Genomic DNA, 72089 nt, shown 5'->3' with positions numbered 1-72089 from the left:
TTAAGCAGGAGGGGACAATGGACTGTGAGAGGGAGGAGTTAAAGATGTCTGTAAACACTGTGGTCAGCTGGGCTGCACATGTCTTCAGGACGCGAGGTGGTATCCCATCAGGCCCTGCAGCCTTATGGATTTTCACCCTACTCAGAGTCTTCTGCACGTCCTGCTCTGAGAGATTCAGAACTTCCCCTGTACACTTGGGGTCTTCTCAGCAGTGCCCGTGTTCAGAGCATCAAAGCGGGCATAGAAATGGTTCAGCTCATCCAGCAGGGATTTGCTGTTCATTTCGATCTCCTGGCTACAGCCCTTGTAGCCTGTGATTGACTGTAATCCCTGCCACAGCCTCCGGGTGTCAGTGCATTGCGTTTCAAGCCGCACTCTGTAGCTCCATTTAGTGTGTTTTATGGCTTCCTCTAATGCATACTCTGATTCCCTGTACAGCTCTTTGTCCCCCGATTTGAACGCGGTGGAACTATCTTTTATTTTATTGCGAATGTTGTTGTTGAACCATGGTTTCTGATTGGGAAATGTCCTAATTTTCTTTTCTGGTACACAAATGTCGGTGCAGTATTTAATATAGCTGGTGACCACGTCCGTATACTCATTTAAATCTGTGTCTGGAGCTCTGAATGCGTCCCAGTCTGTACTATCATAGCAGTCTATTAACCTGCTTTCCGTCTCCTCAGACCAATAACGCACTGACCTGTTTGCAATGGGGGAGGTCTTCAGCTTCTGTTTGTACCCAGGAAGCAACAAGAGAGCGATGTGGTCCGACTTACCGAAACTCGGTTTGGGAAGCACTTTGTATGCTCCTTTTATTGTTGTGTAGCAGTGGTCCAAAATATTGCCTCCTCTTGTCGGTACAGTGACATGCTGAATGTATTTTTGCAGTACTTTCCTCAGATTGCAGTGGTTGAAGTCCCTGACTACAATTGAGACGGCTTCCGGGTGGGAGTTTTTGTGCTTGTTGATAATGTCGTGGAGTTCACTGTGTGCTGCTTCCACGCAGGCTTGAGGTGGAATGTAAACAGCTGTGATAATAGTGGCGGAAAACTCCCTCTGCAAATAAAAGGGTCAACATTTTATGGTCAGGTGTTCTAGATTCGGTGATTTCCCTCGAGAGGGGGATCAGAATACCTCCTGGGTATCCCTGCCTGTCGTAAGAGGCGACTAAAAGGGTTGTGTCAGGAAGGGCATCGGACGTAAAACCATCTTGTCAAAACCATGGTTGCAAAGAACACAAAGCACATACCGGATCGGTTGGGGCCCGGGTTAACAACGGCAGCCATTAGTGCTGTGTCCCAGCAGGGTACTAACGGAAATTATGCTACTGTGGGGAAAACTGTAGAGTGGGGGCTACAGAAAAGAAACAAGGTAAAGGGGCCTGGAAGGAATGTTAAGTCAATGAGAGTGGGGAGTTGGAATGTTGGTACCATGACAGGGAGAGGGAGAGAATTGGTTGAAACTATGGCAAGGAGAAAAGTGGAGATCTTGTGTGTGCAAGAAACCAAGTGGAAAGGAAACAGCTCAAGACACCTAGGAGAGGGATACAAGATTCTATACGCTGGAAAGAGTACAAAAATGAATGGAGTGGGTGTGATAGTGTGCAAAGACCTAGCAGACAAGATAGTGAGGGTGGTAAGACACTCAGACAGGATTATCAATGTACAGGTGGCTTTTGAGAGCGGGTTGTGGAATATCATCTCTGTATATGCACCACAGGTAGGAAGACCACAGGAGGAAAAGGATAGCTTCTTGGAAGATCTCTAAGAAGTGGTTAGCAGAATCCCAGGAAATGAAATGGTGGTAATTGGAGGAGACTTCAATGCACATTTAGGAGAGAAATGCCCAGATTATCCAGATGAACATGGTCAGAGAGGGCTAGGAGAGAGAAATGAAGAAGGAGGAAGGCTACTAGAAACACTCCAAGCTCTTGAATTGTTTGCAGTGAACACAGGGTTCACGAAGAATTATGAGCAAAAGGTGACATACAGGAGTGGAGGCCATGATACCCAAATAGACTACATATTAGTGAGAAGAATTGATAGAGCGAAAGTCCAAGATGCTAAAGTCCTGCCCTATGAGGCTGTTACCAGACAACACAGGCTACTGGTGATGGACATCACAATATTGAAGGAGCGAAGAATAAAGCAGAGAAAACACCCAGCACGAACAAAAGTGTGGAAACTGAGAGAATACAAAATAAATTTCAACAGGCTGGTGAGAGAAATGAAAAACAACACAGAGGAAACAGAGGAGCCTTCAGTTGAAAAAGAGTGGACTGAGATGAGTCACATCCTAGAAGAGGCTGCTACCAGGGTTTGTGGAAAGACAAGAGGAGGCAGACCGGGGGAAAATGAAGAGTGGTGGTGGGATATGGAAGTTCAGGAAACACTGAAGGAAAAGAAAAAAGCATACAAGACACTGAAAGATGGCACTGGAGAATTACAAGAATATAAGAGACTAAAAAAGGTAGCAAAAAGAAGTGTAGCAAGAGCAAAGGAAAGAGCCTGGAAAGAATGGTATGAGAAACTTGAAACAAAGGAAGGAGAGGACCAAATCTACAAGATTGCTAAACATAGAGCGAGACAGAAAAAAGATATTATCCGGGTGGCAGTACTCAAGGATGGAGAAGGCAGAGTCTTGATTAAAGAAGAACAGATCAAGCAAAGATGGCTGGAGTACTTCAAAAATCTGTTAAATGTAGAAAATGAGAGGGAGAACCTAGTGGAGGCAGACGTAGTGTGTGGGTCAATCCAAGAAATTTCAGTAAAGGAAGTGACAGAAGCTATCAAAGAGATGAAAGTGGACAAAGCAACTGGACCATCAGGAATAGCAGCAGAACACTTTAAGAACCTCGATGAAGAGGGGATTCAGTGGCTGATGAGATTGCTAAACAATATTGCAAAGGAAGAGAGAATTCCAGAAGAATGGACAAAAAGCAGTATGGTTACCATCTACAAGGAGAAAGGAGACCCAATGGAGTGTAAAAACTATAAAGGAATAAAACTTCTGGAACATGGATTGGAAATCCTGGAAAAAATTCTGGACAAGAGACTCAGGAAGATAGTCAGGATCCACAACTCACAATTTGGATTCTCAGCGGGGAAAAGCACAACAGATGCCACTTTTGTGATGAGACAGTTACAGGAGAAGACACTAGAGAAAGGGAAAAAGCTGTATGTGGCCTTTCTGGACTTGGAGAAGGCATATGACCGTGTGCCCAGAGAGGTGATGTATTGGTGCTTGAGGAAGAAAGGAGTACCAGAAAGCATGGTGAAGTTAGTTCAAGCAACCTATAGAGATGCAACTACAAAGGTGGTCACACAACGGGGAGAGACAAAAGAGTTTGAAATCACAGTTGGAGTACACCAAGGATCAGCACTAAGTCCTTTCCTTTTTATAAACATTATTGACACACTGACAGAGGAGGTAAGAACAGAAGTGCCTTGGGAACTCATCTTTGCTGATGATGTGGCACTGATGGCAGATTCAGAAGTAGAACTACAGGAGAAAGTGTTCAAATGGCAGAGGAGTCTGGAAAAGGGTGGACTGAAAATGAATGCAGAAAAATCTGAAATAATGGTAATGGAGAGAAGAGGAGATACTACGACCAATGTTGAGGAGACAAATGGAGGAAAACTGAAACAGGTTGATGGCTTTAAATACCTTGGATCAAAACTGGTAAAGGGAGGAGAAACACTGGAGGCAGTAAAACAAAGAGTAAAAGCTGGATGGAACAAGTGGAGAGAAATAACTGGAATAATCTGTGACAGGAAAATTCCTAGAAAGTTAAAGTGCAAAATGTACAAGACTGTGATTAGACCTGTACTACTATATGGAGCTGAATGCTTGGCAGTTGGAAAGAGGGAAGAGAACTTGATGAGAAGAACTGAAATGAGGATGTTGAGATGGATTCTGCAGATTTCAATGAAGGATAAGATCAGAAATGAAGAAATCCGTAGACGATGTAGGGTGGTGGATGTGGTTGAGAAGATGCGAGAGGCGAGGTTACGGTGGTATGGACATATCATGAGGAGGGACGTTGAGGAAGTAACAAAGAGGGTAATGGAATTTGAGGTGGAAGGTAACAGGGGAAGAGGCAGGTCTAGAAAGAGATGGATAGATTGTGTCAGAAAAGAAATGGAGGTATGTGAAGTGAGTGAGGAAGATGTGCTCGACAGAGACAAGTGGAGAAGAGCAACCAAAGCAGCTGACCCCAGGACAGTCTGGGACTAAGGCTGTGAAAAAGAAGAAGAAGAAGTGTTCTAGATTCGGTGAGCAGGATTTAGAGATTACCTCCACGTTGGTGCACCATTTGCTGTTGACCTTTGTGTTTGCCGGTTGTTTGGTGGTTTCTGTCCATGCGGTAAACGGTGAACCCCTTTGGCTGAATGGCGGTATCCAGGACGCATGCATTCAGCCAGGTTTCAGTGAGGGCGTATACACAGCATTCCCTCAGGTCCCTTTCCGCATGGATCCAACAATGTAGCTCGTCTATCTTTTTGTCCAGTGGCTGAACATTAGCTAAGAAAATAGACTGCAGCGGTGGTCTGTGCGGACGCCTTCATAGTCGCGCGAGTACGCCGCCTCGTCTCCCCCGGAGTCTGCCCACCTGTTGTTGTTGTTCACCGCATCTTTGTCCAATCCGGCAGGTGGGGTCCGGTACGTGAAAAAAGTTGTTTGATGACCCTAAGGAGTCTTTCCTCACGTTTAAAAGTACCTGTCTGTCATAGGTAATGATAGACATTGAGGGTCTAACACAGAAAGCTTTTTTACAGAAAGCTAACTCACTAGCTACTTTTGCTTCATGATCCTAGTCTATGGCACAATTAATTTGTTGCTGTGCTTAACAACCTTTGGCACGGTTTCAATCCACTCTGCTCATTTTTTGTCCAACATTCCTTTCAGACTGAATGGTGAATAAGCTAATTTGTGAATACTAAATTCATAGATGTTGAGACCCTACTGTAAATCATTTCATTACTTTTTGGATGATTTGTTAATTTTATTCACTGTCATTAGACTCAGTGCAACAAAATGTTGATCTTAATCACAATGACAGAGTCCAGGAATAAAAGGAGGAAATTTGAGTCAAATACAATTAAGCTATTGCACATAGAAAATGCCATATAAACACACAGCCCCTTTATTAATTTTGTGTGTATTGCCTGCAAGAATGTGCTTTGTTGGGTAGTGGTTACTTCTCTTCTAATGGTTATGTTGATTCAATTATCAATCTTATGTCATGCTACAAATGTAGCCATTCAGAAAGTGCATTAAAAGTCTATAACACACTACAGCGTCTGTGTTTTACCATGGCATGTGATTCACAGGCCAAAGATGATCAATAGGTGGCACTTGTGGTGCATTAGATGTTAGTGCTTCATTTAATCTTTCTACTGTGCATGTTTAAAACCACTTTATATGGAATTTTAATATGGAATTTTACAACTAATTCCAGGCAGGGAAATGTTGGTAGCTGAGCATAAAAATAGGAGCATAATGTCTCTGAACATCATATCATCATAAGTGATATTAATTTAGGAATATAAATATATTATACATCCTGTATATGGTGGGTAGTGGTAGCTTAAATAAAGCATACACAACAGTATTCCACTTTCTTCCCAAATATTTCATGCATCAAAGTCTTTAAATCATTCACTTACTGTGGTTATTTTGGAAAAGGTTTGGCGTGCTTGTTCTGACTATATTAAGTTTATATACTGTTGTAACGGAAAAAAATAAGGTTCTGGATCCCGAGATGAAGTTAAACAGATGAGTTTATTGCATGTAAGGAACAATAAAGCCGAAGTCTTGTTTCCCGCAAGAAACAACAAAACCGAAACATTGTTCAAAGTGCCAGTACAAACTTTAGGTTTATATAGTCCTTCCTTGCTGCTCTGACGTCATTCATTATTATGGTAAAGGGGGAAGGTCACGTGTTTGACCAGTTTACAGCTTTTTGGCCAAATGGTCAGGGATTAGTCCCCAGGGGGTTCCCTAGCTCTCCTAGCTCACATCTGGAATCCTTATCAGTTAACCCCCCTTCCTGCCATAAACTCCAGCCTTAGAAGTCTAATCTTCATGCAGAAAGGACTTAAAATTAACCCCGTCTTCACATCTTACTTCAATATTTTGTAAAAAACTAAAATGTTTTAACCTTTTCTATGAATACTTGCTGTCGTTATTTCGTATAAAAAATGTGTACTGTTTAGAATCCGCTTAATAGGCAATATAATATGGAATTGCGTAACTAAATAAGTTATTATATTAAATTTAAGGATCTAAATATAACAATACTGTATTTAAATAGCTGGTAGTATTACCATAGTCCACTTTCTTTGCAAACATGTTTTATTTTTTCTGACTCATTCACTCATGATTACTTTTGAAATATTTTAAGCTGTTTGTTTCAGCTGTGTATCTGAGTGGCCCATTGGTGCAGTGGGTTTGTCAACAGGGCCCCATCTAGGGGGATCATGGTTCAATACTTGCTAAGAGTGCGAGTTTTTCTTCTAGAACAGAAAGACTCCTTTTAAAAAATAAAATAGTAAATATTATGTACACTATATTAACAATTATGTATTGTTTTTTATATATCACAAAGTATTCCGTGTTTAATGAGATTAATAATGAAATAATAACATGAATGAGCAAACATGAATACTGTCAACAGTGGGAGTAAAAAACAGTTCAACCGGTTTAATTAAATTCAAAACACTTTATTCAGTGGGGCAATTTAACACAAGCCTTTACAACAAGCCTTAAAACAAAACCGTATATATTACAATTATATTCAAGAAAAACAAAGTGGTATTAAAAAGACCACTAGAACTGTAATAATGTATCTGATCAATATTAACAGTATTAATTTATTAATAAAGATGATAAATAATAATTCCAAACGTCTTGTATTTTGTTCAGGGTCATTTGTTTTCTCTGGTTTTCATAACCTTTGTTTTCTTATTAAAGCACCTATTTATGAGACACGATGTTTCAGATGTCAATAACTTTGAGAATAAATGACACAGAGCCTTCAGACCACATGCATTTTCACGATTTGTGAAAAATTTCACAACTTTTATTTAAACAACATCATTTTTAGAAACAGTTTGAATAAAGCGGATCACAGGTGTAAGGGAGTTCATAACGCGAGAATTACAGTACAATTCAAAAGCTAGTTATTTAGTTTTATTAAAATAAATATATTTGACTAGTTTACATATCTGTTCAATGTAATTCTCCACACCTTCTCTATCATCCCCACTAAACAATCTTTTTGGAGCCATATCTTTTGAGAACATTAAAAGATAAACCTGCATTTTTCAAATGTAGGGTCCAAGACAACATTACTGAATTAACCTTCCTAGAAACATTTTGTGATGTGAAAGAATATTGTAAGAGACATTGCTAATTAAATAAAAATAGGATCCTTATGCCCAGCCGTGAATTCTGCAGAATGTAGAGTAGCACAGTGACAATATCCAAAATCCAGGGGCTTGGTCAATTGGAGAAGCAATGAGTCCAGTAACCAGGAAAATCCGAGAAAGACAATCCGAAAAACGAAATCCATAGAGTGTGCCACAAGAGAATACTACGGGAGGCTTCTCAATAGTGAGCATGTGTTGGTGCGTGAGGGAACTTTAAATACTGAAAGGAAAGGGACTTGGATAGATACAGTAACTGGTCCGATAGTGAGAATTTGTGGAATCTGGTGCATGTGAGAATGTAATGGGTTCAGTTAGGAATAAGATCGTGAAACAGTGGGTTTTGGAATATAACGGCGTTTGCAAGAGAGAGTGCAGGGCATGGCGACATTGTGATGCCACCACTTCATTCACAAGCCTTATAGCCTCCCGGGGAACTTTTTTGCACTTTTGTTTCTACTTTTGCACATCCTACAAGAATGGCAAAGAACATAGCCCTCTTTTCTGGGTACAAGGACACATGGCGCACATAGTCAGAGACGTCTGGGCCCTGGGCTTGCAGAGTCTCAGGCCCAGAGTCTCCAACTCATTCCACTGTCCTAGGTGATCTTCTCAAAGATCATTTTAGGTTCTGGGCATCACCGAGCCCTTCTCTGTGGATTCCCAGACTTGTTGAGCTTCACCTGTCACGTGCCTTCTTGTTGGTCCATTTTAGGGAGAGGTCAGTGGTTAGACCCTGCTCTTTCCCCCAGTACCACAAAAAGTATGGCCAGGTCCCTCTGCCTCGCTTCCCTCTCTAACAACTTAACACAAACTAACTCATATCAACTCTCACACAGTGGACTTACTGGACAGCCCTGTTCTCACACTAAAACAAGCTGCGTTCTCTTTAAATCTCTCCAACTCTCTTGAACTTTTCAGCTTCTCTCTGAATTACAATTACACATTCTCCTCTGTGACTGACACTCTTCCCAGCTGCTTGCTGGTTTCAATAACGTACATCTTTTTCTGCACAATCCCCTCTGGGACTGTCACTCAAGTACTCTCCCCGTAAAGGCTTAAAGCTACAGCTTCACTTCTCTCTCTCTTTCGGAAGGCAGACACTCGCAGCTTAGACACATCTCACACTCACTTCTTGCATTACTTCAGCCTGGTCCTCTCAATGCCAGGTCTCGGTATGCAGGAGACATGATCATACATTTTCACTTGTCTGCGACTAGCATAGGACTGAGATCCTAGCTTAATCTCTGCTGAGGGAAATAGTCATTCTTTTCTTAAAGCATGAACTCAGCTGAGTCTGATTAACTGATTAACATGCCCATCTCAATAAGGGCTCTGCCTCTTAAAGGTGCCAAACCGGGGACAGCGTTAACAAGTGAATCAAACCTTTAATGTTTATTTAAATATTTAAATCGTATTTTTTTTTAAATATAATTAGGTAATGGGGTGACATGTGCAGTGGTTAGAATAGCTGCTTTGCAGCACTGCGGTATGAGGTCCATTTCTCGGGGTGCTATTTGTGTGACGCTTCAATGTTCTCCCTGTGTTAATGCGGGTTTCCTATGGGTGCTCCTGTTGAACTTGAACATTATTGCCATATGTAACCAGTACATGTACTGGTACAATGGAATTCTTACAGAAAGTTTCTCGATTGTTAAAAAAGTGTAAAACACAAAGTGCAGACAGTGCATCAAGACAATATACAAACAAACAGTAGACAATGTACAAGTAAACAAGTAAACAGTTTGAATATAAACAATGCAGACATGTAAACAATGACTGTAGATGTGCAATAAATAAGAAATCATAATGAGGTAGATGGTGCAGGTGTGGTCCGAGGGGCACGGCCAAGTGTGTTCGCCAATCGTACTGCTTTCCCTCCAAAGTCCAAACATACAGTATACTGGTAGGTTAACTGGCTTCTTGTGTGCTCCCTGTGACTGACTGGCATCATGTCCAGGCTGTATGCATCCTTTTTTTGCTGGTATAGGCTATGGCTACCCTTTGACTCTGTATTTGACAAAGAAAAAGAAACTGGATGGATTACCATATTAAAATATATGATACTAGTTTAGGTTCATTTTGGGTATGCCAAAAAACTTCAATACATTTAGCAAACCCTCAAGTTGCTAATAGCAGTGATGTTTGTGCACACGAGATGCTCCCGTTTGCTCAGTTTTTAAAGAATCAGAAGGTACATTGATCACAACCTATCAGAAATAGCTTTCACTGGACGCAATATACATTCCATAACAGTGTTTGTATTTAATCGGTGCCTGTTAGGAGAGTCAGCTCTAGTAAGAGGACTTTTTTTGTTTCTCACTCCAACAATATTTTTACTATAAGCTGATAATATTGACTCCATTAGATCTAATACTCTGATCAAGAAACACTGTGCTAGGGTATTTAGTTAAATAAGTGTTTAAGTAAGTCTTTGCTTTAATTGTAGTCTCTTTCAGAATCACTGGAGTGCAGTAGTAGTTGTTGCAAAAAATGTTCAGGCATTCCAAGCAAAAAGTGTCCATGTGATCATAACATAAAATTGAAAACAAAAATTGCAGTATATATTGTTTTTTTCTCCAGACCTGGAGTGCATTTTAGAGTCAACATTTACTTACATCATTTACTGTACATCAAAACATGATAGTTAATTATATGTAGTGTACTTTTTAAATTAACATCTGTCAGAAATTAATTGTTCTCTGTATTTAAGCTCAGTAATATTTACATGAAAAGAAAATTGAATACTTGAAATCATGTTAGACCTTTCTGAATCGAGTGCCTTTTTGTTCTTAAATTGCCTCCTTCATAAGCAGATTGTTGTGAGGCACCCTGTCTCAATTACACTTCACTCAATTACATCTCCTTGAAAAACATACACTCCTACTATGCCCAACTACAACATTGAAGTGCTTGGATTGAGTGAGACCAGACCGATGCAAGCAGGCCAGTTGAAGCTCTTGTCAGGTGAGATGATAAAGTTGCACAGCGAACACTTATCAGCTGGGAGACAGCAGGCCCAAGAATCATCCAGGCTTGTTTTAGAGCCAATGCCAGGAAAACAAAGCTAAACAACCACCAGTGATATGCATTAACTTAAGACATGAAGAGACTTGAAAACTAAAGATGAATTCTACTACAGACTACAAAACAAAAGCAATATAAAGGACCTCAAAGATAAAGGACATAACTGTAATTACAGTATAAGCACCTTCCATGCTGAAATGAGATGAGATAACAATGGTCATGGGGAGACACAGGTTTGGCCAGATGAACAAAAATGGAGGGATGTTTGCCAACTTTAACTTTTGAAGCAATTATTTCCCTAACACCTAATGCACCACAAGTGCCACATGTTGGTCAATTTGGCCAGTGAATCATGTACTGTGGTAGGCTGTAGATCATTTCCTGCGGTATGGATTTTTAGCACGCATTTTGAATGGCTACATCTGTATATCAATAATATATACCATCAGTGATTTATTTATGTGATTTATTTATCTTTTATCTATAAACATAGCCTACATTATCAGTGTCTGATGCAGATAGCCTGAATTGATAACATAAAATTCAAAACCTCTTTACTAGATTTAAAACACTGCAGCTAGATTTCTAAATCACACCAGACCTTGGCAGCATATCACTCTCACACTTAAATCTCTACATTGGTTGCCTATAAAGTCCGATATTTAGAACAAGATCTTGTTACTGACTTTTAAGGCTTTAAATAATCTGGCTCCATCATACAGTACATCTCTGAACTCCCATAGGTTCTGTTCAGTTGTAGCTGGTCTCCTAACTGTCCCTCAAGCCCATCTACATTTTATGGGTGACAGGGTCTTCTCCTGTTATGCCCCCAAGCTCTGGAACTCTCTGCCCACCTTCTGTTAACTTCTTCAAATCCAGACTCAAAACCTTCTTTACATAACTGGTTCCATTCTTCACCCCTCTGCTTTCCTTAGTACCACCATCCACGGTCTCCTCTGTATATTATAATTGTGTTTTTATCTTGTGTATTCTTTTTATTTATTGTTGTTGTCATTCTGTAAAGCACTTTGAGAAGCCACCTTTAAAGGCGCTATATAAAATAAAGTTCATTTTTATTATAATTATAATAATAATTCCATAGCTGAATAGAAGCTAGCTGAGAACAAAAACAAATTAGTTCCAAGGGAAGAGATTTAAAAAATGCTTTGCTCACTTTATCTAGGACCAAATCTCAGACTTTTGATTACCTTGTTTTTCTATTGCTGCTTATTATTATTATTTGTTTCTAACTGTCCCTGTATGATAGCCATATCTTTATTAACTCTCAGAAACTCAAAAACTATTTATTTGCACTTTTACTATTGTTTGATGTGCTAGAAAAAATGCTTCACATTATTTTTTGCCTATGTTGCAATATTCACTTTTCCCTTTCTTGCCAATTCTAATATTTTTCTTTAGCTCTACATTTACAAGGATCTGGTGCAGAGAATTGTTCTCTTCCTTCTGATCTCCACTTGAGGCTTTAAGATTATGTTGTGGCCTATAACCACATTTCTTTTAGTAACTCCATTATTCTTTAAGACAGAAATGCATCATTGTATTGTTATGTTGAGGTATGTTTCCAGTGTTGGCATTCTTGGTTCTTGGTTATGGTATATCTAATTTTATGCACTTTCTTGTTACTAGACAAATGGCACAATGGAAAAACTTGCATGACTTAGTTTCATCTGCAAATGGATACTTGAAAAAGTGTATTTATTTCAAGTATACTCCAAACTGTGAATTTATGTCTTATGCTAAAAAAATTACAAGTTAAAACAAAAAGAAGAACTACAAAACAATTTTGATATATATATATTATATCTGTTTATATTCTATTAATGTTATGCCAGAAAAGATGCACAGTTCTGTCTGATGCCAGTAGAGGGTACTCAACACCCTCTTGAGAGTCACTTTCAAAATGAAACTATTGAAAATACCAGTCTCTGTCAAGTTCTCACAGTTTTGTATTGAGCAGAAAAGGGCAGCTTAGAGTGCAAAATGCTATCTACTTATAGAGAATAGAGGTTAGCTGAGTAAAAACAAATGAGTTTCACGGAAAGAGATCGAAAACATGCTTTATTGAAGACCATTAACAGGTCATGCATGCAAAAAGCATGTCAAAGTATGAAAAAACAGGTTAAGGTTAATATTTTATCTTTTTTTAATCTTAATCTTTTAGTAGCACTGACAGATTTAACCGGATTTCTTCAGAATCAACAGTGAATTATGAAAACCAAAAGATACAATTGAAACTAAGAACTAGTATTTTATTTTTTTTATTTTTAAAACATTTTTAAACACAGTCTAAACTTATATTCTTGTAATACAGTATAAGTATTAATTTATGAAACCCTACAAGGTGTTCCCTTAAATAAATTCTATACAATAATACCCTGAAATTCTATATAGGACAATAGATGTGAGATGTGAACAGATACATTTAGAAAAAAACATTTAAAAGTAATTTACTAGACAAACCTAGCAAAAGCAAAACAAAAAATACAAGATATAAATTATATACAATAAAAATAATATTTAAAGGCTAAAAGGCACAGGAGATAATCAGCTGAAGACTAGAAGCCACTTATGAGAATTTTAGTCCCACGCCTCACACCATTGCTAATTAATTTAACATTAATGATATACAGTATATTCATGGCACTGTTTAGATGATATATCTTTTCTCAATCAATGTCCTTATAATTGTCTGAGTTCTGTGTAGAGTTAAAACATGGCTACTCCTTGAAACAAAAATACTATCTCTGAATTAAAACAAAACCTTTTTTTCTTCTCCATGCAGATTTCACTGTATGAAACTTTGACTTTCATTGCTTGTCTTTCACCCTGTTTAATCAAAAGAGAGGAAAAATTAAAGAAAATAAAGACTCAGAAATTAAATTGTGATTAGTATAAGGATTACAATACAAAAATTGGCAAATACATATTTTCTTCAGTAAGCCTGAATACTAAATGTAAAATGTATATTTAAATGTTCTACTTTAGTGGATTCTACTAACATGAACAGTGTTTGCTGTATATACTGTACTGTACAATGTTTATTAAGTTCACAACTGTTGCAGAGTAAATGTATTCTAATTTATTCTAAGAAGCTAAAATATATTCTAAGAAGCTGAGAAATTTAGGTTGTGTGGAAGTGTAAAAGAAAAGAAAAAGTTGTATTACATAGCATAAACCTAGTGGAAAAATTAACTATCCTTATTGTTACGAACATACTGTATTAGGTCATTGTATAGTAATTGTATATGCTATAATATCTCCATAATTCCACAAGACCTAAGAAAGGGAAAATGCTTGTACACGGGCATTTGTAGCAATGTGTTGTGAAGTACTGTATATGAAATGCAAATGGGCGTACTGTACCTAGAATACCACTGTGGAACACATATAACCTGTTTCCTGTCCTAGTAAAGCAGTTAATCAATAATTCTCAGCCTCTCAGTGTATGCAAACCCCTTCTGCTCCTACAAAACAAATTCAGAGACCCACAAGGATAGGCAATCCTGGTTATTGTGTTACCAGTTTTCTTTAAGTTTTAAAAGTACCTTAGCATCATCACTCAATTAACACCGAAATAAGACATGGAAAACACCTGGAGACTGTATGGGTTGTTCAGGATTGTGTCCAGAAAATGTATCGATAACAACATACAGTAATTTACTGTATTTATATATTAGATACAGTGCTACAGTATATTCACAACATACAATATTGGTGATATCATTAGCATCTGTACACTTTATTTTCACTTTTATGCCGATGATACTCAAATTAATGTACCAGCCTCAACCAGCCTTAATATTAATATTAATATATTATATATTATTCATTTGCTTTACACGCAGAAAAAAATCTTTCTTTCAACTTTGGACAGCAACTCAATTCCACTGTCTGAAGGGAGCTATATAAGACTAAATTTGTATTGTATAATTATCTTCTATTGCTCCCTAAAAAAAAAAGTTTATTGAATTGCAGTAAAAGTAGATGTAGTTAAAGTAGGATTCAAAGGGAGTAATCTTTTAGGCAAGGGATTTTTCCAGACAAGAGAAAGGAATAAAAACATGATGATAGTAAAAGAATTTTCAGAGATTTAAGTATAGATCCAATGGCAATAGTAGCAATGCATTCAAAAACCCATACATACTGTATATACTGTGTATCTCGATATTAATATAATTAAGCATATATTATTTAAAATGTCTCACGCTACAACTCACAGAACATTTCACCAGTCTTAAACAATGCATGTGAACTGAAGTACAGCACTGAGTACTATATTAAAAATAATTGAACTGCGAATATGCCACAGTGAGGAGGCTGACATTTTATTCTCTATTAGCTGCTGACCAGAAGCTGACAACAACTACAGTAAAATGTGATTCAGTTAAACCATGTCTCCAAAAATAGTATGGTTAATAAATAAAACAGAAATGAGGCAACAGTCAACATAGTATTATTTCTGATATATGACAACATCACATGCTGATATATTTCTGAGCCCAGCACAATAATTATATAATGTATTGTCTACATTATTTATCTATCCATCTATCTATTTTCTAACAGCTTTATCCAATACTGGGTCACGGGACAGCCAGAGCCTTACATTATCTATCAGTTATTATTTATCATATTTATGAACTTGTAATAATCCATGTTAATGTACAGTACAACTAACTCCTAAATAAAGGTAGGAATATTGAACATTATACTGTAGGATGGATCACCCAAAATTAAACCCATGAATAGGGAGTATTTTTGCCATTTTATACTGTTTGAAGCCAAGTGTACTAGTGTTTCCTCAGTTTTTGATTGCTGTACTCTGCATTGGGAATATGTCATAACACTTTTCTGTAGAAGTGGAAGACATTGATCCTATCATAGGATAGCGCACTAAGATGGCTTATTTTTTAGACCAGCAATATGACGGCGTGGATGTGACATTAACTACCTAATACATGTGAAACTGCAGTTTTAGATATGCCAGTTTTTCACTCACGAGTTATCCTTTTCTAAGCCTTGAAATGTACAGTAGTTAACACTAAGAGAACATACTGCTGAGCTGAAAATAGTACGGAGTTATCCTTTTCCAAGCCTTGAAATCTATTTTGCATTAAGAGAAAATATTACAAAATATTACTGAACTGATATCTAACCTAACGTTGCCATGACAACATTAAGATAATGGAAAATCAACGTCATTAAAAGCAACGACAACAGAATGTCAATGTGTAGTTTTGTTATCAAAAACGTCAGATAACATTGTTAGATAACAATGACAATGTCACACCTGAAGAGGGCTCCACAGCCAAAACGTTGTGTTTCTTTTTTTTTGTACTGAAAATATTTTACAAACTCTAAGTAAAGAAATGTGATTTGAATTTGTTTTGAATAAAAGTTTGAATTATCAATAAGAAATTTATTAAATAATCTATAGCAAACTAGACCAAAAACAGAAATTAGACCTTGTACTGACTATATGTTTTGGGTCACTGTTATGCTGTATAGTGAAGAGCTGTCCAGGAGATATGGAAGCATTTTCTTCTATATACTGCAAGTAGAAAAAAAAACTTACTGTAAACTTCAGTTTTCATTCTTCTACCTCCATCTTTAGTTATTATATCATTATATCATATATAATTATCCTCATATATAAATACAATATGATGGACAGATGAGATCATACCTTTGACAAAGTGATGGAAATGTTAAAATGCGGAGAAATAAACTACAAATACTCCAAAGTGCATACTTGTTTGCTTATGTAGAAAACATGCTTCTATACCTAATGGGCATGCAGCATGACAATAACCCAAAGTGCAAAGCATTAAATCTGCAGAAGCCCAGCATTCACCCTGCTTCACACATACTGTAACAGTGCCTAGGTTCTATAGATTATTACATTCTTTTTTTTCATTTTAGACTTTGGAAAAACTTCTGAAAAGTCATTTTCTAAGACAATATTTATTTATTTTTTATTTAAATTATTTATGATTCATCCATTTGTGGTATTATTGGCAGAGAGAAAATAATATATTTCATATTTCTCCCTGTATCACTTCTCACATCACATATCACTTATTACTAACAGTATGTATCTACAGTATGTAACAGTATGTACAGTATCTACAGTAAATATTATTTAGGTTTCATATATGAATCAACATGTATGCTTATTCTTTCAAATTTGACTCTCTCAACAGTTTTTGCAGGACTGCAGAATTCAAATTGATTTAATTCTTTCATGTATGAAAGATAAGCCAACTGTTGTGGGTTTGGATCTATATACTGAATGTCATATACTGTGGTATTTTCCAAATTTTCTAAAAAAACATTTAAAGTAATTGTTATATTCAACATCAACTCACACGTTCTTTATACATTGTATCCTGCAGTGGACATTAAAAATATGCCTTTTTTTTAAAAAAAATATTGCTATAACATTTTCCTGTTCCGTGTTTAGATTTTTAACCCCACACAGATCCTGTGCATATATAGGTCCCGGTCTTTTCAGTTTTTGTGAAAGCCCTTGCCACACCCTGCCAATACTCAAGACAATATTTTGCATTTTTATGAAGACAAAATTGTTTACTAAATCAATTTAAACTTAACTGCACTAATATGAGTCCATAATTTTCATGAACAGTCAATTATTAGATGATTGAAATGTGCATGTTACATAATCTACAGTATGTACTGTACAACTTACTGAGCTGTGTACATGAATTAGTAAACTGAGCAAACATATTAGTAAATATTAGTAATGGTTTACCTGAATTAGTAGATAGAGATTTGAATTTGTTTACCTGTAAACAAATTGATCCTGAGACTTTATTTTTTCTCAAATATATTGGGGGCTCTCTATTTTGTTCAGTTTTACAAAGAAAGAAAATTTAAATTATTACCTATGAATGAAGAGAGTCCACCCATTTCTTCTTTTACTGGTTGCTCTGCAAGTACAAAAAAATGATATGGTTTGAAAAACTATTTTTAATTGAATTTTTAATTTAATCATAATCATTTTATAAAATCATACAGAAAGACTTGGAATTTTAATTCACAGATTAAAGGTTAAGCATGAAAAATAAACATTAAAAAGGGAGCTCTGCAGAAAAAGAAAAGTTTCACAGTTCATGTGGTAGCAATATACTGTATATATACTATAATGTAACTGTGTTTTTCATAAAACAGATTTCAGAAAATCAATGCAACTCGCTTTAATAAAAAGGTTTGTAGCGATTTGAAAGTCATCACTGAGACGGAGCAGTTACAGTACAGTGGCATCTGGAGCTTAGAGCCACTGCCAAACCAGTCTCATCAGAGAGTACATCTTTCTAAAACTATTGTGCTACAGAACACAAACAAAACATGTCTTGGGAGGTTCACAATTCTGAGTGTATTGATAGACAAGAGAGTTTTAGGTGATTTCTGGTTAGTACAAATAAGGAAGTGATACACTGAAAGCTGCTATACATAGGGCCCAACCAGATGCATGCTTTGATGAGAATTAAACCCACATTTCGTGTAAATATGATGCTGCTCTGAGGAACATGCAGTCTGAAGGAAAGGGCATTTTGTTGTATCTCCATATATTAAATTTTCAATCTGCTATCAGGTTTATGAATGTATACTGACTGTATCTAGTCTATTGCAGTGTAAAAGATGAATTTTTACTTTTTTTACTTAGGTTCAAAGTGTTGCTAATTCTGAAGGACTGCTTTGAGTAAAACCAATGTGGTTTAGACCTGAAAGAGATATATGTTAAGAGACGAAAAAATATTGTTAAACTGCAATGAATGTATTGTTGATTTTTAATAAAAAGTTAACTGAGTGCAGATATGATTTTAACATATAAAAATAATATAGAGAAGTCATCAGACCTCTTATAATGACTGTTGAAATAATTATATCAGCCACTGTGTAAGAAAATATAATATCCCATGGGCATGAAGGGTTGAGCAGAGTCTGGGATATACAAAATGTGAAACACTCCTTAATGCTTGGACACTAAGTATAAATTCAATCTAAAACACAAGAACAAAAACTGAACAATTTTAATTACACAGACTAGCTGTGATAATCAGCAGCTTATAGTACTGGTCTGTCCTGACCAGCACTGAAAGACCAAAAACTAAAAAAAAAACATTAGCGTCCGCCGTTTCAAACTGAGATGTAAAACACACCCACAATATACAAGTGCAGGCAGTTACATGCAGGTAGCTTAAAAAATATAAATGTAAGTTAAGAAAAATAGTGCTTGAAAATGCAACTCTGTTAACACATCATTTTCTTCATCTGGACAATATAGAAGGATTTTATATTAAATTGGAACAATGCATTAATAAGACTGCTGTCATAATGAAAGTTGAAGAAAACAATTAGAAATTAGAACAATAAATTCTGTGAGTACTTCATGGGTAGTATGAATAAATCATCATAAATGGTGACATAAAGTTCAAAGGAAACAGATCAGAATTTTCAAGAGAATCAAGAGAAAAGTGACTATATATGATGCAATATGCCATGATTCATAAAAATTGCTGATCCATTATTCAGGGATTACAAGAGATAATAGCAAGAGGTTTAATTGACTATACATGACTCTAACTAGGTTAGTAGTCAAACTATTTGTTATAGTTCAAGTAGGGAGCTGTGTCAGCATGCACAGGCTGCAAAGCAACTGGTAAAGGGTTTATTCCATGCTGAAAAGAAAAGAAAGGAAACACAACGTTTCGGCCGTGGAGCCTTCTTCAGGTGTGAGAAAGACAGGGTAGACGGCAAAGATTAAATAGTACAGAAGAACAAGAGCTGGAAAAGTGTAGGAGGAGGGAGAGGGGAGAGGCAGAGAGGTCACTCAGGAAGTGCAAAGTGGAGAGGTATGGAGAAAGTTGTGAAGTCAAAACCTGCATGAGAATAGAGAAGAAGGGGGAAGGTGTGAACCTAGTTTCAGGATGAGTTTAGTTTCAGTTGTCTTTCTGCTGTGGGAGTTGAGAAACCCTTCTTTGAGAACAGTGACAGATCAGTGTGATCATGGCCATCTGAGGTGAAATGAGAAACTATGGGCTTGGAAAAATCTTTAATCTTCACAGCCCTGACATGTTCTCTGAAGCGGTCTCCTAGTCTCCTATAAATAGCTGGGCATTTTTTGTAAGATATACTGTATTTGAAAGTCCTAGAGAGAGTGGAAGACTGGATCAAGACACAACAGTCCAATCTTTGTTGGCTCTGTGGCAATGAAGTCCAGTGGCACATACAAAAGAAAGTATTTCCTACTTTGCAACTTCCTGAAGTCCGCTTTCCTGGAATGCAAAGAGTCTCTGTGGTCTATTCACAAGTAAGGAATGAGTTAGAAAGATATTTGGTAGTGTGGTACCCATGGTTGTTGCTGTTATGATGAGTAGCCAGTAGCTATTCAGTGGTGTTGACAAACATCCAAATTTATTATCTTGTTGATCAGGCAAAATGACAATTCGAAGCTCGTCCAAACTTCTCTTGTTGCAGACAAACTCTTTGGCAGAGTTCTGGTTTATGCCAGTCTTTCTCAGTCTGGCAATCACTTGAGGCTAAGCTGTTTGAGTTGCCAATCTGACAACAATAGTAACAGTTATAGGATTCTTTCTGCTGTGAGATATCAGACGTTAAGAGAATGAGAAAGCAAATCCCAGTTGCTGTGCAGTATCTTTTAAGACAAGTCATCACAAGCAGTTATTGGTTGTGAGGTCATGTAGTATTCTTCCTTACCCAGTACCCTTCTTGGAATGGTAGAAAAAGAGGTATGGATATGGACAGTTCATTACTGAGGGTGTCATAATTGACCCAGTTTATGAGGTCCTAGTTTGTGTCAGAATTCCAATGCATTTGGTTTATTGGAAGTTCATCATACTTACCAAATTCAATACAACAGAAAGATTATTTTACTTTATCTGAACACTTTAATTCTACAGCACTACTACTGTATATGGAGAAATGTTGTCTTTATCAATGGTTAATTTTCTGCACTATACATTGAAAGAGAACTAAAAATGAGCTTTATAGGAGTTTTGTGGTATCGTGGTTTGAGTGAGCATCACAAAGTGAAAGCTATTATCACAAGAACTCTGGTAAGAAAAATCTAAGACCATAGGTTGTACCCTTTGGTATCTGTAAGCGTTCTTAAAGTGGATTAGGTTTGGATTAAGTCCTAAATTCCATAACCTCAGTGGCCATGCTCAATAGATTAAATTTAGTGATTTGGATTCAGTAAAGAATGGTGCGCCAAACTAATTAACAACTAAATAGAATTCATTTACAGTAGCTAAAGCTGGCTGAGCTAGTGCTTGTATAAAGTGGTGTTAGTACCAGTGGAAAGTCAATTTGAGTAAAAGGAATACAAGCAGTGAATATTAAGATCTAGTTATAGACAGAAATTAAGGGTGAGACCTCTGGAGAGGTTCATGACAGGTAGTGATTTAAAGGGTCTTTTTTCCTCAAAGGAGGGAACGTTTTCTCTGTGCTGATAGAAACTCAAACGTTCAGAACAGTTTAGAAGAACTCTATAAAAGGCATCACTGACAAGCCTTTCATGAAATGACTTGTGAAGAGGAACTTGTAAATAAGAGAAACTCAATTTTTTTTCTCACCAATAAATAGTATATACACTAAGCTGCAAAAATAAACTTTAATTAATAATATATTCTTTAGTTTGCTCTTTCAATTTTAAAACCTATTTAACATTTGTAATAGCTCACATTTTTATTGTGTTAAGAGCTCTACTGCAGACATTTAACTGTTAAAGATGAAAATCTAATATAATGCTTTCTTGTTATTTCTGACCCGGTGCACCTCGCACACATGTATTAATATTCTTAATAAATTTTTGTGTCTGGTCTAGGAGCTGTCAACTAAATGAACTGATGACATGTAATAAACAATATGGTTTACGTAAATAGCATATTGTTATTTTTTTTGTTTTAGAGAAAAGGGGCACTTACCTTTAAAAGAAGAGAGTATACCTATATTTTTTTCTGTGAGTTGACCTGCAAGCATAAATAAGTTTTATTTATTTGCTTAGCAGAAACCCTTATCTTGGGCAATTCAAATTCATACTGTATATGAAAATTATACTAGAATGAACATCCTTCTAGGTTAGGGTGGAAAGAGCTTTCAAATTTTTCACCATGTACAGCAGGTTTCTCCTCATTAGTCATTGATAACATTGACCAGTAACACCCATCTTTAGATTGCATAAAGAGCTCGTTAATATTCAGACACATGTTTTTGAATTTTAAATGAGGGAAATAATAATCATATAGAAACAAAAACATAATAAAATACAACAAATAAGCAAATCACACCCGCTGCCTGAGAATCAATGACATAGTAAAAAACATATTTGAAAGAAGAAAGATCACAGATGGTAGAAACAAATAATTACATGATATTACATGAAGGGGTTGTCTCATAGACTCACTAGTATCTCTGTTGAGAAAATTTAAACTGGTAGTCTCTTCCACAGAGTCTCCTAAAGGATCTGAAAATAAGAAACGTGAAACATAGTAAGTGTACTAGAAAGGAAGAGAAAGAGAATGAGTAATACATCTGAAAAAAATGCTTAAATGCTGTCAGATTAATTTGATTTCTTAAAAACTATCTATGGTTTCATATTAAGTTAAGCACACATTTTAATAAGTAAAATTCTAGATTACATATGTCTAATGCTACAGCTTTATTTAATTATTTCTACAAATGCTTTTGTAGAGTGAATTAGTCTTGTAATTATCTTAAAGTGTGAGGATTCACACAGAAATAATAAATGAATAGATTAACTTGTTTTTTCTGAACATGTTCATGACGAATTGAGAAACAGTGCTGAATTTTTGACTTACCTGCATTTATGGTTTCAAGAGAAGAGTCATTTATTTTGTAAACATTCTGAATTATGGGATTACCTGGAGTAGAGAAAACTGCATTATTGGACAAGACAAAGAGAGTGAATAATGGATCATGGAGTAGACCGAAACATTATTTTTTTACCTGAGTTTTTGAATTTTTGGTCTTTCATTGAAATAAACATATCTTCTTGATTTTTAGTGCTCTGACCTGTGAAAAATAACAACATACAATGAGACAGAAAAGGTAGAGAAAACAGCAAGTCAAAAACATTAAATATAATGTTTAATATATAGTAGTTAGTGTCTATTTTAAGCAGATATTAACAATATAAGTACTGTATCAACAGACCCGAGAAGAAACACTAAGAAAAATGGATGCAGGAAGAGTATCTTCAAAACTCAACAGCTGTCATTGTTCAAATTCAGTACAAAAAAAAATTTGGATAATGCAAACAATGCCACAGATGTCATTTGAATTTTCATCAGATCTCACCTGATGTTTTGCAGATCCTCATACAAAACAAGAACAAGACTACAAGAAACACAATCAGACTCAGAGTACAAGAAAAACCCACAATGACCTTCCATTTCTGAACTGCAAGAATAAAGACAAAAGGAGAAATATACATTTTAGATGGTATTATGGTTCAAATATCACAATGCACTTACAGTACAAACATTTAAGGAAAGGAACATTATATTTTATCTCATTTTAATTTGCATTCAGTTTGCTTTTTCATCACCTATGCATTGACTTTGATTTAACATGTTTTCAATTAACCAAGAAATCTCTCATAAATAAACATGGACTTTGAACCTTTTTACATTTACATGCAAAGGATCACATGTAAGCCTGGAAATGCTTTCATATCCCAGAAAGCTATCCAAGTAAGGGGCAAGAGAGGTACAGTATATTTAAATCAGCCCTCTTACATTCTCAAACAGTTACAGTGCAATGCCACAAAACATTGTTTACCGAATTACAGATGAGTTTTAATGTGTAGAGACCAGACTTACTATTTCATTTAGAATTAAATGTTATTAAAGTTATTAAATATATCTAATAATCTTGGTGTGTCTTGACCAAGTAGTTGGTGCCTCTCTCTAAAAAGCAGAGGGATGCAGCTAAAAAGGCCCCTCCAGTAAAAGATGTTGTAAAACTTTATAAATGATGTACATTTAATAATATATAGTGTCGATGGGCTCATTCAAGTCTCCAAGCTGATTTCTTCCCAGAACCACAGGTGAAAACCAAGTCTCCTCTTGTATTTTGCGAAACATTTAGGTTGATGTATTTTGCATGATAGACTTATCAGGAATCTGATGAGGATGTTAACTTTAATAGTTTATTCATTGCAAATCCTTCATCCATCGGTCAGAGACGCAATTGTACTGCATGCAGATGCAAAGACAATGAGATTATCCGCTATCAGAAATATGGCGCAAAAAGCATATTCACGCTATAAAAGCAACCCTGGCCGATTTAGCCCTGAGATGGGTAAAAGCCATCAAAGTAGGGCTAACCATGCAGCGGTCAACATTGGCAGAGCCCCACACGACATCCAAGCCTAGGAGTAACCAAGGAAACCCCAATGCCACTTGCTTGGCTAGGAGGGCACAGGTAAATGAAGATATAAGGAGTGGACAAGTTCACTCTTCGACTCCTGGTGGTGTGAATGAGCTCAGGCCCACTCCCTCGGCGTTGCAGTGCATGCCCCACACATGTGTCAACAAGTCAGGACCTTCTTCCTCCTCCTCTGACAGCCCATCTGATTGGGTGGGAGAACCCCAGGAAGGGTGAAGCATGTAAATCGCAGCTTGGAACTTTGGATACCAACCCAAGTTCAGTGAAAAGAAAACTGCCTTCAAATTGTCTCTAGGTAGTCTGATACAGAAAAGCTAAGCAAATCACTTATATGTCAATGTCACCATTAAAAATACTATGCACTGTAAAGCACTGCTAGACACTGGGACTGCAGTATGTTAAGTCTCATCCAGCCAGTTCACAAACATTAAACAAAACATACAAAATTTTAGAAACTTTCTCAGAGTGGAAACTTGTAATATAACAACTACTAGTAACATGTAAGACACTTCCAGTGTCTTAGAATGGACACACAGGGTGTGGTTAAAGTTTAAAATTTGGCAAAAAAAATGGTAAAACATCCCATCTACTGTATATTTCCAGATTTTCAGAGCCATTGCTTATTGGACAGAATGGGCTATATACTGTAGGCTGCCACCTTTACTGGATTGCCACCAGCTATAGTGGTGGGCTCAAGTCAAGTCTGCCAGAGTTGTTTCACACAGGAAAAGGGGAAGAATGAATGTGCTGTAGTCAAGCAAAAGATGCAAGACTTAGTAAATGCTGTTTAGCTTCACGCTGACACTTCTGGAGAAATAAATAATGTTTGTTTTTGCCTCCCTGGTGTGCAGGGACTGAAAGTTCTGAATAAATCAGATGCTAGTGACCAATTCATTGAACACCTGTCCTGAAACCATGCTCCAATGAGACCCTTCTGCTAACAAACCAATATGGATCTATGGAACCTTCTCAGTTTCCAGCCTTATCGGTAAGAACCAGTTAGTTCACTACCCTCAGGTAGCACCCCAGCTGTCTCACCCAGCCCAAGTAGGTGCAGACCTGATATTGAGACCTAGTGTCCAGTTGGATACCATAAGCCACATGTTACAGACACATGTGAGCCCAAGGTGACAACTCCCTGCATGATGACCTAGAGAAACATCACAGGGAAAACTGTTCCTCAGACCTGCTAGGTAGTAAATGAGGGTGGCATGATGGTCCCCACATTAACTGCAGATGTTGCTCTCTACCTCAAATAGAGCAGGGGACCGAGTAAGCAGGCAGAACAATATTTTCTCAGCCGTCAACACAGGTTGTAACATCAAACCTGATGGTCTGCAGCACCCTTAATCTGAACAGAAGGATCAAGTCCTCTACTTGCTGGCACAGAGTGAAGAGAGCGTGGCAGGGCCTCTACTCACACAGAATGGGTCTGCCAAAGCTTTAACCATTAAGTCACTACTCCAGCTTCACAAGTTTCCCAGTCCCCTGGAGAAGAAAGGGGGTAGCGAACAGGTACCACTCTAAGTCCAAGTGGATGACAACTGTCTCCTACTGGTAAAGGGTTTCTTCAAAGCTGGGTTAGGCAGAGTGCGCCTTAATGATAAGAGTGCAGCTCACACAGGTCCTCAGGAAAATCTTTCCACAGACGTCAGGGTAGATGCAGCAGCTACACAACTACCAGACAGTTGTGTAAAGCAGATAAATAGATAGAATAAATACAGCAGATAAAATAGCTACACAAATCTAATCTCTGGAAACTGAACTTCTAAACTTCCAAGGTTTCCAAGATGTTTTCACAAAGGAGGCTTGTGATTGCAGCCTAACTGAACTGCACACTATGTGTAGCACCACAGTTCCTGAATCCCAGCCAGCTGTTGAGAAGCAATACAATATTCCTTCAGCTATGCGTGACTCAATCACAGACATGCTGCACTCTCTCACAGAACAATAACTTATGAGTGAGTGAATGGATTTAATTGGTAAATCACTCATAAGTTCCCACACTTTCCAGTGCTGAAACCTAATGGGTTGATAATTGATTATAGACAGTTGAACAAGCAGGTGCTTGTGTAACACTGGCCATTGATCTGTGATCTGACCTTACTAAAGTGACCACCTCAAATTATTCTACCGCTGAGAACTGTAAGGCTATTCTGATTAAAACAGAAGAGGTCAACAACCCTCAGTTAGGACAGGAGAACAACAACTGCCCAGTTAGTGCTTCACTGTCAGGTGTTACTGTAATTCATGATCTACATTATGCAGCTACAGTACCACAATGCAGGGTCAAAATCAGATTGCTGACCTCCCAGTTCCAGAGGAAACTCTAACTCTAACCTGACCTACAAAGTTTGATAACGTAAATGTTGTGTTAATGCTCATGAAGATCATACCAAACACTATACTGTATATGTAATGTTTTTACAATATTGATGCTGAAAATACTATGGTTTAATAATCTGTTTTGATGACACTTTTGTCATTTGTGTAATATCTAAGTCTAAAGTATATACTTATGTTATTTGACTTGAGTGCAATTAAAAAAGACTTTTAATTATTATATTAGCATACAGGGAAAATTATTGTTGCTATTTTATTATTGTATTTATTTGAAAGGAAAAAAAGATGACTCACTGATATCCTTCGGTATAAGAACATCACTCTCAAAGGAGTAGGTGGGTTTCATTTCCCTCTTCCCTCTGCAGCTGAAATTAGATCTCTGTGATTCAGTTGCAGAATTAAATGTGAATCTCTCTGCATATCCTCTACCAAAGTCACTTGCATTTTGTGGAACCTCCTGTCCGTCTCTGTACCACGTGTAGTTCCACTCAAGAGAGCTGTCCTTAACTTCACATTTTATTGTCACATAGTTTGTAGTGAAAACCTCTGTCCATACAGTCTCCAGGATGAGCACAGCCTGAGGTCGAGCCTCTACTACAATGAGATGAAAAAAAAATATTGTTTTAAACTTGTACATTTGTATGACTTCACATCACAATAACCATGTTAAAATATATTCCTTCATGTTAAGAGATTGGAATGCGTCACGTCGCATCTTTGCAGACAGCCCAATCCAGAAGGGAGTGAACAGAAACAGGGAAGAGACGGGAAACAGGGCTGGTAGACGAACAGGGGAGAGGGATGAAGGTGCTCGAGGGGGGCGTGGTCCAGGCAAAAAGTCCAAAGGGATGCTCGTAGGGAAATTCGTAGGGAGGCAAATGACCAGAGCCGGGTGGTCCATCCGTGACAAAGACAAATTAAGTTAAAAGCCATAACGGGATCTGGTGAAGGGTCAGGGGGATTAAAAAAGGGTAACGGAGCCAGGCGCTCCAAGCCCCGGGCGTAGACGGTCAGGACGCCGGGGAAAAGGCCTGCCTTCGGACAACCCGGAAAATAGGCAAGCCTTGTGGCGTCCATCTTCTTTTAAAGGGGAGACTGGAACAGGAGGCAGGTGCAGGAGATCAGGTAAAATGTGAAAGAGCTGGAGCGGCCTTAAGGGGAAGGGATTCAAATCATGACAGAATGAAGTTCTTTATGTTCTCCTTTGACAAAGAAAAATCAGATTTCAAAAGTAAATCAAAATATTTCAGTACCATACCTGATATGTTTAATGTAAGAGTATCACTGCTTTGAGAATGAAAGGGCACAGTCCCCCTTCTGGCTTGACACCTGTACTCTCCACTGTTGGATATAGTAGCAGACTCAATGGTGTAACTGGACCCATCAGTCCTGCTGCTGTCTGTGTTGAGCAGATCTAGTCCTTGTCTATCTTCGTACCAGAGATACTCCCATCCAGCAGAATTTCCCACAAGCCCACAGGTCAGGGTGACCCTATCTCCTGTGTATATCTCTCCAATGGGGAGTTCCTGTGTCATAATTGGCCTTGGCTTTGTTTCTGAAACACACAAGTTAAATAATGTGTTCTGTCTCAACCACATTGTTCTAAAGCAATGTTATTAACACCAGGTTAAGATTCCTTCAAGAAGAAAAAAAGGGTGATTACTTCCCTTTCATTTATAGCATTTTATAAAGTCTTATGTTCTTATGAAAGGAATAAAATTAGAAAAGTGGTCTAGCAAGAAGAACTTGAAGAGATGTCATCATTACTTTTGTTATAAGAAAAAAGATCACAGTTAAAATTATGCAGTATTAGATAATACTTACCAAACACCTTCAGTATCACAGAATTACTGTTGTTGGAGTAAAATCGATTAATATTACTTTCTCCTCTACAGGTATATTGCCCATTATGTAACTGACCAGCAGAAAGGATTGTGTATGTGTCTCCATTTCCCTTACTGGGGACTGTTTTGTCTACAGGAAACTGCTGTCCATTTCTGTACCATTTATAACTCCAGTTAGCAGAGCCCGTCTCAACCTCACACCTCAGCGTCACACTTTCTGTAATGAATATCTCTGTCCATCCCGACTCCAAGGCCAGTGCTGCCTGTGGTCGAGCTGCACATAAGACAAGATTGAAACGACCAAATAAAGCAGTTGTGTACTGAAATAACATCCACAGTATCAAACATCAAGATAACATCAAGATGTAAGGATGAATAATTTTATTAATTAAATTTGTTACCTATGATTTCTATATGCAGAGAATCACTGTGATCAGTATAATAGACCACACTTCCCCTTCCGGCTTGACACCAGTACTCTCCACTGTGGGACAGAGCAGCAGAACTAATGATGTAACTGGACCCATCAGTCCTACTGCTGTCAGTGTTGAGCAGGACTGCTCCCTGTGTGTCTTTATACCAGAGATACTTCCAGCCAACAGAACGTCCCCCAGCGTCACATATCAGGGTAATTCTGTCTCCTGTGTATATTTCTACATGGGAGAGGTCCAGGGTCAGGGTGGGCTTTGGTTTTGTATCTGAAACAGAAGTTAATCAGTTGTTGCTATGTTTTGCTGAAAAGCCATTAGTATACAATAAGTCTAGCCTACTGTATATAAGCTTCAAATCATTTATATCATTCATCTCTGAACGTTCTGTAAAGCTGCCAAATGGTCTTTATGACCTTACTAATGTATTACAAAGCCTTAAAATAACTTAACTTAATTTTAAATTCTACTCTACTGCATGTTCTAAATTTCCCGATGCCCCTGGGCTTTTTCTATAATTCTGTAATGCAGAATTGCAACAAGAAATAAAGAAAAAAAGGAGATTAAAGCAAAGTAAACACTATTGTTGCAAAACTTGAAGACATTTTTAAATTGAGTATAAAAGTACAGTGTTCATTTTTTTTTAAATAAAATGGAGAAGATGATATTTCAGCAACTTTATTTTGAGTAGTTGGATAATAGTTAGAATGAATATGTGTCAAAAATACTTACCAGACACCTGCAATGTAACAGCATCACTGCTTTCAGAATGAAGTGATTTTCTTCTATGTTGACCCCTACAGGTATATTTTCCACTGTCTGACTGAGCAGCAGAGGGGATTGTGTATCTGTTTCTGTTACTGTTGCTGGAACGGGCCTTGTTTACAGGAAGCTCCTGTCCATCTCTGTACCATTTATAGATCCACTCCGTAGAATCCATTTGAATCGCACAAATCAGAGTCACTTTCTCTGTGGTGAATATATCTGTCCATCCAGACTCCAGAGTCAGCACAGGTTTCGGTAAAGCTATGTGTATCAGAGGGTCAGAAATGTTGTGTTACAGTGTGCACGGACTTGAGACTAGACAGATGTTTACGTTTAATTCAGTACACATGGGTTTAAAGTTGTCATGGGAGCAAATCCTTGAACAGACTTTATTTCCAGCTAATTGCCCAACATAAATTTGTCTTCATTCTCTTCCTTATGCTAGACCACTGAGGATATGCAGAAACACAGGATGAAAAGTCAACTATTAATACAAAATGTGTACATTAAATGTATTCTTTAATAAAGATTTATTTAGTGCTGTTTTGATTATAATATACTCTGGGTGGAGCGGTAGCACTGTGGCTAAGGATCTGTGCCCGTAGCTAGAAGGTTGTCGGTTCAACTCCTGCAGCTGGAATCCTACTCCATTGGGGCCCCTGAGCAAGGCCCTTAACCCCAACTGCTCCAGGAGTACTGTACAATGGCTGACCCTGCGCTCTGACCCCAAGCTTCTCTCCCTGTCTGTGTCTCATGGAGAACAAGCTGGGGTATGTGAAAAGATGAGTTCCTAATGCAAGAAATTGTATGTGGCTAATAAAGTGAACTTAACTTATAAGATACATCCATTAAAATGAGATAGTGAGAGGGCAGAGAAAACATTCAATGATACATTTCATTACCTGGGAAAAGGGGTATAAAAATTAGAGAGTAATTCTAATAGATAATTACTCACACTACACAGTAGGTGTTTAAATTGCCATGTCAGGTGAGCATAATTCTGTACAGGAAAGTGCCAAGAAATGTCTTTCCCACTTAATATTTTATTTCCTTAGATCAAATTGCCTTTGTTGTACACTGAAGAGATGAAGGAGCTTTAAATGGCAATCCATTGAGACAAGAAATTATTTCTCTTTTTCATCCCTGATCTTTCTCTAAAGATGTATTATAGGTTTTTCATACAGTCACCAGGATTGAACACAATATTCCACATTAGGTCTTTCTAATGCACAGTAGAGTCAAGACAATTGTAACTTTAACATTCACAAAATCACTTATTCAAGATTTGCTCTGGCTGACAGCGACTTGTACAGCACGGAAGAGTAGAGCAGGATGAAACTGAGTTGAAGGTTGTTGAGCAAAAGTATAAAATTATTTGCATAAAAGACTAGGATTGTGGGACAAGTTTAGCTCACATGGTCTTGTTTTTGTTTTGCGATGAACACTCCCAGTTGTGTCGGCTGGTTATGGGAATGAAAAGCTGGAGACAGCTTTACAGGCTCACTTACAGTTTTATTGCCATTTTTATCACAGTGGTGTGTGCTAATCACACCAGCAGCCATGTCACCATGCAGCTTACAATTGGCAACCCACTGAAGCTAAGCAGATATGAGCCTGGTCAGTACCTGGCTGAGAGACCTCTTAGGAAAAAGTAAGGTTGCTGCTGGAAGAGGTGTTAGTGAGGCCAGCAGGGGGTGCTCACCCTGTGGTCCATGTTGGTCCTAATGCCCCAGTATAGTGACGGGGCCACTATACTGTAAACAAGCGCCATCTTTTGATAAGACGTAAAACTGAGGTCCTGGCTCTCTGTGGTCATTAAAAATCCCAGGGTGTTTCTCGAAAAGAGTAGGGGTGTAACCCCGGCATCCTGGCCAAACTTTCCATGCCTCCTAATAATCCCCCTCTATGAATTGGCTACATTATTTTGTTCTCCTCCCCCCCACCCCACTCTGACGGCAGGCGGGGCGACGCGCCGGTTGGAGTATTCTCGGTCACATTTAATGGCAATGTCAGCTCAAAGATTTGGTTCAAAACACCAAATGGAGACAGGCGTGCCGACAATGTGGGATTAACACTAGGATGAGGGTGTGTGCTAATCACAGAGGCAGAGAGAGAAAGTGCAGACATCTACAGGACGCAGAGGAGGGATTCATGTTGTTTTTGTTTGCTTATTGCTATACGTTTGTATTTAAGTTATACACTTAATACTGTATACTGAAGTTCATTATGCGACAATATGGGTGTGGACTTGGTTATAAGCAAATTTAGGTATTTGTGAAGGTTCTCTGCAAAGAACCCTTACAAATGTCAAGATCCTGCTGCATTGCAAATCGTGAGAATAACTTTCTTTGATTTCCAATGCCACTCATTTAAATGTTAAAGTAAAACATTAGAAACATAAATATATTTTTTATAGTTATAACTGTTGCCACGGTTCCTCTGTCATCCCACGTAATAGAATTGAAACAGTAAATAAAGGATAAAAATAGTGTAAGGTAAAAGTCTCACTTTAGCTGTCCTCTCAATATCCTACTGTAAAATAACATTCTAAACAATGCAATAAGTCCTAAATTACTCCACTTTAGAATCACTCTCCAACCCTTATAGAGAACTTATTTTTAATACTGCAAATTATTTTGTTGTTTTTATGGTTGAGATTTTTATGAACCTTCTAGTCATTTCAGTGTGAAAATACTGAATAAATCTGGACATGAACACTTTTTTCCAGACCCATGTTCTTCTGTGAAGACTACAATCATTTGTCTTAAATTTATGTTTATGTAGAAAAACTGAAAAATGAAATGGAAAAGACCTGAAGTATCAGCAACTTCATTTTTGGGAGATTAGTCATGGAATGAATAGATATCAGAAATACTTTTTTGCTTAAATTATTTTTTTTCATAGTAAAACTAGAAGAAAATTTGAAACAAAGTATGAAAGTAGAGGAATCAGTTTGAAAAACTAACATGCAGAAGCATAGAAATTTTAGCACCTTTATTTTTGGGAGTTGGATCACAGAATGGATATGTGTCAAAATACTTACCAGACACCTGCAGTGTAACAGCATCACTGCTTTCAGAATGAAGTGATTTTCTTCTGTGTTGACCTCTACAGGTATATTTTCCACTGTCTGACTGAGCAGCAGAGGGGATTGTGTATCTGTTTCCATTCCTACTGCTGGAACTGGCCTTGTTTACAGGAAGCTCCTGTCCCTCTCTGTACCATTTATAGATCCACTCAGCAGAATCCATCTGTATCGCACACTTCAGAGTCACTTTCTCTGTGGTGAATATATCTGTCCATTCAGACTTCAACGTCAGCACAGGTTTAGGTAGAGCTGTGAATATTAGAGGGCCAGAAATGTTGAGTTATGTAGATATGAGACAAGATAGATGTTTAAGTTGTAATTCAGTGCACTGGAGTTTTATCTTGCCATAATGTAAAGAAATCCTAGAACAGACCCCATAGCCACCTAAATATCCAACATAAATTCCTATTCTTTCTCTCCCCTTTTGGAGACCACTGAAGATATGCAGGAACTCAGGATTAAATGCCAACTACTAAATTGAAAATATTACAGTAATATATTAATTTCATTTCTAATCTTAAACATTTTACCTTTTAAAGTGTTTTTATTTAGTGTAGTTTTGGTTATAGCATATTTTATGAGCAAGCAGGTCCATATGAGAAGCAATGCCCCTACCTGTGTCTGATCACATCAATTAAAATGACCAGTGAGAGGTGAGAGAAAACATTCAATGACACATTTCATTCACTGGGAATAAGGCATATCGAAATTAAACCATAACTCTAATAGATAATTACTCAATCTGCACAGTACAGGAGATGCTCAGTATGTCATGTTAGATCAGCATGATTCTGTACAGGGAAGTGCCATGAAACTTCTTTCCAACGGAATATTTCATATTCTTAGATTAAATTTCCTCTCAATTGCCTTTGTTCTTGACCTAAGAGTTAATGTTCTTTTTCAATAACTATAAGATTAAACACAATATTCCACATTAGGTCTTACTAATGCATTACAAAGCTTGAGAATAATTTCCCTTGATTTTAAATTCAATTCTTTTAAATATCAAAGTAAAAAAATAGAAACATAACTATTTTTATTTTAACTAAATTTAAAGTTCTGAATTTTTTTTCTGTGTGTAGGACCTCAGGACTGTTCTATAATTCTCTAAATCAGGATAACATTTTAAAAAAATTAAGGGACAAAAAACAGTTTAAAGAAACACTCATTGTTTCCTCTACTACAACATTCAAGTATTGAACAATACTACAAACACAATGAGACAAATAGATCTCCATTTTAGCACCACTTGCCACTTACTGAACAGTAATACTGACAAACTGTTATGGCCTTTGTTATCATTTCACTTTAAATATATTGAATATACGTGGACATGAACACTTTAATATTTTCAGTAACTAGAATATCTTTTGAAATTGAAGATGAAACAAAGAAGAGCTGAAATGTCAGCATCTTCATTTGTGGAAGATAGATCACAGAATGGAGAAGTCTGAAAAATACTTACCAGACACCTGCAGTGTAACAGCATCACTGCTTTCAGAATGAAGTGATTTTCTTCTGTGTTGACCTCTACAGGTATATTTTCCACTGTCTGACTGAGCAGCAGAGGGGATTGTGTATCTGTTTCCATTCCTACTGCTGGAACTGGCCTTGTTTACAGGAAGCTCCTGTCCATCTCTGTACCATTTATATATCCATTCAGCAGAATCCATATTAATTGTACACTTCAGAGTCACTTTTTCTGTGGTGAATATCTCTGTCCATCCAGACTCCAGAGTCAGTACAGGTTTAGGTAGGGCTGTGAATAATTAGAGAGTCAGAAAAGGTGTTTTTTTAATGTCAATAGATATTTTATAGTACATGTGGGTTTTATTTTGTCTAAATGCAAAAAAAAGTCCTCGAACAGCTTACTGTCCATGTGTTTTCTTTTTCTTCCTCTGGCAGAGAAAGGCAGGGCACTGAAGTAATGCATGAACACAGGACAAAATATCACTTATATTCATTTTTACTTTAGTACTGTAGGATTTTTAGGTTTAGAACTTCAAATTTAAACCTAAAAATTTCCATTTTTAATCTCAAAAGTCTTTTATATTGTCAACGGTTTTATGGATCATATAGTATATGAACATGCAGATTGCATAAAAAAAACATCACAAATATCCAAACAAAATACCCATCAGGTAGTTAGTATCCAAGTGACCCAAGTACTGTATCTCATACAGCCAATTCTTGAAGAAAGCCAGAGTATTAGTTAAAAAAAACATGGCTAGTTACGGTAGCTTATTCTTCAATCTCAGAATCTTTTAAATAAATAATAGAATAATGGCTCTTGTCCTTTGTGAAATTTGTAAATACCTGAGTGAAATACTTATTCAATGTATTACAAATGGCAACTTAAAAGCACTTCCACTCAGTTTCCATTTGTATTTTTTGATTAGTGTTCCATTGCTTATCAGTTAAGATTTGCATTTGTGAAGTCTTAAGAGGTTCAGTTCTCTACGTTTCAGTGTAGGATATTATCTAATGTGCTGTGTGCTGGAGTGGATCTGGATGTTGTTCTCTGCACTGATCCCAGAACACCAGTGTTTTGTTTTTTTTATTCTAATGTGCTGACCACAATTGTACAGTGTTAACACAACACAATATGTCTTTATTTAAATTTTACACCTTTAATGTATCCACATTTATGTTTGTCTTTTTTACTTACGTTAATCTAAATATTTTTTATTTACAGATGCAGCCATTCAAAATGCGTGCGTTATTTTGCGGCATACCCCGGTGGGCGTGTCGCGGCATCACGCAGTGTCACGCAGTGTGACGTGGTTAATCGCGCGTCATTTGACGCTCTGCCGGAAACTATCCGGCGTCACCTTGTAAAACCGCCAGGGGGAGCTTAACCTCTCATGTACAGCATTTGAGCCTTTAATTTTGAACAGTGTATTACAGCATGTTAATCTTCAGTCATTAAAATGTTGGTATATTTTATGAAAGCAAGATTGCTCAGTTGGACAAAAGTACACAACCTACCTTTATCAGAAATATTTATGCATCAAAGCCTTTACCGAAGATATTACTAATAGTATTAATAATGGATGACTTTGGACAAGCTGTATACTCAAAGTATAATTTCTTTAGCACATTTGTACAAGCACTTGGAATCTGTCCAAACCATACTTTGTCAGGCATTTTGTTTTACTTCAACGGGCATAAAAACTTCCTTGCTTTTAACAGGGCGTTTCATAATTTCTAACTACGAAAATGATTTAAAATGCGACACCTATCATTCAACTAGAGCTTAAAATATCACAAGGAAAAATACACACCGGTATTCCATTTCTCCCTAAACATTGTAAGCTTCGAAGTCTTAACTAACGTGATACCGGAGTCAACAAGCATACTTTTAGAATTTGATTAAAAGGGAATATAATATGGAATCGCGTATCTCAAGAATTTAATAACGGTATGATTATATCCGTGTACTGCGGCAGGGCTGTGTAGGGCTGTTTCGCCTGCCTGCTCATGCGAGCTGACTGTAGCCGACTGGTCTAGGTGCGTGCCTGCCAACGGGCAGGTTGTGTGCTCGAATCCAGCTGGTGCTGAACCTTCCAGTTTTATTTATTTATTTTTTAATCGCGTAACATATTACCGTATGCAAACTGTACTGTATACAGTATGTATATGTATATTTAATGTCTTAACTGTGCCCGTTTAATTGAATTTTAAAAAATTATTTAACACGAACATTAAGCTGTTTACATCTTCCGCCTGAGAACAGTCACCCGTTGCTACCCAACGCAGAATGGTGATTGGCTGACACCATCTGACACCCCTCTGATTGGAGAAAAAAGACGTGCTAGTTTGCTATACATACTGTAACAGGAAGAGGATTTCTTTCTATTCAAAACGTGTATTTTAAAAGTTTAAGAAGTAAAAACCTTACAGCGTACACAGATTTCTAAACTGATCAGGATCGTTATCTTTGTCTTATGCATAATAATATTCACCGCTCTGTGCAGCAAATTAATAATAAACTTTATTTTATATAGCGTTTTAAACGAATAAGTAATTAGATTGCTCATAAACCTAATCACTTGCTTTTTCTTTTTATTTAGGCTCAGATTTCAACTATAGATCGTATTATTAATAACCATAATAACAACCAACCAACAAAAACAACCATATAAACATAATACCAACCAAAAACATAGATAACAACCACAATACAAAATCAAATATATCAAACCATTTTACTCTCGCAAAGTCCTCCAATTATCATAATCCCGCCCCTTATGCAAAACCAAACCTTCCTCCCATCCCAGTTTATCCTGTTTATCATAAACAAAATCCACCTCAATTTTCAACATAAAGCATTACACAAAATCAATACCTCAACACTCCATACTCAACAACGATAATTCACAAACAGCCAGAACATGTAACTACACATTCCCAAACAGACCTAATTTCCATAGCCCCGCCCCTTATGCAAAACCAACATCCCTCCCCTGTTCTCTCTCTCCCCTGGCGGTTGTAATTGTTTTTATTTTCAAATAAATTTTAGCAAAGTCATGCATTTTAAAAATCTTAAGATTTTTATATTTATGTCTTTATTTAGTGGTTTCATTAGTGACAAAGGCTAAACTTTCTTGGAAAAATGTCTTTTATGTAAACCATGTTTGCTATTTATTCATTCAGGGCTAAAATATGTTCATTGTATTCTAATGAAAGAAGGGTTCCTTTCGCCGTAGTCGGGAGCCTAGCCTTTAACTAGTAAGTACTGTACTTACTGGGTTTTTGAGGGGGGGGGGAGAAAAATCGTTTTCCCAGCCTAACAGTATTGTTTTTAACCTGTAAATTTGCTGGACAGAGAGGTGAACATTATCACACAGAAGACAAAGATAGCGATTTACGTTGCATTGTGTATCGTGCTGCTTTAATACAGTTTTAAATAATTGGAAGTCTAAACAGTATCAGCTTTATTTATGGGTTTTAAATAAAGGTGATTTAAACGCGATTTAAATCAATATAAATGTTTATATTGTAACGCATAGGTGACTATTCATTGTTATTAAAATGACTTAAATTCGATCATGTTGTGATATTTAGAAATATACATTTGTTTGGTGCGAGTGAAGTTTTATTTAATCTCTGAGCCATACTGATTCTTCTGGAAGCCAGTTTCCGCCAGGGAGTAAAAAAAAACACACTATGGTATTCTCTCCAATGCAGTGCAGTTAAAAACATACCTCTGATGCTGCTCCTAAATGAATATCGTTTATGACCATCAGAAGCTTTATGCTCCTTTTCTTTTTTCCAGTGGATTGAACAGGGAGAGGCATTTCATGATGTACTTTTCACTGATGAAACAACAGTGGCTCTGGAACAGTTTTCAACCATGTCGTTTTATAAAAAGGGGAGATATGTACACGTTACTGAAGCTAAACGTTTAGCCTTTGTCACTAATGTAAACACTAAATAAAGACGTATAGAAATCCCTACGTTACAGACTGTATATGGCTGGTATTGGTAGTTTAAAGAAAAAATACACACCAGTATTCCACTTTCTCCCTAAACATTTTAAGCATCAGAGTCTTACATGTGGTTATTTATTGCATAATTTAATTTTGAAAGCCACTGAGACATCAGGTACTACTGTTGTATGGTACAAGTGTGGTACTTTTAGGGGTACCACGGTACAGAACACTAGTTATTTAAATATGATTGATAGATAAATAGGCCCACTTTATTCATCCTGAAGAAGATAGAAGACATCCTGATGTCTTAACACAGATACTACAGTGCTTAAGTACTACTCACGTATATGTTTCTAGGTTTATATTATGCATTTCATACGGTCAAATTACTTTTGAGCAACTAATAAGAAGCGCGAAACGGTATGCGTTTTAGTTTCGTTTCGTGCTGGGACCCGTGGATTGATTAGAGATATCAAGTACATACAAGTCATTTTTTAAATGTTGTAGTTCGTCTTGAAAAAATGTTACGAGTACATCATCTATCAACAATTACACAGGTTCTGTTTCCATATTGCGGATTTTGGTTACGTAATATTATGTTCTAGATTTCACGTTGTGAATATATGATTTGGGCAAACAGAGCCGCAAAGAAGTACATTATGGGTGGTTGTTTTTTTTTTGCAGTTTTATCTAGAACAAGCGATGCTTAAACCTTTGTCTGATTCTTGTGAAACTATCCACACGACAGTTACAGTACCTAGGAGTTGACTTCAGTGATGTCACTGATGGGATGTTTCTAAAAATCCATCCTCTGTAAAACGTCTTCTCTAGTTGTCCTGCATATGTATTCGCTAATGAAGCTGTGTGTTCTGAGCCTGGATCTCTACATTTGTGTATGAACCAGCTTAGAGGGCTAAAGACAGCTTGTGTTTAAATTGAGTGTAAGGCAATTTATGCTTCTAAAGTCATGGTCAGCATTTTTGTACTGTGCTGTAAACTTGTTCTGTGCCAAGTCACATTATTTTATAGCGTTTTTATAGCGTTATCAAATCCGGTGGCGCGGTGTTAGTTTCCTGACTCCCATGTCACATGGTCTGTGATTGAAACCTGTAATACCGGTTTAATTCGTCACAGCCAGCACTCCGGTTGTAAAGTAGAAGCAGGCGAGATTTCCAGCGAAAAACACCTCCCCCTTCTTCAGGTGTGAGGGTCTTCTGCTCAGAATGAAACGCTAAAATGTAATGTAAGCTCTGAATGGGTTCAATTGTGATTTGGGCTTGATTAAGGTCGCTGCCTTTCATCTAAAACCCTACTTGAATCCTTCTAAACTAAAAATCAGTGTTAGTGAGTTCTAAATAAAGAGGTATCCAGGTAACAGTGAAACGGGCGGACAGTCTGGGGAGATCGCCCGTTTTCCATGTAAATAGTTCCCTGGTTCCGCACCCCTTGGTGTTTCTCTCGCTCTCTCTCGGGTCACCTGATCATTAGCTCGAAAGATTTGAGTGCTTTGTGTATATTCTAATGGTAGTGGGGGCAGGGTGTGTGGGAACAGGTTTGGTTGAAATTGCATTGGAGATCTATGTTCTTCACACCTGAAACATTTTCTCTGAAAGCATTTTCTTCGCTGTTTAACCGATCTTGTTACAGCATGTTACAGTTTACTATTATTAACCATATTAATTTTAAGTGCTTAATGTAAAATCTTGTAAAAATATATTTTCATTGTTCAAATATACATTAAGTCTGACTATCATATAATAAGTTAAATACAAAACTAAAGAAAAAATAGGGTTAAATATAATTCAAAATATTTTGCTAACAATGTTAACTGTTTATGAATAATAAAATGTATTAGCTAAGGAGTAGGATGGCACAGTTGTTAGTATGTTTTTTGTTTTGTTTCTTTTTCATAAATACAACAGTAGTACCTGATGTCTCAGTGGCTTTCAAAATTAAATTATGCATGCAAACCTGTGAACTAGAAAGATAACTAAGATATTCATCCATTTATAATGGTGGCAAAGTGGTTAGCATTGCTATCTTGCAGCACTGGGGTCCTAGGTTCAATTCCTGCCATCCTGTGTGTGTGGGGTTTACATGTTCTCTCTGGGTTACATGGTTTTTCTCCATATGTGTGATATGACTCCCTCTCGCACTCCAAAACATACTGGTAAGTTAATTAGTTTATGGGAAACCTGGCCCTGGTCTGTGTGTGTTTGTGTCTGTCTGTCCTGTGATGGACTGGCACTATGTCCAGGGTGTATTCTGCCTTGTGTCCGTTGCTTACTGGGATAGGCTCCAAATCCTCTGTACTGGATAAAGAGATTAGAAATGGAAGTAAAGGCACTGTGTGGATGGAACTATACACAGTGTTAGAAACCCACTATGAAATGGCAGCATCTCACTGAGAATAAAATATTTTATACTGCTGGCTTAAGGAAACAGCCTTTCCACCTCTCTTGCACATCAGTATCCATACCTAGTTATTTAAACAAATTGCCTCTAATTATAAACATCTTAATATGCTGGCTCTGTGGATCCGCATCAGCTATGTTTGCCCATTCCTTCAATTCATGTGCATCCAACACACAGTTCAATGCCAGCAACTACACATAATCTAAAATACAATCCTTATTTCAGTATCTATGTAAACATATAGTCTGTTAACTTCATCATCTTCATCAAAAGTATGCCTAACCCCATTAGGAAGTGTTCTTGTTATAAGTGTATTCCTCAGCTTTCCCCAAACTATCTTCTTCTTGCCAACATCTCTAGTCTTTTATCCTGCAATAACTCAGCCAACACTTAAATCTCCAAAAGCTGCTTGTGTTAATTTCTTTAAATCACAAATATCATGTGTAAATACTGGCCATGTAATACTCTGCATTGTGGAATAATAGTTTATTTTAAAGGGAACTAGAGAAACTAAGAACTAGAGAAATCAAGAAAGGCTTTTTTCTAGAATTAATAAATGCACATCCTGTTCACTGGGGAAATTAAATCCACACTGAGCAATCTTCAATATGTTCAGAATATGACAGCAAGAATCCTATCAGGGATGCATTACACCTGTTTTCAAGTCCTTGCACTGGTTACCTATCAGATTTCGAGTCAACTTCAAAATCCTTATCCTCCTTATATACTGTCCTACAACTGGTATTATTGATCTCCGAATTATTGTACTTGACATGACTTCATTCAGCCTTTCCTGAACGTCTATGACAGGCAGAGAGAGTGCTGTTTCTGGTGCGATCTTTTACAGCTGACATTTCACTGTTTTAAACGAACAAGAAATTAGATTGCTCATAAATCACCTATTCTATATAAACACAGCGTAATTGCCCTCCGAAAATCTTCTTTTTCTTGTTCGTTTTAGAGACCTTGATCGAAACTGATTTTAGATGTCAGAAAGGATTTATTTTCTCTGTATTTCCTACATTGCTTTGTCGAGATTTTAACTTTATATCTAACTTTATATCTAGGCTCAGATTTCAACTATAAATCATACAGTAATTAATAGCAGTAAATACTGATGTTTATACATAAAAAAGTCATGCCTTGGAGTATAGACCCCCAAAGGAATGCCATAGACTCAAACTGCAAAATAAACACATACAGAAAGAAAGTATTTGTATTGTAATTGCAAATCCTGGTACTGTATGAGTGATTGGTATGACTTTCCTCATTACAAATCTCTTATTAGAATTTAAATTTCTCTGTAACTCCAGGTCAGAACAGAGAAAATGTAACTGCCTTAAGGAGTTTACGATTATGAAAAATAGAAGGATAAGCATGATACGTATGTCTTCTGTCATTTTCTAAGTCATGTTACTGAGCACCAAATCTTATTGAGAATATGAATCCATTTAAGGTTTATACCATTAAAGTAACGGTTTATTCCATGCTGAAAATGTTTGTACCAGACTTTTTTGAGGCCTGTTTAATTGTGTCTGAAGTCTGATGTTGTAAATTTTATTGTTAAAAAGATCCATGAAAATGTCACTACTAAAGTTAGCTGGTACTGTTGGTACTGTAAGTGGCAAGTAGAGCTCATATTTTAGATTTTGTGTAGTTGCTAGCGTTGAACTGTGTGTTGGATGCACATGAATGAAGCGACGGACACAAGGCAGAATACACCCTGGACATAGCGCCAGTCCATCACAGGACAGACACAAACACACACACACCAGGGCCACTTTAAATCTAACCTCAGAACCTTTCTTTTCAGAAGACTTAGTGTCTGTATCTGCTTCATTTTCTAATTTTGGTAGCACCTCTACCTGCTTGTCTTTCTTATATGCATTTACTTTGTAATCTGTGGTCCTTTTATCTGTTTTTACATCTACTGTATTGCTTTGAGATGCCACCTTTAATGGTGATATATCAAATAAAGTTTTTTATTATTGTTATAGGGAAACATGATCAGATTGTCCCTGGTTCAGAAAAAAAGATCTAAAGTATACTAGTTTGTCACTCTTCTAATTCCCTTTGCTAAATGACTTTTCATACTAATCTGATCAATCTAACTGCCAGTTTTCTGTGCTTTCTCTATCCTGCTAGATTTGCAATTATTCTGAAAATTTTCATCTTGAAATAACTCATTTCTAAATACCTTTTTCACTGTTAACATCTTGCAGCAACTCTGCGACAAAATATACACTCTGACAGTTCATCCTGCTACCAACATTAAATAAAACAAATCTTAAGATTTCTATATTTATGTCTTTATTTAGTGATTTCATTAGTGACAAAGGCTAAACTTTCTTGGAAAAATGTCTTTTATGTGTTGCGGAAAAAACTGACTTGCTTTAACAAAATATGTTTACAAATCCTTTCACCTGCCATTTTCGTAGTTAGAAATTATGGAACGCTCTATTAAAAGCAAGGGAGTTTTTATGTCCGTTGCAGTTCTTTTGCAACATGAATATAATTATATCGTTATTAATTTCTTGAGATACGCGATTCCATATTATATTCCCTTTTAATCAAATTCTAAAAGTATGCTTGTTGACTCCGGTATCGCGGTAGTTAAAGACTTCGATGCTTAAAATGTTTAGGGAGAAATGGAATACTGGTGTGTATGTTTTCTTTAAAGTACCGATACCAGCCATATACTGTATGTTTAAGTTCCAAAATTAATATCGTTTATGGACTTCACACGCGTTGCAGTATGCTCCTATTCTTTTTATGCTCAGGCACAAAGTAAAAGGGGATGCTTCATATTGCTTGACTAATTTTAAAAACTAAGTTAGAAATGCAGACGCTCCCTCGGTGCGCTGCTCTGGTGCGCCGGCTCTTACACAGTGCCTGTCTGCCGTAAGCGTTACAATATACATACCCAACACTGCTTGTACCCATCTGTCATGCAAATAAAACACCTTGAATTGAATTGAATTGAGGGGAGAGGGGGGGAATACTAAAGCCAATACTGGCTCAATACCCTCGATGGGCTTTGACGTGCTAATGCGTTGGTTTAAGAGTCCGGGTGTGGCAGGCTTCCAATGTCAACTCGACTCGATTGGAAGACAATGAACGTATTTTGTGATATTTAGAAATATAAATTTGTTTGGTGCGAGTGAGGTTTTATTTAATCTCTGACCAAGGGAAACGTTTCATTTTTTTCAAAGAAATGTTTGTTAAAAAATAAAGTCATAGTTCTATGGGATTCAATCACAGACCATGTGACATGGGAGTCACGAAACTACTGTAACACACAGCGCCACCAGATTTAATAACGCAATAAAAACGCTATAAAATAATGTGACTAGGCACAGAAAAAGTTTACAGCACAGTACGATAATAAATGCTGACCATGACTTTAGAAGCATAAATTACCTTACACTCAATTTAAACACAAGCTGTCTTTCTGTATGAACCTCTAAGCTGGTTCATACAGAAAATGTAGAAATGCATTAGCCTGATTATGATTAAAAAACACATAATTAAACACGCGTTTGCGATTTAAATCAGAACACGATTTAAATCAATATAAATGTTTATATTGTAACGCATACTGTCCAGCCTCCATTTCTCTATAAAAATTTACTCTGTTGCACACACACACACAATAGAAGGAGGAACCGCTGTCAGAAGGGAAGATATGTTCAAAATATCGCAAATATCGATCATGTTGCGATATTTTGAAATATAAAAGTCAATTGATTGTCCATAATATCGCTATTCTATTTTTTCGAAGAAATGTTTGTTAAAAGAAAAGTCCGGTACCAGCTGGATTTGATCACACAACCTACCAGTTGCTAGGCACGCACCTAGACCAGTCGGCTACAACACAGCTCGCATGAACAGGCAGGCGAAACAGCCCTACACAGCCCTGTCGCAGCACACGAATACCATTATTAAATTCCTTAGATACGCGATTCCATATTATATTCCCTTTTAATCAAATTCTAAAAGTATGCTTGTTGACTCCGGTATCACGTTAGTTAAATACTTCAAAGCTTAAAATGTTTAGGGAGAAATGGAATACTGGTGTGTATTTTTTTCTTTAAAGTACCAAGACCAGCTATATACTGTATGTTTATGTTCCAAAATTAATATCGTTTATGGCCTTCACACGCGTTACAGTATGCTCCTATTCTTTTTATGCTCAGCTACTAAGATTTCCCTTCATTGGTAAATTCAATATCTACAACGGGCACAGCAAAGACGTTTTTATTGTAAGTCTTTCTACGACAGACCAACGGACCACGAGTGCCCCTGTCGGTCAACCAATCACTTACTGCGGTGCCACGCGTCATCTTGCGTCATACTGAGCGACGTCACCTGCGGTACGTGTCTGTGACGCACACTTTGAATGGCTGCATCTGTAGTTCCCTTCTTCTACAATGATCGCTAATCATCCTGTTTAAGCAGTGTGTGCAAACATGACCTCGATACCAAAAACTAGAACATTGATAGAAAATAGGAAGATCAGTGCTTCTAGTAGAATTTCTTGTGTCACTCCACGAACTACATCATGACAATTTGAGCATGAAGCCTTTCTATAATCTCTGTTTTGCACTGTACAATTTGTAATCCAAACATCCACAATTCTAATGTGTGAGAAAAGAAGACCACTCTTTTTGTTATTAAAACTACAAGGTAAGAGAGATGAAATATCCACAGAGCATCAGAGATTTTGAGAACTTGAGTATTTCTTGTACACTAATTGAAACGATTATGTTGCTTCTATATTTATCCTTTTCTCTGCCCGAGAAATGTTAACATTTTAATGTAAAAGTGATTAAAAAAATCACTTGGTGCATGAGCAATGTCCCTTAGTTTGTCAAGACGTTTCCTGTTATTCTGTTTATTAAGCACCTACTTTTCCTTTATATTCTCCTAATTGTTTTGTTGACTCATGTAGGATGCTGCTGTCTAGAGCATAGATCTCTCAGTTCTATGCTTCAAGTAGAATGTATTTAAACTGTTGTTATCCATTTTCCACCAATTCCATTTTTAATAATTTCAGTTTGATAATGATGACAAACTAGGCACTGATATGAAACTGTTCTCTAGAGGAAAGTATAATATTTTTTTTATCTATATTTTTTAAACAGGGGGTGAATGTACAGGAATTACTTTGGAGCACAAAATGAAAAGGAAAATAGTTTTTAGCACAAACATAGTTGGAGGATCACGGTAAAATAAATCACTGTCAGAAAATACCTACCAGACACCTTCACTGTAAAAGCATTGCTAGTTTCAGAGAAAAGTGATTTTTTTCTGTTTTCCCCTATACATGTATATTTGCCACTGTGTGACTGCTCAGCAGAGAAGATTGTGTATATGTCTCCATTTCTCTTACTGGGGACTGTTTCGTCTACTGGAAACTGCTGTCCATTTCTGTACCATTTATAGGTCCACTCAGTAGACTCCCCCTCAATCTCACACTTCATAGTCACTCTTTCTGTGGTGAATATTTCTGTCCATCCAGACTCCAAGGTCAGTGCTGCCTGGGGCCGAGCTGCACATATAATGAAAGGAAGGTAAAAGAAGGCCGTTAAAGAGGATGAATAATAATAATAATTGCATACACTTATATAGCACTTTTCTGGACACTCAAACCGCTTTACAGGTAATGGGGATCCCCTCCACCACCACCAATGTGCAGCCCCACCTGGATGATGCGACGGCAGCCATAGTGACCAGAACACTCACCACACACCAGCTATCAGTGGGGAGGAGAGCAGAGTAATGAAGCCAATTCATAGATGAAACATTACTGAATGAAATGAAACATTACTACAGATGATTCATCTACAGTAAAAAATGCTTCAATGAAGACCATGAAATACAGTACTATCTAAAAAAGATTAAAGAATGCTAAAGTTTCAGACTAAAATGTACAATTGGATGTTTTATGTATTGTTCCTATTTTCACCAATATGTGATTTTATAAAACAACAGTCCAATTTCGAGTACAGGAGTTTTATGTTTATGTAAAGAGAAATGATGATTTGGCCGAAACATTTCCTTCCTGAAAACAACTCTCCACATACATATGAGTTTACTTTGTTTTTCCACATATGATCACTACATGGGATGACTAACTATAACACATTTGTTAATCAGTACTAAAACACATCCAATGAACACAGAAAAGGGAATCCTCTGTCAATCCATATTCAGTTGAACAGAAATCAACCTTGCTGCATTTTAGTCCAGCTCTCCTCTTTATCTCAAAAGGTTCTTATCCCTGTTGGAGGGGATGACGTTCTGTCTAGGTAGGGGCCACTTCTTGTCAAGCACTCTAGGCTTCAAAACGTTCCCTAAGATGGCAGGGATACCTTAAGAACAAGGCCTAATGCAAATCACCTAACAGAGAAATGGGAATGTTTAATGAATATCTATATATTTGCATAAGCTCTCCTGCCTGAAGTGAAGTTCTATTCTATAGCATTATGAGAGATTGAAGATAAAATGTAAATATTTATACAGATTCTTACCATGTATATTTAATTTTAAAGAATCGCTGTATTCAGAATAAGAGCCTGTACTCCTATTCTGAGCGATACACCTGTACTCTCCACTGTGTGACAGAGCAGCAGAGCTGATGGTATAACTGCATCCAACAGTACTTCCACTGTCACTTGTGGGCAGTGCCTGTGTGTCTTTGTACAGGAAATAATTCCAGCCTTCAGAACCTTCCCCAATTGCACAGGTCAGGGTGACACTGTCTCCTGTGTATATGTCTCTACTGGAAGGTTCACGGCTCAGGATGGGCTTGTGATTGATTTCTGAAACAGAAGAAATTAATTTTATTATTACTATTGAAAATGTTTTCACCCTTTTCTATATTTAATCTAAACAGGAATCATTTTAAAGTCTTTTTTTAAAACATCACATATCTTTTGCTCCTATTATGAGCCAAAAACTCACTATTACAATGGCAACATGAGTAGCAGTGATGTGTAAGGCTGTCTGTCCTGTTTTTTTTGCGCTTCAAGTCTATAGTTCTCATTCCTATGCACATACTGTAAGTGAAGCAAACAAATATACAGTATAAATAGTTTTGTTTATTGCGATTTTAATATTTAATGTGTTATTATATTATCCTAACACCATGTCCCAAAGGCCTACTATCATCTCAGATCATACAGTATATACTGTAAATGGCTTTCAGGGGTACTGGCCAGTCCAGTTAACACTATTATCTCTAGGTATTCATTTACTGTCTAAATAGCTGACTGGTTGAGGGGGTTACGGGCCAAGTAAACAATGAGATATTATCATTTAAAATGAACCAGTATTTTCAATTAGTACTTTCAACTGAGAAATAAAATAAGAATATAACTATTTATTTTTATAAATCTTTTAGCATATGTATTTGCATTTGCCTATATAAAGAATGCTACTGTACTGTATATACAGTACACTATATTATTTCTGCTAAACACATACTCTAAAGCAAAGAGTAGGAAAAAGGAAAGGAGATATGATACAAAATATCAGGTCACTAAATTTAACCATGATTCCCTAAAGAAGAAGAGTCATTTTTGTCACCAGGTGCAGATTATTAAAAATATCAGTGCTGCCAATGTTCCAATCAAAACCAAAATTCCCTGACTCCACCATGTCTCCTGAGGGAATATATACTTGACAGTAGTCTTTCTGTTTCTTCCAATTCCTCTTTAACTGAAACATGCTTCATTTGGACTGCTAAGCGGACAAAAAATTGTGGTGACTACTTTATTTACTTTCAGAAAATCAAAGTTATACTGTTGGCTATATTCCCTCTCATTTCCAAAAGTAGCCACCCCCTCTGGAATAGTATACCCATGAAAACTGATATAATTGCAGGTGGAGCTGAATACTTAAGCATCAAGTCTAGGATGCAACAATGTCTTTAAAACTTTATTGAATTAAATACAGATTTAATGAATGGCTCAAGGAGACACCTAGATCAGTGCTCTCAGCATACAGATGCAGCCATTCAAAATGCACGGGCGATACCGCATTATTTTCCGGTACGCTGTACGCAGTCTACCGCAAGTTACCTTTAAATACCGCAAGTTACCGGTAAATACTGCTAGCAAAATAATAGTATCCGGAACTTCCGCAAGGTGGAGCTAATAAAGCTCAACCTCTCATGTTTGAGCTGTAGCCATCAAAGTCTTTAACGAAGATATTACTAATAGTATTAATAATAAATGACCTTGGACAAGCTGTAAACTCAAAGTATTGCCCTGGTCCACATTCTTTTTTTCATTGACCGTCTTTGTAAAAGTAACACCACAGCATTTCGCAATCACGCATTTTTTTCCAATCATGCAAAGTACAGTAATTTTTGAGAATCGATTCACCATGCCTTACACATGCTCATAAAAGAGATTGATTTAGGAACATAAACATATTACCGTATGCAAACTGTACTGTATACAGTATGTATATGTATATTTAATGTCTTAACTGTGCCCGTTTAAGTATTGAATATTCATATCTAATTTACCACTGAAGGGAAATCTTAGTAGCTGAGCATAAAAAGAATAGGAGCATACTGCAACGCGTGTGAAGGCCATAAACGATATTAATTTTGGAACATAAACATACAGTATATGGCTGGTCTCGGTACTTTAAAGAAAACATACACGAAACATGGTTTCATTATGACCAGAATCGGTCTTGAGATATTTTTAACTTGATTTACAGTATTTGAGAGGTATGTCTTGACACCGATACTACGTAAGTACTGCTCACGTACTGTATATGTTTCTAGGTTTATATTATGCATTTCATACGGTCAAATTACTTTTGAGCAACTGATAAGAAGCGCGAAACGGTATGCCCAGGGCGTTTTAGTTTCGTTTTGTGCGGCGACTGCTTTAACTATATCGCCGTGGATTGATTAGAGATATCAAGTACATACAAGTCATTTTTTAAATGTTGTAGTTTGTCTTGTAAAAATGTTACGAGAACATCATCTGTCAACAATTACACAGGTTCTGTTTCCACATTGCGGATTTTGGTTACGTAATATTATTTTCTAATTTAACGTTGTGAATATATGATTTGGGCAAACAGAGCCGCAAAGAAGTACATTATGGGTTGTTGTTTTTTTTTTGCAGTTTTATCTAGAACAAGCGATGCTTAAACCTTTGTCTGATTCTTGTGAAACTATCCACAAGACAGTTACCCACAGTAGGAGTTGACTTCAGCGATGTCACTGATGGGATGTTTCTAAAAATCCATCCTCTGTAAAACGTCTTCTCTAGTTGTCCTGCATATGTATTCGCTAATGAAGCTGTGTGTTCTGAGCCTGGATCTCTACATTTCTGTATGAACCAGCTTAGAGGGCTAAAGACAGCTTGTGTTTAAATTGAGTGTAAGGTAATTTATGCTTCTAAAGTCATGGTCAGCATTTATTATTGTAGTGTGCTGTAAACTTGTTCTGTGCCTAGTCACATTATTTTATAGCGTTTTTATAGCGTTATCAAATCTGGTGGCGCTGTGTGTTAGTTTCCTGACTCCCATGTCACATGGTCTGTGATTGAATCCCATGGAACTACTGTACAGTATCACTTTATTTTTTAACAAACATTTCTTTGAAAAAATGAACCGTTTCCCTTGGTCAGAGATTAAATAAAACCTCACTCGCACCAAACAAATTTATATTTCTAAATATCACAACATGATCGAATTTAAGTCTTTTTAATAACAATGAATAGTCACCTATGCGTTACAAAATAAACATTTATATTGATTTGAATCGCGTTTTGATTTAAATCGTAAACGCGTGTTTAAATATATGTGTTTAAAGGCGATATACTGTATAAAAGCGCTGATTCTTATGGAGTGTGTTCCGCCGGGGATTCAAAAAATTTATTTTTTTTAATCGCGTACCTAAGGAAAATTGCAGTATAACTTTGTTAATGCACAAACAGTGGCATGTTACATTATAATTTGGGTGTCTCCCCTTGCCAGAAAGCTCTAAATTGCATTTTGAGTGCGGTTTTTGACTTTTTCTAAATTGCAACCCATAAATAAAGCTGATAAAGCTTAGACTAACTGTATTCTAAACTGTATTACAACGTAAATTACAAAAATGCACTTGGAATCTGTCCAAGCCCTCCTACGAAAATTATTTAAACTGCGACACTGATCATTCATCTCTAAATAAACTTTATTTTATATAGCGTTTTAGGCGAATAGGTAATTAGATTGCTCATAAACCTAATCGCTTTTTCTACATAAACACAGCGTGATTGCTCTCTGAAAATGCTTTTCCTTTATATTTAGGCTTAGATTTCAACTATAGATCGCATTATTATAAACTTTATTGGAAAAATGTATTTTATGTAAACCATGTTTGCTATTAATTCATTTAGGGCTAAAATACGTTCATTGTCTTCCAATCGAGTCGAGTTGACATTAGAAGCTTGCCACTCCCGGACTGTTACACCAACGCATTAGCATGTTAAAGCGACTTAATTGAGGTGCCCAGCTACCAGTTAACACTGTACTTCCTACTTTAAAAATACTTGTGAAACCGGTTTAATTCGTCACAGCCAGCACTCCTGCAGAGAGGGGGTTGTACTCGTAAAGTAGAAGCAGGCGAGATTTCCAGCGAAAGACACCTCCCCCCCTCAAAAACCCAGTAAGCAGCAAGGCTTTATGTTGAAAATTGAGGTGGATTTTGTTTATGATAAAGAGGAGAAACTGGGATGGGAGGAGGGTTTGGTTTTGCATAAGGGGCGGGATTATGATAATTGAAGGAATTTGCGAGAGTATAATGGTTTGATATATTTGATTTTGTATTGTGGTCGTTATCTATGTTTTTGGTTGGTATTATGTTTATATGGTTGTTTTTGTTGGTTCGTTGTTATTATGGTTATTAATAATACGATCTATAGTTGAAATCTGAGCCTAAATAAAAAGAAAAAGCAAGTGATTAGGTTTATGAGCAATCTAATTACTTATTCGTTTAAAACGCTATATAAAATAAAGTTTATTATTAATTTGCTGGACAGAGCGGTGAACATTATTATGCATAAGACAAAGATAACGATCCTGATCAGTTTAGAAATCTGTGTACGCTGTAAGGTTTTTACTTCTTAAACTTTTAAAATACACGTTTCGAATAGAAAGAAATCCTCTTCCTGGTACAGTCGCATGAAGAGAGAGGCGAAACAGCCCTACACAGCCCTGTCGCAGTACACGAATATAATCATATCGTTATTAAATTCTTTAGATACGCGATTCCATATTATATTAGCAGAAAAGCTTAAACTACCACTTTTTCACACGCTATTTCACATGTTAGTTAAATTTAATTTATTTATATATTATATATTTATATCTCTGACCAAGGGAAACGTCTCATTTTTTCAAAGAAATGTTTGTTCACAACAGCGACTGTCAGAAGATAGGACACAGCGGCTCAGGCACCCGCTGAATGGAAAAGGGGCACTTTAATGTTCTGTATGGCTAATACTAAAGCCAATACTAATATTCAATACTTTAATATCCTTTTCTGTATGTTTAACAATAGTGGGTACTGGCCTAATTCGTCCCTGCTCCTGTTGTTAGGTGTTAATTTGTTGTTAAGTGTGAATTTGTAGCTGTTTCCCTGGGGTCTGGCTTTTTTTCTGGAAAACCATAACTGGTCTTGTCCAGATTGACTGTCGGCGCCCAGGTCTGACAGTGCTGCTCCAGCAGTGCCAGGTTCTGGCGCAGCCTCTGTTCTGTGGGCAACAGCGGGACCAGGTCGTCTGCACAGAGCAGGAACTCGATTTCCATAATTAATGTAGATCAGTAAATCAAGGGACAAAACAATTATTGCGCCCGAGTCCTCAATGGGCTTTGACGTGCTAATGCGTTGGTTTAACAGTCCGGGTGTGGCAAGCCTCTAATGTCTCCCGACTTTGAAAACCAAGTAATAACTTAACTATATGTGCAAACATTTCATATGTTGCTGTTGTGGATGCCTGTGGAGTGTATCTTATTTGCCGCGCGCCCTCCCCCCCTCTTTCCCTCAATTCAATTCAATTCAAGGTGTTTTATTAGCATGGCAGATGGGTTCAATCAGTGTTGGGTATTTACTTTGCTTTGAGATTCCACTTTTAAAGGTGATATATAAATTTTTGACTAAAATAAATTGATATCTTTGTCTTCTAAGCTCTCTGTGTACAGTGGAGCCTCCTGTCCAGCCAGCACATGTCCACAGACATTCACAACAGCGACATATCATAAAACGTTTGCACATATAGTGTGCAAAAATGCACTTTATTTACTAAAAATAAGACAGAGATACTGTATCAATTTATGTTGCATTAGCCTGATTATGATTAAAAAAACACATATAATTAAACACGCGTTTGCGATTTAAATCAAAACACGATTTAAATCAATATAAATGTTTATATTGTATCGCATACTGTCCAGTCTCCATTTCTCTATAAAAATTTACTCTATTACACACACACACAATAGAAGCAGGAAGCAGAAGCAGGGACCGTTCGTGTCGCAGTACACGAATATAATCATAACGTTATTAAATTCTTTAGATACGCGATTCCATATTATATTAGCGGAAAAGCTTAAAACTACCACTTTTTCACACGCTATTTCACATGCTAGTTAAATACTTCGATGCTTGAAATGTTTAGGGAGAAATGAAATACCGGTGTGTATTTTTCCTTTAAAGTACCAATTCCTGGAATCTGACTGGCTGACACCCTTCTGAAGTGGTTCCATAAAATCTGGTATACGGAAAAGAAAGCATTGATAAAAAAAGCCTGGATCTTTTAATACAGTCTTTGCTGTGCTCTTGAGGATCCTTGTGATGTTTTGAGCTCTAGTTGAATGATAAGTGTCGCATTTTAAATCATTTTCGTAGTTAGAAATTATGAAACGCCCTGTTAAAAGCAAGGGAGTTTTTATGCCCGTTGAAGTAAAACAAAATGCCTGACAAAGTATGGCTTGGACAGATTCCAAGTGCTTGTACAAATGTGCTAAAGAAATTATACTTTGAGTATACAGCTTGTCCAAAGTCATTCATTATTAATACTATTAGTAATATCTTCGGTAAAGGCTTTGATGCATAAATATTTCTGATAAAGGTAGGTTGTGTACTTTTGTCCAGCTGAGCAATCTTGCTTTCATAAAATATATACGCAATTCAATATTATATTCTCTTTTAATCAAATTCTTAAAGTATGCCTGTTGACTCCGGTATCTATTTAGTTAAAGACTTCGATGCTTAAAATGTTTAGGGAGAAATGGAATACTGGTGTGTATTTTTTCTTTAAACTACCAAGACCAGCCATATACTGTATGTTTATGTTCCAAAATTAATATCGTTTATGGCCTTCACACGCGTTACAGTATGCTCCTATTCTTTTTATGCTCAGCTACTAAGATTTCCTTTCAGTGGTAAAATTCAATATCTACAACGGGCACAGCAAAGACGTTTACTGTAAGTCTTTCTACGACAGACCAACGGACCACGAGTGCCCCTGTCGGTCAACCAATCACGTACTGCAGTGCCTCGCGTCATCTTGCGTCACAATGCGCGACGCCACCTGCAGTACGTGTCTGTAACGCGCACTTTGAATGGCTGCATCTGTACCTAGCCACTCTGTGCTCTACACATGTTATTTCATAATAATTCCTTGTAACTGGTTAATTGCCTGTCACCTGTTTGCTTTTGTTCAAAATGTTCACATTTTGTGAGAACTGTTACAAACACCAATTATTCTTAATATATATATTTTTCCTTTAGCTGCTGATTTGTTTAGGAAAATATATAAAAATGAGATTTTTTGCTTGTCTTGTCTTTAAAGTGGTGGCTGGCTTTTGGAAATTCCCTTTAAGTTGCTGAAAAGGTTAATAAAATGTTGGTTAATAAAATGTCTCTCCTGTTTCAAAAGTGGTAATTTCTCTACCACTTCCCCTATTCCGTGCACCCAGCTGCTTATCTCTGACTTCCTGAATATCCCACAACCTACAGTAGTCTCTCAACTCTTAGAGCCAAGACAAGTCTCCTCAAGCATGTTTTTGAGACCTAACCTATTTCTTCTCTCCTACTCAAACTCCCTCCTGTATTTTATAAACCTATAGAACCTACGGTCTCTGATTTTCCCCTATTTGAGAACATAAAATCCCCTCAGGATTTATAACAATATCCATACCCAGCAACTATCTGTGGACCCCTATCAGGTAGTATGGAAATAGAAACATATTCTTTCTGGTAGCAGCAGTACAAGACCTTTCTCAGTTAATACCATTTGACCAGGCCAGCTCTACCTTCTTCTTTACCTGACTGGCAGGCCTCACACTCCAACAACCAATCTACTGTAGCTACTGTATTACTTCACTTCTCAATGTCCCTGTCTGATATAAAGTCTAGAATCTAATCAGAAAGAGATATGATGGTTTTTCTTAGAAGACTACCATCTCTTTAACCCTATGCAATACATGAGTTCTTAGTCTGAAACATATCTAACCTAGACAGGTGAGTGCTAGCCTTCCAAGACACTTCTGATCCCACTGGACTCTCAGATGTTCTCTCCCCCTTCTGTGCTCTGTTTTCTTTTAAGAGATAAATGAATTAAGCCACAGTTGCAGCACACTGCTGCAATATCTGAGCTTAAATTACTTTCTTGGGAAAATGTGCATTCCAAACTCACTCATGCCCTTGTCTCTGATAAGCTTTATACTTTTTTGATGCTGTGTTTCTTATGTTCCCTTACCTGCTTCTTGAGCAGAGCAAGCCAATGCCCTCAGAGCTAAAAGGCAAAAATAAGACAGTAAGAACCAATTTGTTAATACACTGTGAGCTGTATATTAACACAGACCAGGAATAGCTATGTACACACATTGACTTGTTTTCTTTAGTACATTAGACAAGCCAATAATAGTCTTTAAATAATAGTATTAAACTGTGTATGTGAAACCATGGTTACATTTTCAAAGCTAAGTGATTATCATGTGTACTCCAGGAATACAATCTGCTTAAGATCACTGAAGTTCCCTATTCAATAAAAGAAAAAATAGTCATAAAATTCCACTTCTTTATGCATACACAATAAAAAATAAGATATATTTCATTATACTGTGTTATTATTCATACATAAAGGAAGAAATATGTTTTTCTATTACATACAATAATCAGTGATTCAAGAATTGAACAGAAGATGGCACAAGCACCACATCTGTATCACTTACAGTATCTTTCTATGTACAGATGTAGCCATTCAGAATGTGCGGTAAAACCCCATAACACAGGAATGGGGCTGCAGGTTACCACGGTGTGTGATTCACTGGCCAAAGATGATCGACAGATGGCACTTGTGGTGCATTAGATGTTAGTGAAACGACTGCTTCATTTAAATATGAGTAATCATTTTTAAATCTGCTTAATATGGAATATTAATATGGAATTTTACAACTAAAGGGAGCTGAACAGAAAAATAACAGGAGCATAACATCTCTGAACATCATAAACAATATTAATTTAGGAATGTAAACATATTATACATACTGTATATGGCTGGTAGTGGTAACTAAAATAAAAAAAAATACACAACAGTATTCTGCCTTCTTCGCAAACATTTTATGCATCAAAGTTTTTAACTCGATGACTTACTGTATTTATTTTGGAAAAGTTTTGATGTGCTCATTCTAACTATATTAAGTTGGTGTACTTTAGAAAAAGCTGTAATGTTTTAACCTTTTCTACAAATACTTGCTGTCGTTATTTCAGTAAAAAGACATACTTTTTAGGAATCTGCTTAATAGGGAATATAATATGGAATCGCGTAACTAAAGAAATTAATATTAATAATATTAATTTAAGGATCTAAATATAATATATTTATATAGTTGATAGTATGACTGTATTCCACTTTCTTTGTGAACATCGGCATTCATTTCTTTGACTCATTCACGTGATTACTTTGGAAACATTTTGATGTGTTTGTTTCAGTTACTATACATTCCTGATTAGTGTTGGTGCAATGGGTTTGGTGTGTGCCTCTTAGATCTCAGAGGTCTGGGTTCAATTCCTACTTAGGGTAGAAATTTTTCTTCGAAAAAACAAAGACACCTTTTTACAAAATAGAATAGTATACGTATGTCATTACACTATATTGACTTTATTATTTTTATATATCACAATGTGTTAAATGATATTAAGACATGAATGAGCAAACGTGAATACTGTCAACAGTGGAAGTAAAAACCAGTTTAATTCTGTTCAATTCAAAATGCTTTATTCATCGCCATAGGGCAATTTAAAACAAGCCTTTACAACAAGCCTTAAAGTGAAATCATATATATGTATTATAATTATAATTGAGGATAACAAAGTGGTATTAAAAAGATCACTGAAACTGATCATTATTAACAATATAAATTTATTATTAATAACTAATCATTTCAAACTTCTTGTATTTTGTTCAGGGTCATTTGTTTTCTCCGGTTTCATAAACTTCACTTTCTTATTAAAATGCCTATTTTAAAAAGTATTTATGAGACACGATGTTTCAGATGTCAATACCTTTGCTAACAAATTACACAGAGCCTTCAGACTACAGGCATTTTAAAGATCGCAATTTTTATTGCATTACTACAACTTTTATTTAAACAAAATCTACCACCTGGTTGCATTTTTAGAAACCTTAGTTTGAATAATGCAGGTCCCAAGTATAAGGGAGTTCATAACGAGAAAATTACTATTCAACTGTCTTGCACCCGTTGCTTGCTTAGATGTACTGGATAGAGATTAGAAAATGGATGGAATTAAATGTATGTATGCGCAACGCCAGACCATATAAAGCAGAGTGATCGCTTTTTCACAACAGCACACATTATGCTTATTTTTTATGTATCAGTCAAAGCGTTCTGAAGTCTCTCGAAAACGTAAAAAAATGTAACATACCTGTAATACTGTATGGCACGATGGGTAACTGATTCTTTTATTTTTTTAAAGAAAATCAAAAATAAGAAACAGTGACGTGCCCCTGCGTAACTCAGACATTGCATGACTTTAAGAGCTATAAGAAAAAGGGTTTAGATAGTTTAAAACCCACTTTTATGCAAGTTAATCTGGGGCTTTTTCTTCCTCGTGAGCAACTTAGAATCTTTGTGTAAACTGTATATATTTTTTTTACTTTTTAATTTAACCTTTAATTTAAAATGTTTAATTTTGTAAACACAACACGTTTGGAACAGAAAAAAACATATTCTCCTGTCTTCCCGTGGTGTGAAGCAGATCAGCAGGTCACAAAGAAAATAGCACACCGCCCACTGAGCTCAGTCAGAGAAGCCTGGCACACAAAGGGCACCAAGAACGTCTGCCTTTTAAACTAATCAAACAATGTAAATCATTTTGTTTAACTTCAAGTCTTTTAATTAGCATTTAACATATCTTTCTCAGCAGTTACTTTTATTTTTGAAAACCATCGTTAAACAAAGCAGGAATTTATTAGATAAGATAAGATCACTTTATTAGCCCTGTACAGTTTCTTGCATTAGGAATTTGTCTTTTCACATACCCCAGCTTGCTCTCCATGAGACACACAGACGGGGAGAGAGAAGCTTGGGGCCGGAGCGCAGGGTCGGGCATTTATATGGAGCAGTTGGGGTTAAGGGCCTTGCTCAGGAGCCCAACGGAGTAGTATTCCTCTGCAGGCCACAGGATTTAAACCAACAACCTTACACCCACAGGCGCAGATCCTTAGCCACAGGACCACCGCTACGCGCCTATTGTACTTCCTAATGACATTACACTTGGAAAGAGTATACATTTTGATCGTTTTAAATGTTTTATAAATTTTACACAAAGTTCCATCTATACAAATACCACAAACTATTCTCGATTGTACTTCTGAATGTTATGTCACAGTTACTTCAATATTTTATATACATCTAAATAAGAAAGTTAGGTGTTAGCATAAACTATTGGAAATCAGTCATTAATATTACAGTTTGCACTGTAATAAAATGTTGCACTTCTTCCACATCTTGTAAAAATATTAATTTACAAGACTTTGTTCAAATATGTTAAATCTATCAGAAAATAAGTAAAATACAAACTTAATAAAATAAAAAAATAAGGTAAAATTTATTTTAAATATTTTACTAACTAAACAATAATTAATAACGATGTTAAACAATGTAACTGTTTATATAAATTAAATATATTACCTAAAGAATAGAGTTAGCATGCTTTTTCTGTCTTTTTTCAGAAATACAACAGTAGCACTAGATGTCTCAGTGGCTTTCTAATGGCAGCACAGAGGTTAACATTGCTATCTTACAATGATGGCGCTGTAGTGTGCTCCAGTTCTGTAGGGGTTTGGGCATTTACTGGGACAATTATTAATTGTAGCAGTAAATCACAAAATTGATTCTTTTAATGGCCTTAGAATCCAACCATGCGATATAACTCAAACAACGCACACACACAGGTACTAATACACGTGGATACATTTATTAATACATAGAATGTGCATATAAATTTAACAGATCTTATCGTGAGGGTTATCAGAATACAAAAGGTATATATTCAGTCAGTTACGAAGAGTTACATATATCAAGAGGACATACGTTCGGTATATCATTCATTTAGACCGTTTCGTAATTGAACTTGGTTACAACTTCTACATTAGATACTCAAAACAAGTACATAACTCTTAGGAATTAAATTGATATCAACTGGTTGGGATAACAATTGAATTCTCGAGCTGTAATGCAGTGAAGTTGAATACTCATCCAATCTCTGGGGATTCAGATCTCCTGCAGGCACAAAGAAGCAGTTGCAGGCTTGTTGCTGTCCAATCTGCGCTCTCTGGCTCCGTGCCAGGCTGTGCTGTGCTGCTTGCGACGGTGCGCTGCTGATGCTCTCTGAAGACCGGCTAGTTAGTGTTGGCTTTAACTAGTGAAGTTTGAGCACAGGGGAAAAGATGACTGTGAGTCCCAGCAGGTCAGGGAGAGGACCGGTTTGTTCCTGATGAAGCGCTAGTTCTGAATAGTGATTCAGCTGTCCACAGTTCCGACCTGTTCACAAAGCTTGCTGCTGGTGCTAACCTCGGGTGGATCCTTTGGTTACTCGTGGCAACCTCCGCTCTCGGCTCTTAGAACAAAGCAAAGTTCTGGCACTCGGACACACTGGCCGTTACGTGGTTGTCCGGGCTGGGTCTCAGGATGGTCAGGAGGCACGCTGCGAGAATGTCCTGCCCTTGGGAGCCTTTCTGCTCCTGGGCCGTCCTGGCCTGGAATTGTTTCGCATCCCTGGAATTCTCCTTCTCTCAGGCCCTCTGTGTTGCCTGTTTTTACCTGGAGGAACTTCAGCTCTTTCATTGGCTGAAAGTTTCATGGGCATCAGAGACCCACGTGGGTTACTCGGCCCTACCAGTCCCTGATTGGTTGATCAAGGTGAGATATGAGTCAGTTACTCCTGACACCTAGGAATGCAGTCCAGATGTCCATCTGGCACTCCCTAGACAGATAGGCGCCAATGGATGACCATTGATCATGATAGCCAGGCTTAGCTAAGTGCACCCCCATTTGGGAGCTGTCCCTTATCAAAAGAAAACATCTTTAAATCAGCCTGCATGAATAGCTTCTCTGTGGCTGCACCACAGAGATGAAGAGAGAGATGGGGCCTCATTTGGGAAAGCACAGCAACACTTAATTCTGTCTTATTAACAAGCATTGCCGCTACAGCGCCCTAGGTTCAATTCCTGAAGTAATGTGTGTGTGGATTCTGTACTGTATGTTCTCTTTGGGTTTCCTCAGTTAATCTGGTTTCCTCCTGCAGTCCAAGCCTGGTGTGAGTGTGTGTGTTTGTGTCTGTGTGTCTGTCCTGACACTACTGTAATGTCCAGGGAGTATCCTGCCTTGCGCCTGTTGCTTGTTGGGATAAGCTACAGCTTCCCTGTAGTGGATAAAGAGATTAGAAAATAGATGGGAGTAAAGATACTGTGTAACTTCACACAGTGATAGAAACCCACTATGAGATGGCAGCAGTTACTCACTGAGGATGAATTTTAAAACTCTAAACGTCCTACATTTTTATTTGACTTAATTATTTAGACTGAATTTTAGCTTTAACTCTGAAGAGCTTACATGGCTTTCCATGAATTTCTATGGCAAGCATAGCTAGTGCTGTCTCTGGTGCATTCTTCTGCAGGTGAAATTTCACATTTTAATGAATAAGAAAATTAGATTGGTCAAATTTCTAATTACGTATTTTACGTCAACACAAAGTAGTTGCTCTCTGAAAATGTTTTTCTTGTTCGTTTTGGAGACCTTGATTGTAATTTATTTGAGATGTCAAAAAGCATTTATTTTATATTTGTATTTCTGTTCCAGAAAAATTACACATTTCCAACATTCCTCTTTTTGGTGAGATTTTAACTCTGTTCTCAGGTTCATATTTCAACTATAAATCTTCCATTAATTACTTGAAGTAAATCCTCATGTTTTGCTTCCCCTTACCACAAAAAATATACAGTATAAATACATTGTAGCTAGGATCCACTTTTTTCTCTCTCTCCCTTCTCTCTCTCACCCGCTGCGATTCTGACACAGACTGGTTAAAGATCGGAACAAGTCAGGCAGCCAGATGACTATGACTAAAACAGAAGAATTTTTACCTCAAACGTTTGCCCACCAACTAACAAGCAGACATAAATTAAATAACAATACAAAATGTATTTGCAAGAAGAGTTATTACAAATGTTTAAAAAAATGTACTTGCAAGATCACAGTAATGCACTGTTATATTAAAACTAACACTCCTTGGGTGCTACACTGTGAGGAATGCTGCTGACTAACCCCCTTTCCCAAAACTTCACAGGGGCAACGTCTCAAAGCTAATTCACAGCTGGATACAGTTTTATCTCTTGAAACAGAAAATCCAGATATTTGTCAACATATTTACTAAAATTATCCATCTCAGTAATCTTGTTGTGTCAATCTCACTGTGCGCTCCTGTGCTCACTCAGTCTTCACACTCCCAGTACAATAAAAACCCTGTGTTTTCAGGTGTGAGATATCTGTTGTAACTGTTAATGCAATGACAAATATAATTGTGATTCTCTCACAATAAAATACTACGCAAACTACTGTATATTCACATTTCTGATAATTGTACATATCAGATATTAATATTAATAATAACATGAATGAACCTCCAGACCATGAACAAGATGGTCAAAAAGAGCTCTGGAGGGATTGTTTCATGCAGCCAGCACATGATCGCCTCGCACTAGGGGGAAGGGAAAGTACTGGTGGGCTTTTATTTCATTCTCCATCACTATTCCCAACCCCACCCCCCGGACAAACATAGGTGATAAAGGTGATAAAAATTAATTCAAAAGCGTGCGGAGTGTTAACTCAGACTCTGCGAACAGAGCCGCTTGTAAGAGCAAGGTGACTTTCTGCTCAATTGAATGAAATCTGCAGTGGAGACAGATTTTAAATTATTCAAGAAAAATTAGCTGTTTGTAAAAATCAGCTACTTTGCAAGCAGTACACAACTTCCTTAAAGGTACCTTTTTTCTCTCGTGCAAACGCATCAAAGGTTTTGTTTGTTTTATAATTTCTAAACTTGAGCAGTATGCCTTTAGGAACTCATTTATAGCATAATCAAAACAGAGTCCCCCCGTTGGTGTCGTCTCCTTTCGCTCCACACATGCAAATCCCATGAAGTCAGATATACCAAAACAGTAGCGTACACGTCAATGATCTGCAGTTTGATCGTACATCATATAAATATACTGTATATACAGTATGATACCGTATGGTTGTGAAGCCACTACAATGTGTGAAATATTTTTACAGATGGTGGTTAAACACTCTGCCAGTACAAATGGGAACTGAATGGAGATGGATATTTACAGTTGCAAGAAAAAGTTTCTGAACCCTTTGGAATTATCTGGATTTCTGCATTAATTACAAGACTGTTTCAGTACATTGATATTTCTGGGATTCCTTGCGTGACCAGCTCTCTTCAGGTCATGCCACAGCATCTCAATTTGGTTGAGGTTTGTACTCTCATTTGGCCATTCCAGAACACAAATGTTCGTCTGTTTAAGCCATTCTGTTGTCGATTTATTCCTGTGTTTCGGATCACTGTCTTGTTGCATCACCCAACTTCTATTAAGCTTCAGGTGACAGACCACTACCCTGACATTCTCTTGTAAAATTTCTTGATACACTTTTGAATTCATTGGTCCCTCTATGATAGCAAGCTGGCCAGGCCCTGCGACAGCAAAGTAGCTCCAATCATGGTTCATGGTTGGGATGAGGTTCTGGTGTTGGTGTGCAGTGCTTTTTTTTCCCTCCAAACACAGCATTGCACATTTCCGCCAAAGAGTTCAACTTTCGTCTCATCCGTCCACAAAATATTGTCCCAAAAGTGTTGTGGAACATCCAGGTGGTCTTTTGTAAACTTGAGACATGCAGCAATATTTTTTTTGGAGAGCAGTGGTTTCCTCTGTGGTGTCCTTCCATTGACACCATTGTTGTTGAGTTTTTTTCTTTAAAGTGGACACATGAACAGAGACTTTAGCAAGTTCAAGAGATTTCTGCAGGTCCTTTGCTGTTACCCTAGGGTTCTTTTTCACCTCCTTCAGCATTGCACGCTGCGCTCTTGCCGTGATCTTTGCAGGACACCCACTCCTAGGGAGAGTAGCAACAGTACTGAATATCCTCCATTTGTAGACAATATACTATGGATTGATGAACACCCAGGCCTTTAGAAATGCTTTTGTAGCCTTTTCCAGCTTTATGCATCTCTACAATTCTTCTTCTAAGGTCCTCTGATATTTCTTTTGATCAGGGCATGGTTCACATGAACAGCTCTGCCATAAACCAACCTTTGTGTGCCTTTTTATAATATATATAGCCTAGAGGTTCACATACTTTTCCAACCTAGACTGTGAATGTTTAAACAGTGTGTTCAGTACTGAAAAGAAGAAGTACGATTGTAAGTGTGCTATTAGTTTAAACAGATTGTGTTTGTCTATTATTGTGACTTAGTTGAAGATCAGACCACATTTTTATGAGTAATTAATGCAGAAATCCAGGTACTTTCAAAGGGTTCACAAACTTTTTCTTGCAACTGTATATTTTTTGCACTTTATTACTGAACAGCCACCTTTATTATTCCATGTTCTCTCCTGCTGCCTTCCTGATCTCCCCCTATCCCGTTCTCCCAATAAACCTATCCAGCAGCTGAACCAAGGAACTCCACCACAACCATTTCAAACTGCTCAACTGAACACAAAAACAACAGGACCTAAGCTTACATTAATATTTCAATCAGCATTGCACCTTTTTTACAAGAATAATGGCAAGTGTTCTTATTACATATTCTTCAAAAAAGATAAAACATGGGTTTTTATGAAGTATATAAACTTTGTACAGTTAGAACAAGCACATCAAAACCTTTCCAAAGTAACCACCCCAAGTTTCTGAGGTAAAGACTTTGATGCATAAAATGTTTATGAAGATGGTGGAATACTGTGAATACTTTGTATTTTTTATATTTAGCTACCACTAGCATTTACTGTATGTGCATTAGGTATATTCCCGATGGGACCTTTAAAGGCTTTAAAGCCACTACAGTACAGTATGTGTGAAATATATTTTTCACAATCGAAATTTAAAGTTAAATTATCATGATTGATCATTACTGAAATTTACATTAAGGCACAATATAGATTATCTCAATGCGGATGTAAGCTTAAAAGAATCACATTTGTTCACAGCAAGCCACAGTAGAATAATAAACTATTTTTCATATATTGAACTGAGTAATTTTGTTTTTTTAATGTTACTGTTACAATTACTAATGTACTATACAGTTTAATATTGATAAAAGTCGAAACATTAAACATTATACAAATTCTATAATAAAAAGATTGTCGCTCAGCATTGTCATTAAGCATTTTCTGGCAACAGACCAAATGTTTCTACACACCAAGTTAAGCTTTCACTGCTCCACCTGGCGGTTTTACAAAGTAGTGCAGTCCCACAACTGAGTATTTTTGAAAAGGTGCAGTAAAACGCAGCGCCTGCACCGCAAAGTATCCCGTGTGCACTCTGAATGGCTGGATCTGTTTTTGAGCTCATGCCTACATGACTGGTCACTAGTTGAATATGATAATTAATATTAATCTATTAAATATTAATATTGGTCTAAATTACATTTTTCAATTGCAGGTATTGTATGTTATGTTGTTCTTGGATGACATACTTTTGGCTCAAATCCGGGAAGCTGAGGAGAGTAATATCTTTAAAAATGTGTTGTACATACAATATGATATTTCTTTTCATCTCCATTGAAAAAAAAAAAATAATTTTTAGTTTATCAGGACCTCTGTACCTGATCATCCCAACAGAGTGTAGAGCTAGTGTTTGAATTGATTTTCCACCACGACAGCACGGTTGTAGAGATTACAGAGTTTTAAAAAGAGTAGAATGCCTTATGAGTTTGCTAAGAAAGGATATTGTGATATCTGATCTTAATTTAAGGTCTGTGTCTTTGACAGTCTTGTTATGCAAAACGTTTTTTGACCCTTATTAAATGAGATCCTGACTGATTTGACTTTCAATTTGTCTTGTTTAGCTGAAACAGAAAAATAAGAGGTTCTGTAGTTAATCTTATTGGCATTTTATTTGCTATTAAACTACCAACATCGACACAGGGGCAGCTGCAGTTTACAGCCACATTAATTTACAAATGTGCTGAATTCCTTGAGACTGCACCCTTTTGACTGGATATAACATCTTTCTCAGACTTTCTGGGGGGTGGGAGTTGGGGCAATTGTTTCCCTTCCTCAATTTAACATCTGATACGTCCCCAATATCACTATGGGGTTTAAGAGATTGTGAATATAAAGTGAATATTTAATACTGTGATATATAAAATTAATACATATGCCTATATAATATACAGTATGTATTCGTTTCATTCAAGTATCAGGGAATGATTTTAATTATTTAAGATTTTAATTACAGAAATATATTAGACATAGTGACTTTAAAAATGTTCATATTTTGGCCAGCAGCCATATCACCCTGCAACTCACAACTAGCAGCCCACTAAAGCTAAGCAGGAGACCTCCTGGGAAAAACTGAGGTTGCTGCTGGAAGAGGTGTTAGTGGGGCCAACAGGGGGCGCTCACCCTGCGGTCCATGTGGGTCCTAATGCCCCAGTATAGTGATGGGGACACTATACTGTAAACAGGCGCCGTCCTTCGGATGAGACGTAAAACCGAAGTCCTGACTCTCTGTAGTCATTAAAAATCCCAGGGCATTTCTCGAAAAGAGTAGGGGTGTAACCCTGGCGTCCTGGCCAAATTTCCCATTGGCCCTTACCAATCATGGCCTCCTAATAATCGCTAATCGCTGTAAAGCGCTTTGAGTGGAGTGTCCAGAAAAGCCCTATATAAGTGTAAGCAATTATTATTATTATTATTATAACAGTTAGAAAAGATACAGATTACAATTAAATATACAATACAGAAAACAATTAAAACATATCTGAGATCTTTTAAGAAATAAGTTATTAAACCTACTGTACTTCACACCTGCATATGAAATCACTTTTTTTTTTGAAGATATGACACATTTGTGATGACACTCAAAATGTTAAGACTCAATGTGCACCAGGGCGCTACTGTATTTAACACAGTGAGATAACTCAGCCGGATAACATTAGTAAATATATTAACAAAAGTCTTCATTTTTGGTTTCACGAGGCAAGACTGAATTGTATTCAGCTGTGAATTAGCTATGTGAAGCTGGCCCTGTGAAGTTTTTGGGAAAGAGAGTTAGTGGGCACTGTACACTACTGTGAAGTGCCCACAGAGTGTTAGTTTTAATATACAGTATACTGTAAGTGTATACTGTGATCTTTATCTTGCATTTTTTAAACGTTTATTAAACATTTGTAATTGCTATTGCTATTGTTGCAAATACATTTTGTATTGTCCTTAAGTTTGTGTCTGCATGTTCTATTTGGCTTTTATGTTGCTTTTTTATGTTTCTCCTCACTTTCACCTTGCCAGAACTATAGTGGGGATTTCAATTCTCTGGGCTGGTGCTGGATCTCTAGGTGCATGTGCACTTGGGCTTGTTTTAGTTTTCAGAGGTCCTGTGTATCACAGGTGCTGTGTAGGGGTGATTGCTGGTGTGTCCATCATGGCATTCAGCTTACAGGATTTTACGCTGTGTCAGACTTTGAAGCAGTTTGAGAAATGTCACAAGGCATATATTTTATGTCTGCAAGGTTAGCAGGTTTCTTCTAGTCTCTTGGTTTACCTGAGGATATCTGAGAGAGAACTTCCCTGAGCTCTTTTAAATCTAGACTAAAAAAGCTTTTTTTAAAAAAGATCAGACTTGTGTGACTTTAGTGTGTTATAGCAAGACATATAGATACAGTATATGAAAGTGCCATTACATGCTTTGCATTTATAGTCCCCTGTTATTACTGGGTTTGTTAAGGTAGGGGTGCAACCTACAGTACTTTGTTTGTTTTTTTTACGTATTTGAGAGACTTCAGAATGCTTCGATCAATGGGTAACAAAATGTAACATAATACGAGCTGTAGTAAAAAAGCTATTGAGCATAGAACATCTTTCTAGATAGAACATAGAACATCATCTGTAAGAAGAATTGCATATGTAGTTTTTTATTATTATCTGAATAAAAACAGAAAATACAGAAAAAGTTTCACAAATTAAAGAGAGGTTGAACCCAATATTCATACAAGATGCATAAAATTTAAAGGATTTTGAGTTTGTGTTGTTCTGCTTTATATGGTGAGGTTTTTGCATACATATGTAGCTTTTGAATAATAATTCTCACTTACACTAGGGATGCGCTTTATACAAGCCTATGCATACAGTAGTTGTGCATACACAAAATATAAAAAATAAGGTTTTTAAAATGCAAACAGATACTAGATGTTATTTAAACAAAAGTTGTGAAAATTTTCCATGGGTTTTGCTTGCAAAGTTATTGACACCTGTAACTTTGTGTCTCAAAAATAGGCATTTTAATAGATAGAGTGTTGGACTGCCATACAGTACATTCACTTTAACTAGGTCAATTTAAACTAAGTTCTTCATTTTTAAAATGTATATATTTATGGAGAAAAAAACATAAAACCTCTTAGCTTACATTCTCCTCTAGCTTTTTGTTAAAGGGTTTCTTGAAGTGTTGTACAAAACAACTTAAAGCATTGAAACAAATCTCCAAGAATAGGTAAAAAAACACCAAACACTAATACAAAAGAAACCGGCAGAACTGCAAAACTGCAAATTCATAACATAACATAACATAACCCTTCTTTTCAGATTACAGGTTTAAATTGGTGTATAAAAGAGACATACTGAAGTGATGCAGGTGATAGAGGGCTTCACTTCTGTTGTACCTATTTACTGTATGGCTGCCAGAGAAACAAATGAAGGGTACTATGATACCCAGACAGATAACAGTAACAAACATTCCTTGGTGTCCTCTAACACACCCCAGGAAATCCAGATTAAGCAGGAATTTGGGTTAAGCTTTACTAAGCTTTCATGCTGCAGTGTTCCCAACATGTTTTAAAAGCTTCATGTTTGGAGGCAGCTTGCAATGTAGTAATTGCTCCAAGTGAACGTCAGTTAATCTGCCTCTAGAACAACTGCATTTATAAAAATGAAGATATATTCTACTGTCCTGAGAGTTATTGTAGCCACTATTCTTCCCAAAAACTTTCTCTTAACCAGCACTGAGAGACGCAAAGATGAATGACCATTGTCAATCATGTAACCTAACATAAGGTATTTCCTCATGAAGTTAGCACAAAATGGAAACTCAAGATGAAGAGTAAAATTTACAAAACATTAAAACATTTGCCTTTTTAGATTTACTAAAACTATGTCCCTATCGTCTATTTTAATTAAATTGTGCCGCCTATAACAATAATAATAATAATAAAAAACCCCTTTTCAACTGTTTTGCAGAAAAAAAGAACAACTGATTAAAATCATGCTATTTGGAAAGGTGGAAAGGAGCAATTTAAACATGAATACACTCCGGTACATAGTGCATATAATAATACTAAACAAACATCTATCCACATATATGCACATATAGTATATGCTGAAGAAAAAAAAATATTAAAAACAGAATTTAAGCAGATCAAATTAAAGTTAATTAAACAATATACAGGCTGTTAATACTTACTTATTGTTATGAGTAATCCACACCACTTCATTTTCCTGTGCGACGCGGTCAAACAGCAACAATAATTATAAGATCTACTTCGGTTTCCTGAGTGCTTTATGTTGCAGTCTCCACTGTAGGCAGTTTGTCTTTTATGGGTTTTTTTTCAAAACAGAAGTTTTTTTTGGTCACATTACTTATGCCCTTTGTAATATTCTTTGTTGCATATTCTGCTTATATTATTTTACATACTAGATGAATTGATTCACATTTGAAGAAATAGGAAATGTATTTAATACTATTTAATCTAGCAATTCATTTTCAGAATACACACATGCAATAGAAGAAAGCAGGAATTAAATACATGGACAATGATTTTGAGCTGTACAACATTTCCATTTTTTTTAAAGAATTACTATACCATTTCTTTCTAGCTTTCTGAGAATGCGTACAATAGGAAGTAAAGGCAATTGTGGTGAAACTGTCGGTGCTGAGAACCTGATGCTTGGTTGTACAGAAGTTCTTGATATAATGCCCCAGAGAGATGAATGTCCACTGTTACAGTCTTTAGTGTGCAGTTTATGATTAGTGTCACTGCATTTCCCTGTTCTTTCATTACTTTATGATTTAATATGATGCATTGTGTGTTCTGCTGGATACACTCTTGTTGTTTAGTCATAGGTTTTACTCCATATATTGTAAGCATTACGGTTAGCTCTTTCTGAATTGGTACTCATTCAGAGTAAAACAAAATAGCTAAAACTCATGAGTGGATCTGGAGTAACATTGATGTATTTCTGTTTACAGCGCTTACAAATCTACAAGTGATGATGTGTGTTATGAAAGTATTGAGGCAAGGCAAATAATTAAAAAAATGTTTTAACTTATTCAAACATGTTTGTACCACAATCTGGTGCCAGAATAATTTATACTAAGCAGGAACAGATCATCTGTTGTAATTTTGTGATAATGAGATAATGAGAATTATTTGTTTAGCTGGTTATGGCTCCTATAGAATGTGTGATACTGTACAGTATATTCTGAGTAGTTATAGTACCTACTGTATCTGAATCACATAATTATTTGAATGGCATGTTTATTAAATTATTCTTATTTGTCACAGGCTGTTCCTTTTCTGGGGAAGTTAACATTACCAGGTAAAAGCTGACCGTATTTTCACATCAACTGTGATCACTAGTTGTAAAAATGCAGCAACTGCTGGTATCCTTCTCTGAATCACATTCCCCACAAAACTGTACAAAACAAGCTGCTGCCCTTCAGTCTCCTGAAAATGTGCTAGCTGAAATTTTCTGCTACTGTAGATGCTTTTCTGCATCTGGATATAGACCAGCTCCACCAGGGGGAGAATGAACAATTATGGAACCGTGGAACTGTGAGTCTCAAGGATGTGCTGGATATTTCTATGAGGAGTCTTAGTGAGAGACAGGAGTTTTACATTTGTTTGATTTTGATCCCAGGAAGCAGATTAGCTGCCTCACTGTGATACAGAGGTACTTGAAAAAGACTAGTAAGCAGCTCTAAAGGGAAATAGCCCTTTATTTTGTTTGGCTTGCTTTGCATTTTTGTCCTGTATATACTGTAACAACATATAACAACACCTGGTGTGTCTGTTATCCTGGACATGACAGTTTTAAAAGATTCTGTTTCGGTACGTCCAGCTGGGGTGTCAACCATAATAACCTATGGGTTATAATCACAATGAAATGGTCCAAGTGTATGTTAGAGACAATGCAGGCGGTCACTGAGAATGGTACTCCATGCCAAATAAGGCTATAATCCATAGCATCTATTATTAAGTGGAATGTAAAGTATTGTATATATATGATCAAGCTTGATTTTCTAAACCCTCTATTCAGCACTCATTCGTAGCTCCAATTATATGGATTTCCAGAAACTTTTAAAAAATCAACTACTTCTAAAACATATGAAATGTTGCAGGTGAGAGGACTTCATTAGGCCCTTGTTTATTTGGTAGTTTAGACCTGTGTTCTAGAGAAAATAGATTTAATAAATCTTTATTACAATATTTTGAATCATCTCTTGATCATTCTTGTTGCTCTGTTGCTCTTTTTATATCTTTCTAAGGACATAAACGTGTTGTGTTATTGTGACCAAAACTATTCTAAATGTGGTCTTACTTATGCACTTTAAAGGTTGAGGATCATTTCTTTTCTTTTCATTTAATTCCACATTTGCTGCTATATGCTAAAGCTTTCTGCCCCATATTACTTTCTAAGATTGTCTATATGAGAACAGAAAAGAATCTATGAAGGCAGTCAGATTACTTTCATTGATATTTTCCTGTGGATCAGAATCATCCATGGCAATGTGTATAGTGTGTTACTATGTTAAATACATATCGTAGTACACATCCTAAATCTCTCATGTAAATTTTAAAAAAACATTACAAATCAGCACTGCTGATGTGCCAGTTAGAGGCGATGTGGCATTTCCTGTTTGTTAATCAATTTTCAATCCATGTGTTTGCATTATCCTAGGTTCTTACAGATAAGTGCTGTTTAGGATTTTGGATTCTAAATACCAAGAACCAGAACGTCTTTTTAGGTGACGCGTCTGATGCGTCTGAGCAGGAAATGAGGAACAAGTTCTGTGGTTCAACTGAAAGTTCACCTCGAATTATTTATTATTGCAGCAGGTGTTTCTGCAGTAAACGCTCACACTACCACCTGCACCTAAACTAGTTGGAAGTGAGAATGATACAATTAAATAAAGCAAAGCTCTACCAGATTACCTAGTGGTGATTGAGATTTCAGCCAGTCTCTGGATCTCTGCCACAACAACTTGTTAAACTTGGCACTTATGATCTATGGCTTTGCTGTGCTGAAAAGAAAGATAAAAGCCTCGGTTAAATGCTATCGTTTCTGTGCTAAGACTACCATAATATTAAAAATAAAAAAAATGCTGTTTGAGGAGACCGTGAGACTATTATATAATATAAAGAAATTTGTATAACCCATGTGCAGTATTAGGGTTATTTTGTAAGACTGAAAGGAAAAGACTTGAAAATGTATGTGGTTAGTTGCATCCTTTAACCCTTAATTTAAATTACCCTTTATATGGTCTTTTGAGGCAGTATGCTGCATGCAGATTATATTTTCTCTCTATGTTTGTCTTGGTTTCCTCTGGGTGCTCTGGTCCAAAAACCTACTAGGAGTTTAATTGGCTTCTGGGAAAATTGGCTCTACAGTAGGTGTGAGGGTGTGCGTGTCTGTGTTTCTGCTCTGTTGGACTGGCATTCTTTCCAGGGTGTATCCTGCCTTGCTTCTGTTGCTTGCTGGGACAGGCTCCGCAACACTGAATTGGAAGAAGTGGTTAGAATATAGAACATTCCCCCTGACAGGAGAACTATAGGTTTAGAGAGATCTTTGATCCTCATTTCTCAGACATGTTCCCTGAAACAGTCAGCTAGTCTTCTTTCTGTCTCACTGATGTAAATGACAGAGAATTTTCTGCAAAAAGTCAGTAAATAACTGACCACATTACCGATACACATGAAATTCTATGGGTGAATTTGAAGTATGAGGCACTTAGTACTGTATACT

At 36.8% G+C, this 72089-nt stretch overlaps 1 protein-coding gene across 1 annotated transcript; it reads right to left on the bottom strand.

The window, feature by feature from the left end:
- Positions 1 to 12720: 12720 nt before the first annotated feature.
- LOC148830776 (Fc receptor-like protein 5) lies at positions 12721 to 68561 on the bottom strand. Its single transcript, XM_088921262.1, has 18 exons — positions 68527 to 68561; positions 55029 to 55064; positions 46785 to 47075; positions 45509 to 45802; positions 33867 to 34160; positions 32357 to 32650; positions 29281 to 29574; positions 28522 to 28818; positions 28101 to 28394; positions 27535 to 27831; positions 26571 to 26870; positions 22842 to 22943; positions 22491 to 22556; positions 22343 to 22405; positions 21928 to 21987; positions 21449 to 21493; positions 17384 to 17428; positions 12721 to 13304 (listed from the first exon to the last, which is right to left on the bottom strand). Exons 1-18 carry the CDS (start codon positions 68555 to 68557, stop codon positions 13300 to 13302), a joined length of 3108 nt encoding a protein of 1035 aa, XP_088777388.1. The 5' UTR covers positions 68558 to 68561; the 3' UTR covers positions 12721 to 13299.
- Positions 68562 to 72089: the final 3528 nt, after the last annotated feature.

The sequence above is a fragment of the Atractosteus spatula genome, chromosome 7, assembly GCF_055471065.1.
Source record: "Atractosteus spatula isolate fAtrSpa1 chromosome 7, fAtrSpa1.hap1, whole genome shotgun sequence".
NCBI classification, from domain to species: Eukaryota; Metazoa; Chordata; class Actinopteri; order Semionotiformes; family Lepisosteidae; genus Atractosteus; species Atractosteus spatula.
The sequence above is the reverse complement of the archived record's forward strand: the minus strand, read 5'-3'. Positions and strand labels throughout refer to the sequence as shown.

Excerpts from the sequence above, each read along its gene's own strand:
- LOC148830776 (XM_088921262.1), bottom strand. The coding sequence starts at position 68,557 with ATGAAGTGGTGTGGATTACTCATAACAATAA. Across the intron at positions 28,819-29,280 it reads TGTTACATTGCAGGTGTCTG|ATACAAAACCAAAGCCCACC; the intron begins GTAAGTATTTTT and ends CTTCTGTTTCAG. Across the intron at positions 17,429-21,448 it reads TATACTCTCTTCTTTTAAAG|AGCAACCAGTAAAAGAAGAA; the intron begins GTAAGTGCCCCT and ends TTGTACTTGCAG.